Source organism: Bos javanicus, chromosome 23, assembly GCF_032452875.1.
Source record: "Bos javanicus breed banteng chromosome 23, ARS-OSU_banteng_1.0, whole genome shotgun sequence".
Lineage (NCBI taxonomy): Eukaryota > Metazoa > Chordata > Mammalia > Artiodactyla > Bovidae > Bos > Bos javanicus.
Window position 1 is genome coordinate 30,536,640 of NC_083890.1, and position 71,289 is coordinate 30,607,928.

At 40.1% G+C, this 71,289-nt stretch overlaps 3 protein-coding genes and 5 non-coding genes across 9 annotated transcripts; 4 read left to right on the forward strand and 4 right to left on the reverse strand.

Moving 5' to 3' along the window:
- Positions 1–744: 744 nt before the first annotated feature.
- On the reverse strand, positions 745–816 carry TRNAQ-UUG (transfer RNA glutamine (anticodon UUG)). Its single transcript has one exon. It is a non-coding gene; the product is annotated as a tRNA-Gln (tRNA).
- A 1,358-nt stretch (positions 817–2,174) lies between these two features.
- On the forward strand, positions 2,175–19,947 carry LOC133236567 (SCAN domain-containing protein 3-like). 2 transcript variants are annotated; one of them, XM_061398660.1, is made up of 3 exons: positions 2,175–4,129; positions 14,848–14,995; positions 17,330–19,947. In XM_061398660.1, exons 1-3 carry the CDS (start codon positions 3,710–3,712, stop codon positions 18,835–18,837), a joined length of 2,076 nt encoding a protein of 691 aa, XP_061254644.1. In that variant the 5' UTR covers positions 2,175–3,709; the 3' UTR covers positions 18,838–19,947. The 2 variants fall into 2 exon arrangements, with proteins under 2 accessions (XP_061254644.1, XP_061254645.1); XM_061398661.1 differs by lacking the exon at positions 17,330–19,947 and having other exon boundaries at positions 14,848–15,558.
- On the reverse strand, positions 8,309–8,381 carry TRNAK-UUU (transfer RNA lysine (anticodon UUU)). Its single transcript has one exon. It is a non-coding gene; the product is annotated as a tRNA-Lys (tRNA).
- Positions 19,948–20,228: 281 nt separating the features above from the next.
- Positions 20,229–22,945, forward strand: LOC133236570 (SCAN domain-containing protein 3). The gene has a single exon (XM_061398666.1). It carries the CDS (start codon positions 20,801–20,803, stop codon positions 22,715–22,717), a length of 1,917 nt encoding a protein of 638 aa, XP_061254650.1. The 5' UTR covers positions 20,229–20,800; the 3' UTR covers positions 22,718–22,945.
- Positions 22,946–28,312: 5,367 nt separating this feature from the next.
- On the forward strand, positions 28,313–28,386 carry TRNAT-UGU (transfer RNA threonine (anticodon UGU)). Its single transcript has one exon. It is a non-coding gene; the product is annotated as a tRNA-Thr (tRNA).
- Positions 28,387–33,765: 5,379 nt separating this feature from the next.
- Positions 33,766–33,838, forward strand: TRNAR-UCG (transfer RNA arginine (anticodon UCG)). Its single transcript has one exon. It is a non-coding gene; the product is annotated as a tRNA-Arg (tRNA).
- A 3,657-nt stretch (positions 33,839–37,495) lies between these two features.
- Positions 37,496–37,589, reverse strand: TRNAI-UAU (transfer RNA isoleucine (anticodon UAU)). The gene is made up of 2 exons: positions 37,552–37,589; positions 37,496–37,531 (listed from the first exon to the last, which is right to left on the reverse strand). It is a non-coding gene; the product is annotated as a tRNA-Ile (tRNA).
- Positions 37,590–41,286: 3,697 nt separating this feature from the next.
- Positions 41,287–50,325, reverse strand: GPX5 (glutathione peroxidase 5). Its single transcript, XM_061398689.1, has 5 exons — positions 50,161–50,325; positions 47,209–47,362; positions 44,148–44,265; positions 43,571–43,670; positions 41,287–42,484 (listed from the first exon to the last, which is right to left on the reverse strand). Exons 1-5 carry the CDS (start codon positions 50,239–50,241, stop codon positions 42,278–42,280), a joined length of 660 nt encoding a protein of 219 aa, XP_061254673.1. The 5' UTR covers positions 50,242–50,325; the 3' UTR covers positions 41,287–42,277.
- Positions 50,326–71,289: the final 20,964 nt, after the last annotated feature.

Below are 71,289 nucleotides of genomic sequence, written 5' to 3' on the forward strand. Positions count from 1 at the left end.
CCGCAGCCTCTCTCACCCGAATTTACACTCCTCTCCGGGCCCCTCCACCGCGTGCAACACTTTCTGTGCACTTGACTCTCCTCAAACGCGGGCGTTCTGTATTGAATCGGGAACGCCTGCTCCCGGCGCAGTGAGGCCAGCGACCCGCCGGGAGGTGAGTTTTTCTGCTTAGACTGCAGGGACCGCGCTCTCCGCGGCTGCAAGTTTTCGAGGAGTTTCCCATCCGGCTTTGCATTTGGGGTGGATGATAAGAATGAGAAGAAGGAATGAGAAAAGACAGACGAGAGTGAATTGTCTGGGTGAAATGGGAAAGGGAAGAGGGGATAAGAAGTGACCCCGGGCCTGTGTGTCACAGCGGAGAAAGCACGCTCCGGGCAGAGGCTCAGCTCCTTGGTACGCGGGGTTTTCGGCTTAGGAGCCCGCGCGGCGGCGAGGAGGTCTTCGTACCTCGGAGATTTTGAGATGCTGTCTGCATCAAGGAATTGGCGCTGCTGGAGCCGTTCCGCCCGGCCCCTGAGAAGTTCCTGAGGTTCCTGGGAACCGCCACCATTTCTACTCAGCCTCCCTGCTGTTGAACTTTGTGCGCTTGGAAAGCTTGATTTTAAAGAATCTGTTACTTCCCAGGCGAAGTATTCGGTACTTTGGTTCGAACAGAGTAGGAGAATCCAATACGACCACATTTGTGTAAAGCAAGCGAACACTTTTTCTCCAGTTCCGACGCGAACTATAAAATGTTCCCCTGCGAGGTCCCACCGAGATTCGAACTCGGATTGCTGGATTCAAAGTCCAGAGTGCTGACCATTACACCATGGGACCAACCGAGAGGTTAAGACCCCGTCCGCAATTATAGTTAAATATTGCCTCCACAGTAGGTTTCCAGTAGCTTCAACCCAGACGAGTTAGATCAAGTTTCACTGAGTCCACGCCGATAATGAAATCTGATGCTTTATTGCTGCTGGGGAAGAAGCAATGGGCACAATATAATTCAAGACAATTCACGCACTCTCTCTTCTGCTTCGGTTGGGAGCATAAATTAACTTTCAGGAGACCAGCAGAGACGGATCCAGGTTTTGTAAAGTTTGAAACTTACAAGAGTTTCTTAAGAAGAACACAAGGCTCTTTTTTTAAGAGAAAGAATAGACATTCTCAACACAAAATTAGATACAGTTACTCCAAGACATATATGATGTATCTGAGGGAAAACTGGAGGAAAAAGAGGCTGCAGTCTTAACTAATTTCCATTACAATATACTTTTACAAGTTTTACAAAAATATATGTTCATACAGGGCGACACTTTACACGGCCTTAGAGGGGGGTTTGACGCCCTTAGTGAAACATGATAAACACCCCTCCAAGGAGCAATTTGGCAATATCTATAAGAATGATCTACTCAGCAATTTTTCTCTAAAAAAGCCATTCTACAGAAATAAAAATATAGAAAGTTAAAAAATGTATCTAAAGATGCTCACTGTAATGTTTTTTAGTATCAGAAACTTGAAAATATGCATATCCATTCAATAGAAATAATATACTAGAAAGAATGGGATTGATATAGGTACACATGTTGGCTTGGCAGTTTCAGGAGAGATTTAGTCTAAGACTAGCAAGCAAAATTCAGCAATTTGCTGAAATGTAATATATAGCATGATCCAATTTTTGTCATAGTTTGTGAATTTATATACTCAGTTTTAAATAGGTTAAGATTTTGTCCTGTTCCCTTTTGTGAGATATAACTGCTTCAGCAATTAAAATTGAAAAATGTACCCCCCAAAATTAATGCCCTCCAGTAGAGGACTTAGAAGTTGTGTTTACTCCGTGCTGACTGCTCAGTGTGGTGGTGATCAGAGCGTGCAGAAAATGAAAGAGTAGAAGACAGAACCCCTGACTACAAGGGATTAATAGTTAGGGAGAAACCACAAAAGATAAATGCAACATCTTAATAGTGACTAGAAAAAGGAGAAACTGAGATGGGGCCATCCATCTCAGTCCTTTTGAGGTTCTGATGACTTGGGCACATGGACAAAATTTCATATACAATTTCATCGACGTTAGCGACTCACTCAGCACATTTACAGATCTCAAGAGTAAGAAGTTTTGATTTCAAGATCTCCAAAAGAAACGTTCTGATTCTTAAAAGTCGCTTGAATCAGAAATGCCAAAATGTGAGTAACTAATAGAGATCAAAGTAGAACGAAAAAGAATGGGAAAAGGAAGACATTCAGCAATTCAACAAATATTCCTCAGGCATCTGTTATTTATTGAGTGCTCTTCGCAAGGCCGTGGGGGGCAGACTGGGTGGGGAGGAAGAAGAGGAATTAGGCTGGCACTTGAGATGATTCCTGGGCTTTTAGACCTCCAGCAGAATTCACCGGTGCCTCAGCCTCTTCCTCTTGAAACAGTTTTCTCTTTGTTCACATACATCCATTCTTTGAATATCTTGCCTGGCAGAGCACACTGTCTGAAGGAGCTTGAGCCAGGTATAAATGTTCTGGTCGCCCAACTCTAGCGACTTCTTAGACTCTGAAAACACGTCCAGATTTTCCTTGTTAGTTTTCTGGGGCCAGTTTTCCAGGATTGTTAACAGCATGGCTCACAGAGCCAGAAGTAGCAGGAATAGCTACTGCTGTCATTAGCAGGTAAGCTCACTATATGGATCTTGATTTTCCCCTCCATCTATATAAGGGAAAGAAGGAGCTAGATTTTACATTTCCTTTTTGAGTCTAAATTACGGCTACTGGGAAAGAGGAGAGTGGCTCACATCTAACGTGAAAAGGCCAGGTGGAGCCTACGAATTCGCTAACTGGGCAAGATGCTCTTCTGCTTTTGTTTTAGGACGCAGCGATGAGTGCTGCAGGTCTTAGTGCAGCGACAGATTGTCACCGTGACAAGAAAACCCAGTGCAGCCCCCTCATTAGCTTTACTCACACAGTGAAAACTCTTCACCGGTAACTGGGTAACTCGAGAGCAAAGTCTCTGAACAATTTACAGAGCACTTGTGACCTCATGTTCACCGCTCGGATTTACCACGACCACCGAGCTGGTTGCACCACCTGGAATCCTAGAGCGGACCGGAAGTGAGCGCAGCTCCCGGGGCCTGGCTGGAACGAGCTGGGGTCTGAGGCGGGTGTGTGAGACGAGCCACCGCCTCGCCCGGGAGTGTCGCCTGTTGCCCACTTCTCTGCCCACTTCTCGAGACAATACGAGCTCCTTTGAGGGGGAAGTGGCGGAGGGGAGAGGGCGTCTGCGCGGCGGCAATCGGGCCTTCCCCGCCGACGGCTAGCGGTGTGGAAAGAGCCCCTTTCCCTCTCCCCCCATCCCGGGCCTGGGCCTCGGAGCGCCGGTTTCAGAGAGACCTGTGTGGTTTTCTTGTTGGGGATAGTAGACCCAGGCTTTAGGGCCAGAGTTTCCTCAGTTTTCTGTCTCGCAAGCAAGCTGCCGCTCAATTTGTGCTCCTGGAGCTTTAGTGAATAGTTCTGAACTCACAATTTCCGGTCTTGTCAGAGAATGGCTTCACTTTCAATGGAATTGATCAAGTAACTGCCCTGTTTTCACCTAAACAACAAAAAAAAATTTAGCTGCGTCTGTAATTTGTCTGTGTCAACAGGATTTTCTTATTAAAAAAAGCTTTCCTGACCAAAGACTGCGTGGGGACCTCAAATAAAATCACACATCTCCTTAGATCCTAGTTGGAGCAAGGCCAAGCTAAGGATGGCAGCAGCCCCTGGGGCCATCCCAGCCTTGGCTGGGCAGGGTTCAGAGGAACAAGGGGAGATTATCAAAATAAAGGTTAAAGAAGAAGACCCTATTTGGGATCAGGCATCCTTCCTACAGAAGAATTTGTCTTACAGCAGGGAACTCTCTCGTCAACGTTTCCGGCAGTTCTGCTATCAGGAGACTCCCGGACCCAGGGAGGCTCTGAGCCAACTTAGGGAACTTTGCCGTCTGTGGTTGAGCCCAGAGACACACACAAAGGAGCAGATCCTGGAACTGTTGGTGCTGGAACAGCTCCTGACCATCCTGCCTGAGGAGCTCCAGGCTTGGGTACGGGAGCACCATCCTGAGAGTGGCGAGGAGGTGGTGACTGTGCTGGAGGATTTGGAGAGGGAGCTTGATGAACCTAGACAGCAGGTGAGAAATTGGAGGTGCCATCTTTCGTGGAGAATTTGAGTGCTGTGGGTCCAAGGTGGAGTGAGTGGAGTTCACTTCACACTGACTGCTGCAAATTTGAATTCTGGGCATTATCATTTGATCACTGGTGTAGATGAATAGATTCATGCTTCTGGGATAACAATTTTTATGTTGGTGGTAGCTGATTCTAATAAGGAAATGGGAAACCAAATGGGAAACCTTGGTCTAGTGCTTGTGAATAAAAAGTATATTTTATTCAGTGACTGTGAGATAAAAGTAGCTATCTCTTCTTATGATGCCCACTACTTTGACCATATATGGAAGCAAATCAGTGTAAGAATATAAGGAATACCTTCTAGGAGAAACAGAGAAGTAGCCTCATTTAATGGAAATATCAGGAAATGGTAAATAATAAGATCTGGGTTCTCTAATAGGCTCTTTCACTAATTAGCTATGTAACCTCAGGTACACACCTTCTTTGGACTTTGATGACTTCATCTGTACAATGAAGAGATTAATTGCATCATTTTCTAGATACTTTTCAGTACTTGGGGTTGTTGGTATGTGAGGTCCATCACACTAGAGGTTATTTTTAAGAGCATACATTTGCCTTTTATGAGTAATTTTAGAATATTATGGGTATTGTCAAACACTCCCATTTCTGTAAGATACTATCCACACATTTATCTGAACTCTTTTTTAAATATGAACATTTTATATATATATATAGAACGTTTTAACCATTTTATGATCTATTAACATGTTTTTCTGGAATGCAAAATCTTTCATATGAGTCTGATAAATAGGGAAATAAGTCAATGTAATGCTGAAATTGTGTCGGCTCATGTATGAGTTTTCCCTGAAAGTTGATGTTTTGGGCCACCTAAGTAAGAGCATCTGAATCCAAAGTATATGACTATAGCCTAGTACAGCAAGTTGTGAAGACATACGTGTACATACTGCCCATTCACCTCCATATCCTTCCTCTTGGCCCCTGTCTCTGTTTTAGAAGCGCTTACGTGCATAGTTCCTCCTATTTTGGTGCAATCTTTGCTAAACCTTTTTGTGTTCCAGAAAATGAGCAAGCAAGGGGGGGTTGCAAGTGCCACAGAAGTGTGCTGGTGATAAAATTTCTGCTGGTGAGCACGAAAGAAAAGATTTAACAAATAAAGAAAAGCTCAAAATTATAAAATGTTTTGAAAGAAATGAAAAAACATGCAACTGAAATAAAAGAGTCAACTTTACGAACAGTTAGAGACAATGCTGGGAAAATAAAAGAAAGTTATCTAGCTGGAACAGCTGCAATTGCTACAAAATTTGTTAGAACAAGGCATAAGGAAATGGAAGAAATGGAACATTTGTTTGAATTTTATACCAAAGAAAGAAGCAATGAGAAGTAGCCTTTCTTAAAATTAAAGAGAAGACATTAGCAATATATATGACCTAAAGAAGAAAGTGCAGAAGTGCCTTCATTTAGTACAAATAGTGGCTGGTTTAGTGGCTTCAAGAACTGCTATAATTTCCACAATATTTAGCTCTCTGGTGAAGCTGTGAGTACAAAGAAGCTGAAAAGACATTTCCCCCAGTGTTAAGAAATTTGATTGACAAAGAAGTATATAACCTAGATCAGGTTTTTAATTTTGATGAAACCACTCTCTTTTGGAGCAAGTGATCTCAAGGGCCTGTATCTTGAAGGGGGAAACAGAAGGTCCAGTATTTAAGATGGTGATGCTGGGTGCAAATGCCAGTAGGAATTTAAATCTAAAGCCTGTGTAATATATTATTCTGCCAACCTACAAGCTTTAAAAATAATTGTAAAGATTAGCCTGAATATCTACTATAAGTCTACAAGAAAGGTTGGATTGCAGGGCAGATATTTACTTATCTTCTAGGTGATGTTTTATAGATGATTTTAAAAAATATTGCAAGAGGAACAAACAACTTTTCTTTCAAAATTCTTGTAATTCTCAGTAATACACTAAGCTATCCTCCAACAGTTGATGAACTTTCTTCAACTATTAAAGTTCTCTTTTACCTCCTAATACAACTACTTTTCTTCAGCCCTCTAATCAGGGTGTGATCACAGTCATTAAAGCTTATTATTTAAGGATAACATTCAAGGTGTTTATTGCATCTACACCAGGTGATGATGCACACACAGTTTTTGAATTCTGGAATTGATAAAGCATTAAACTTGAAATTGGTATTATTATAGAGGCTTGAGATGATGTCACAAAAGCGTACTTGCATGGGGTGTGGTATGATTCTCCCTGATTGCGACTTCCCTGATGGTCCACTGATTGAGAAGCCACCTTTCGATGAAGGGGACATTGGTTTGATCCCTGGTCAGGGGACTAGGATCTCACATGCACGGGGCAGCAAAGTCTGTGGGCTTCAACCAGAGAACTCGCTTTCAGCAAACTGCAGAGCCCACGTGCCCTGGAGCTGGCACGCCACAACTAGAGAGGAGCCATCATGCTGCAACAGAGAGCATGAGTGCCACAATTAAGACTTGACACGGCCAAAAAAAAAAGATTTTTCTCCCTGATTTAATTTATGATTCTAAAGGCTTCGAAAACTTCAGAAGAGCTCCACTAAATCAAAGCAACTTATGTGACTCTTGCAGAGGAGGTTGGATTTGAAAAAGCTGAGTGGAGATATTGAGGAACTGCTGCAGTCTCATTCAGAAGCTCTCTGTATACAAGAGCTCCAACAGTTAGGTGCTGAGGCTCAAATGGAAGTCTGTAAGATGATGTTACAGTTTGACAATCTACCCCACAAGAGCTTTCTACTTCTCAGTTATCTTCTGCTCTAAGTATGATAGAGAAGTAGTGGCAGTAGGTAGATGATAACTTGACTACAATGTAGAATGCAGCAGGATTTCACTTCATGGCATAAAGTCCTATTTGGAACCATGAAATAGCTTCTTTATGAAAGAAGGAAAATATTTAAGCAGAAAAAACGAATTATCTTTTTATAAGCCAGTGTCAGAAAATAAAAACAAGATGATGAGCCAGAATTGTCATTATATATTTTGTAGTTTCACTACATTTCTTGGAAAGTGTGCAAATGCTTGCCCATCTGAACTTCTGATGATGATATCCCTTGACCCTTGCCTCACCCTTTCCTTATACCTCTAACAAGATACCATCACTTTTCTAAGTTAAAAATCCTTAGAATACTTAATATTTTAAAAATACTTAATATTTTTTGTCTAATATGTCTTTTTGTCTATACTTGTAATTTTACTGGAATTTCTGTAGTTTTATTAATATCTCCTGACAAAGCTGTGTAGAATTTAAATAATCTACCCTACAACTTTATTTTCTCCATAAATCCTGTTAGTTTTTGTGTACTTTTACAGAAAGCATGTTGTTTCATGAGTTCATGTGTTATTGCATAGATTCCTATACAAGCAGTCTCTTTCTTCTAGCCATCACACCTTTTCTGTTTCAAATAAACAGTATTGGTTTTTTTTTTTTCCCCTTAACATGTACCTGTTACTTTAAAATTTTCCTCGTCTGGTAGGACTTTGTCTTTGGTCAATACTGGGTAATGTTTAGGGTTATGCTCTGATTATATTGGAAAGTTTTTCACATGACTCAGGGTTAAATGTCAAATTTGTATAATTGCATAAATGTTTTTCTATTTTTGTTTTGTTTTGTCTCTGTGTGATTTCTGAAGGAAGGGGAAAATGCCATTGTTGTAAATGCTTTTAACTGCCAGCCCAGTATCTATTGTACACCCCTTCTTTCTTCCATAAAAAAATACTTCATGTTGGCTACACTAAGTTGCTCCAGTCTGTCCAACTCTTTGTGATCCTAGGGACTGTAGCCCATCAGGCTCTTCTGTCCTTGGGATTCTCCAGGCAAGAATACTGAAGTGGATTGCCATTCTCTTCTCCAGGGCATCTTCCGGACCCAGGGATCAAACCTGCAGGAAATTCTTTACCATTGAGCCATGGAGGAGCCTAAAAATCTATGCCCAAAGGGAAAGACTACCCACTCCAGTATTCTAACCTGGAGAATTCAGGACTCTATACAGTCCATGGGGTTGTAAAGAGTTAGACAGGATTGAAGGACTTTCACTTAAGCCTGAACAGGGGTTTGAACCCTGTGGAGTCTCAGATTAAAAGTCTGATGCTCTACTGACTGAGCTATCCAAAACACTTTAGAGCAACGCCTGAACAGGGACTTGAACCCTGGACCCTCAGATTAAAAGTCTGATGCTCTACTAACTGAGCTATCCAGGCTCTCTTAAAAAAAAAATAGAGGCTCAGACATAGTCTTCGTGTTCAGTTGCGTCTAACTCTGTAACTCCATGGACTGTAGCCAGCCAGGCTCTTCTGTCCATGGGATTCTCCAGGCTCCAAGCAAGAATACTGGAGTGGGTTGCCATTTCCCATTCCAGGGTATCTTCCCCGTGTCTCCTGCCTGCATTGGCAGAGGGTTTCTTCACCACTGAGCCACTGGGGAAGCTATCTACCTAACTGTTGGCTATGTACCTAATTAAATGCTTTTCAGCTTTCCTTGTACTAGAGTTGGCCAGGCAGTATGGTTCTGGCCAAAAAGAAATAAGCATATTTTCTAGGAGTTTCTGGGGAAGCTTATATTTTCCTTATAAAATGGCACATATGTGTTTGCTGCTGCTGCTAAGTCGCTTCAGTCATGTCTGACTCTGTGCGACCCCAGAGACGGCAGCCCGCCAGGCTCCCCGTCCCTGGGATTCTCCAGGCAAGAACACTGGAGTGGGTTGCCATTTCCTTCTCCAATGCATGAAAGTGAAAAGGGAAAGTGAAGTCGCTCAGTCGTGTCCGACTCTTAGCGACCCCATGGACTGCAGCCCACCAGGCTCCTCCATCCATGGGATTTTCCAGGCAAGAGTACTGGAGTGGGGTGTTTAGTTCGGCCTTTTCCCACTTCCTGTCTTGAACACGAATATGATGTCTAGAGCTATGGTAGCTATCTTGTGACCATGACGTGATGACAAATGTTAGGATGACCACCAATATGTTATGAATGAAGACAGCTCTGGTCCCTGACAACTGTTAGGTATGTGAATCAATGCCGGCAACTGCCCTCCTCTGGATTTCTTAACATATGACAAAAATAAACCCCAATTTGTTTAAGCCACTGTAAATTGGGTGTTATAATCAATTGAGAAATGCATGCATTTCTAATGAATACAGCCATATTTACTCCACTATTTTATGACCAAGTTTCTTATTAGAAACTTAAAAAACAAAATCTAGGAGTTATATAGTGAAAGACAAATGACTGTCGTAACCGGTTTGAGATAATTTCACCTTTGTAATTTGTTTTTGCCATCCAAAGGCACCCTTTACACTTCTGTGGTAAAGGCTGAATGGAATTCCTCCCATTCCTTCTAAGACCAGGCCCACCTGCCTTGGACTGGTCTCTCAAATGGAAATGCAGAGGAATCAAGAGGCTAGATGTGTGTGGGTACATGGTTGTGGAGGAGGAGGAGTCAGTGATAAATGCATCACAATAAACCATATCTATATTTTGTTTCATGTCTTGAGTTGTTCTGGTTGTGCTTATACCAACTTTACAGAATTGATAAAATTGTTTAATTATAAATAGTTTCCTTGTCTCCCAGATGACTTATATCTTTCCCTCCAGGACCTCCTTTACCTCAGTTATGGAAAGATTTAGGCAAACTGAGATGCATGCTGTGATACTATATAAAGAAATCTACATAAGACCTTTTATTCTTAAGACCAGAGAAGGGAAAAACTTACCAAAGGGAAATGGCTCGACCATTTATGAACTTTTATTTTAAAAGAAAATTGGTTTCTTATATATTTTGTTCTGTCTGAGAAGAGGAAGTAAGTTTATAACATGGTGTCCAGCTTGGGGAAAAGGAACATGACACATAAATTCCTTAAATCCCACCATAATGTTATAATACATCTTGGCTTTCATTCAGATATCAGTGACGGTTTCCTTTTGGAATTTTCTGGTTTATGTGCAGTTTGGGCTGCAGTATTTATGGACCCAAATTTTCAAGCCATCCCACAGAATACTGACATCCACTGACACCTTTACTAGACTTTATTTGAGCATCTTGTTCTGCTTGGTGAATATGAATTATTAGAGTTCATAATTCTGACAGTATTTTGCCCTCTGGACTCTGCATCCAGGAATCCAAGTTCAGATTTTGGTGGGACCTGAGGCAAGTCTGTTTTGGGCTTCTCAGATGGCACAGTGATAAAGAACCCATTTGCCAATGCAGGAGACACAAGAGATGTGGATTCGATCCCTGGATTGGGAAGATCCCCTGGAGGAAGAAATGGCAATCCACTCCAGTATTCTTGCTTGGAGAATCCCACAGACAGAGGAACTTGGCGGGCTATAGTCCATGGGGTCGCAAAGAGTCAGACATGACTAAAGTGACTTAGCACACCCGCACACAGTGATCAGAAAAATGCAAATTAAAACAAACTTGGTAACCACTGTTGATGTGACCAAATTTGAGTAAGGATGTTGAGCTAGTAGAATGCCTGTGTACTACTGATAGGAATAAGTTGTTATGACCGTTTTGGAAATATCAACCGAGTGTAACCATACTCCATGATCCAGCAAACCTACTACAAGGTATATATCTTACAGAAACACATTCAAAGACATGCAAAATAATATTCATAGCAGCATTATTATAATTGCCAAGAACTCTAAACAACACAGATGTCCATTAAAAGTTGTCATGGATGAATACATCATGGTGTATTTGTATAACTGAATACTATATAATAATGAAAATGAATGAGCAAGTGCTACATTCAACAATATGGATGAATTTCACAAATATAATGTTGAGCAAAAGAACCCAGACAAAAGTAAGTATATATTATATGATTCTGTTTCTGTAAAGTCCAAAAAGCAAAATGAATCTTTGATGATAGATGTCAGAGTAGTAGATACATTGAGTGAAGAGGGTCGGACAAAAGTAGCTGATAAAGTTCTGTTTTTTTAAATGAGTAGTTCACTTTGTGATGTCATTGAGCCCTACATTTATGAGTTATGCACCTTTTTCTAAGTTTATAATACTTACCATAAAAATCATATTCAGAAAAATGTTTATTTCTCATTTGATGTCTCCTGCACGATAGGCTAGGGTGCTTGATTATATGAACATTTTTAGATTCAAATGTCATATGAATGAGAAATTATTTTTGTAAATCCAAGGCCCAGTGAGGGAAATTTTAAAAATTAACCAAGTTAAGAATATTTGGCAAGGCAAACTATTGAAATGTTCTATTTGAGTGCAATATGGCTTCTACAGGGATCTTTGCAAGAGAGTGGCTTTGGCACGGATGTGAAATGGCCAAGCTACTTCCACTGTAAGTGGCACACTTAAAGAATTGGAGTCAGGGAGAAGGCAATGGCACCCAACTCCAGTAATCTTGCCTGGAAAATCCCATGGACGGAGGAGCCTGGTGGGCTGAAGTCCATGGGGTTGAGAAGAATCGGACACGACTGAGTGACTTCACTTTCACTTTTCACTTTCATGCATTGGAGAAGGAAATGGCAACCCACTCCAGTGTTCTTGCCTGGAGAATCCCATGGACAGAGAAGCCTGGTGGGCTGCCGTCTCTGGGGTCGCACAGAGTCGGACACGACTGAAGCGACTTAGCAGCAGCAGCAGCAGCAGCCATACTCAAGGCCTCCAATTGTAGAGTTATTTGTGTTCTTTTCACTTTAAGGTATATTGCTGCTGCTACTAAGTCACTTCAGTCGTGTCCGACTCTGTGCGACCCCATAGATGGTAGCCCACGAGGCTCCCCCATCCCTGGGATTCTCCAGGCAAGAACATGGAGTGGGTTGCCATTTCCTTCTCCAATGCATGAAAGTGAAAAGTGAAAGTGAAGTTGATCAGTCGTGTCCAACCCTTAGCGACCCCATGGACTGCAGCCTACCAGGCTCCTCCATCCATGGGATTTTTCAGGCAAGAGTACTGGAGTGGTTTGCCATTTCCTTCTCCATTAAGGTATATTAAATAGCTATAAGTCAGAATTCTGGTTCTTAGGAGGTAACAGCTCCTCCCCTCCTTTTAACTTTCATTCTTACTCAGTTTTAGAATTAATCATGGAGATGTGATTAGTCCCAGAGGCTGCTATTCTCTTAAGACAGACTTGGGAAGTTATTGGCTGTTGAATACTTATTTTCATTAATGGACCTACTTTCATTAGAATAGAATAGAATAGAATCTACCTAACACATCTCTCTCCCAGTTTACTTGTTGCTTATATGATTAACAAATATCCATGTGTAGAAATGAGTAAAAGATCTACAAGTCAATGAAAACTCTCCTAAACTAAAATAGTACAACACACTGTAACACAAGTTTTATTACTTTTTTTTTCCTTTTGGTGAATGGCACTGAAGCTTTAGACTTCATCTGGTAAATTATAGGCAAAGACTATTTAAAGAAGAAGCTATAGTAAGCTGATAACACAAATAATGACATTAAAATGATTGAAAGGCCAGACAGAAACAATCTAGATTACTGATAACAAACTGTGCCAAACAGTTGGCTGTTAACCACCTTCCTGGATTATTACAAGATTTTCTTATTGTCCACTGACTATGATTTCTAGACTTAGCACAATCAGACATTAGACTGTAACACAGTCCAGATAGACATACCTATTGAATGTTATGACAACTGATTCACAGAATTATATTTTACAAAGATTTAATATATCACCTTATATACAGGCTGAAGGAGGAATAACATTCAGTTCAGTTCAGTTCAGTTGCTCAGTCATGTCTTGACTCTTTGCGACCCCATGAATCACAGCACGCCAGGCCTCCCTGTGCATCACCAACTCCCAGTGTTCACTCAAACTCATGTCCATCGAGTTGGTGATGCCATCCAGCCATCTCATCCTTTGTCGTCCCCTTCTCCTCCTGCCCCCAGTCCCTCCTAGCATCAGGGTCTTTTCCAATGAGTCAACTCTTCGCATGAGGTGGCCAAAGTATTGGAGTTTCAGCTTCAGCATCAGTCCTTCCAATGAACACCCAGGACTGATCTCCTTTAGAATGGACTGGTTGGATCTCCTTGCAGTCCAAGGGACTCTCAAGAGTCTTCTCCAACACCACAGTTCAAAAGCATCAATTCTTCGGCTCTCAGCTTTCTTCACAGTCCAACTCTCACATCCATACATGACCACTGGAAAAACCATAGCCTTGACTAGATGGACTTTTGTTGCCAAAGTAATAGCTCTGCTTTTCAATATGCTATCTAGGTTGGTCATAACTTTCCTTCCAAGGAGTAAGCGTCTTTTAATTTCATGGCTGCAATTTTTTTGGAGCCCAAAAAATTAAAGTCTGACACTGTTTCCACTGTTTCCCCATCTATTTCCCATGAAGAGCTTTAAATATGTTCTTACTTCTGGTTTCCCAAGAATATGGTAAGCAAATGTGTAACAAACAGTGCCATATAGATAACTTGGAGGTAAACATGTTTATATGTATGTATTTGTGTGTGTGTGTTTATCTATCTAGTATCTTGGTTCCTAATTCCTCAACCAGGAATCGCAGTCAGGCCACTGCAGTGAAAGTGCTGAGTCCTAACCACTGGACCACCAAGGGATTCCCAAACATGCTTCTATATTAAAGACAGTGTTTATTTAAAGTCAGTGGCAATAACTTTCACTCTCCTCTTTCACCCTCATCAAGAGGGTTTTTAGTTCCTCTTTGCTTTCTGCCATTAGAGTAGTATCATCTGGATATCTGAAGTTGTTAATATTTCTCCCGGCAATCTTGATTCCAGCTTGTGATTCATCCAGTCCAGGATTTCCATGATGTACTCTGCATATAAGTTAAATAAGCAAGGTGAAAGTATACAGCCTTGACTTACTTCTTTCCCATTTTGAACCAGTCTGTTGTTACCAGACATGGAACATGTCTGTTGTTCCATGTCTGGTTCTAACTGTTGCTTCTTGACCTGCATCCCTATACAGGGTTCTTCCAAATCTGCTCCTGCATGTGCAAATTCAACCAACCAAGGATTGTGTAGTACTGTATTATTTGTTATTGGAAAAAAAATTGCTTTGTAGATAGACCCCCTAAGGGTCAAGCCAATATTGTCCAAGGATCAACTGTATATTTTGGAGACAATAGGGTGAATTTAATTATGACACGAGTACTAGATGATTGGTGTAAGGCTAAAATAATATTTTCTTTTCACCTAACACAGTTACCCACTTTGATTGGCTTTTCCCCCCTGCATCCATACATAACACAGTCGGCTAATGTTTTCCACATTTGGTCTAAAACAACTGTCTGATTTCTTCCTGGTTTAAATAGTTCATTAGTCATTATTAGATAATTTCACCCCAAATATTTACTTTGATTGCTCCTACTGAAACTCATTTACAATTTTCTCCCAGTTATCACAATTTAGGGAATATTCCTTTAATGTGCTTCCATTCTTAGTTCCCAAAACAAAAACCATAGGTTTGCATATCAACTCCTGTCTAATTTCTGTTGTATGGCTCTGACCTTATTTGTTCCAGCATTTTTTATTTCTCTTCTTACTCTATCTAGCACTCCTCTTAAGAATTCAGTGAAGACTTTTTCTTCTTATATCCTTTCCATTTCAGTAGAAAAATGTTTTAAGGTTTAGCTATGGTTTATGCAGTGATATTATTAACATTATATTAATTTCCAAATGTACCTATTTATCCCCAGGTCCCACAGGGCACATATGAGCAAGAAGTTCCAATGGAAGAAAAGACTCTTCTGGATACTGCAAAGGAGTCCTTAGGTACCCATCTCCAGTCTATAGAAGACAGAATGGAATGTGAATCTCCAGAATCACACCTCCTTCAAGATAATGGTGAGGATAATTTAGTCTTTGGAAAGAGGATGAGATTTGGGAGAGGGAAGGGCCCATTCATTGAAAGGTTATCAAACTTTATTCCATTGACGCTTCTAGTGAATATAGCTGAAGGAAAGGTCAACCAGTGTAGTGTAATGCTATTAATGAACTTGACTTAAGCAATCAAACAATAATGTAAAAAATAATTGAACACAGTATTTTTCATGGATAACTTGCAATGGAATTAAGTACCTGTGGATAGATAAATCAAAGATGCCTCTGTATATAAATGTGGATCACTTGTCAATATAGCCATGGGTCCCATTTCTATAGCCTCTGCTCCCCAATTCTTGTTACATATGGCTATTTAAGATTGGAACTATTACTTAGAAATCCTACCGAAGAAAATGGAATTTCTGAAGTCCATGTCCACTAGAGATCTAAGGACTATTAACAGTGTAATGTGTGGTAGAGGCAGTGGTGCAGGCTGGCTTGGTTCTGGAGCACCTGTCTTTTCCAAAAGGCTTAATTGATATCACTTTTTCTTTTCTTATATCCCTAGCAATTCCATATTTTCTGCTTATCATAGACCTACTAATATTGATTGTACTGATTTCTGAAGCTCATATTCTCTTGGTTCTCGTTTACATTGCCTTATATTTCTTTCTTCCCCCTGGTTTATCCTTGTTTACCTTTATGTTCATGGCTCCATAGCATGATACAAAATGTATCAGTGTGGAAAGAAATACTATCTATATAATGGTCTTTTTAGTCACACTTTGAAATAGCACTTTTCAGGAGTGTTGTCATCTTCATTATAAAGCTAATTAACAAATTTTTATCCAACACTTTTTTTTTTTTTTTTTGGCTGCACCCCAAGGCTTGACTTGCAGAATCTTAGTTGCCTGACCAGAGATTGAACCCAGCCCTCAGCAGTGAAAGCACCAATTCTAAATCACTGGACCACCAGGGAACTCCTTATCCAACACTTTTCTTTGTAATAAAATGTTAGATTGTGGAAGAAATACTAGAAGGAAAAGTGATCCCTGCTTCTTTAGAAACTTATAGTCTTGTCCGTTGTACATATGAAACAGTGAAAGAAGAAAGTACTACAGTGCTAGTTTATGTTATTGATAAATTATATCTTCAAGAAAGGAGAACTCATTGTAAGCTTAAATGATCAAGGAGGTCTTGTTGGAACAACTGAGAGTTAAATGAGGCCAAAACACAATTCCGAAGCTTTGGAAATTATTAACATTTGAGAATTATTTCAATTTACCAGTTCAATATTTGGTATGCAAATTATCAAACAACTTGAGAAAAAGTATTTTTTCCAAGCATCTATAGGACTTTCGAGGTTATATGCTAATTCCAAATTATTCTTTTTGATTTTTTCAAAATAGCTTCCTTAAGACTAGCCAAATTTGATTTATTTAAATGTTTCTATTATTATGAATAGTCTAAACATTTATTTTAATATCTTATATTAAACCAGAGATTTTTCACTACTTCAGGTTTGTCTGCTGCTCTTTCTTTATCAAAATCAGTAGTAAGGGTATTTATATTGGGTTTATAGCTTTACAAGCACCAAAAGGGAGCTGATGTAAATATATGATATTTCAACTTAAGCCCCAGATGTTGCTATACCAGCTAACATGACTGAATAAAACAAAATGTGGTATAGTCTGAAACTTAAAAAAAAGACAAAAACACCTATTAGGACTTCCTTGATGGTTCAGTAGTTAAGCATCCATTCCCTGGTGGTCCAGTCCCCTTGCAGTGGAGTCAGGGAACTAAGATCTACATGGGAACTAAGATCCCTTATGCCATGGAGGAACTGCTGAACCTGTGGGCTCCAGAGCCTTGTCACATAGCTAGAAGGTTGGGGTGCTGCAACAAAAGATCCCCCCTGCACACTGTAACTAAGACCTGGATGCAGCCAAAATAAGTAAATTAATTAATTAAGAAACTATCATTCTATAAAATAAAACTATTACTGTATTTCTGAGACTTCTCTAGCCAAAAAATAGTTTTTGTGTAATTAATAAATAAATGAAAAAAAATTGTAACATCAATTTGTTTTCTGTTTTACATAAAACAGTGCTTTACTTTAGGGTTAACCCTGGATACTGCTCTGGAAAGTCATAACCTGGCCTTCTACTCTTTATCAGAACTTTTTGTTCCTGGCTACCCCTCTTTATTCCTCCAAAGGTAGACTTCTTAATCAAAATTGTGCTGCCCCTCTTATGTGTTCATATCTACTTCTACTCCAAGCTCTAGTGGTTATTTGGGCAATATGGTATTTAGATTATATTCCCAAATATTCTAATTGGTTTTTCATTTATATTTTAGGATCATTTTTGTGGCTTTCCATGATGTCTCAAAGCATGGGTGATGATAACTTTAGTAGTTTAGATGCTAATGAAGCAGAAATCGAACCAGAAAACATGAGAGAAAAGTTCTTCAGAAGCTTAGCAGTGTTACTGGAAAACAAGAGTAATAACACCAAGATATTTTCTAAAGCAAAGTACTGTCAATTAATCAGGGAAGTGAAAGAAGCTAAGGCTAAGGAAAAAAAAGAATCAATTGAATACCGGCGCTTGGCTAGATTTGATGTGATCATTGTACAAGGTCATGAGAAGCTAATTGAGGCTATAAATGGGGAAACAGATAAAATACGGTTTTATTTACACAGTGAGGACTTATTTGACATATTGCATGATACACATCTCAGCACTGGACATGGTGGACGTACACGCATGGAAAAAGAGTTACAAGCAAAATACAAGAACATCACAAAAGAAGTTATAATGCTATACTTGACACTCTGCAAACCATGCCAACAGAAACATTCAAAACTCAAGAAAGTTCTAACATCAAAGCCAATTAAGGAAGTTAACTCAAGATGCCAAGTGGATCTTATAGACATGCAGTTGAATCCTGATGGAGAGTATAAATTTATTATGCATTATCAAGACTTTCGTACAAACTTGAGTTTTTTGCGGTCATTAAAATCTAAAAGGCCTAAAGAGGTTGCACATGCTCTTTTAGATATTTTTACAATTATTGGAGCACCCAGTGTTCTACAGTCTGACAGTGGGAGGGAATTTTCAAGCCAGATTGTCAGTGAACTTAGTAATATTTGGCCAGAACTTAAAATTGTTCATGGGAATCCTCAGCCCTGCCAAAGCCTAAGTTCTATAAATCAAGTTAATGAGGATATCCAAAATCGAATTATCTCCTGGATGCAAACTAACAATTCATCACACTGGGCTGAATTTTTGTGGTTTATTCAAATGACCCAAAATCAACCCCATCACAGAGGCATGCAACAGACTCTATGTGAGGGTGCATTTAGCTCTGAAGCTAAACTGGGGCTCTCTCATTCTCAGTCAACTGAAGAACTTGTTGCCAGCCTGAACACAGAAAATGAATTGGAACAGGCTGATAAAGAATCAGAAAATACTCTAAGAGCCCAGTATGAAGAAAACATTGAGATTGGAACAGATAGTAGTGATATTGAAGAGATTTTTTCTATTACTCCTAAGGTAGCCCGAAAAACTGTTCCTGAAAGCAGACTGAATTTTTTATCATGTGTGGGTTGTGGAAAAGAATGCATAGGTGCTAATAGTTGTGAATCATGTTGTAGAAACATCCATGCAATCTGTGGAGTGCCCTCTCAACCTGAGACTGAGGGTTATTGTAACAAAATAACTTGTAGTCTTTGCTACCAGACCACTACAATGAAAAGGAAACATGATGAGGTTCCAAGAAGTTTGACTGTTCAACCTTTCAAAATGTTGAAGCCATCGGAAACACCGATTTCATCAGACAAAGTAGGAGATTGGGTAAGAATTTGAGTGTAGATCAAAGAATTTGTTGTGGATCAAAGAAAGGCAAGAGCCTCTTTCTTCTTTACTGTGATCATGATGAGTGAGAAAGTTTTGACATGGCACACTAAAGCACAATGATGGCCATCTTGGATATATTTTCTTCTAAAAAAGGTCAATTACTTTTAATGTCCTCCCTCCACTCATTTTTCAAGTTGGAAGTTATAACCTTGGATGCTGCTTTGTTTATTGTTCTGGAGTGAGCAGCAGTAATATCTCTTCTTTCTGATGTCACGCATTTCTTGGGGGGATGAGAAAGCTAGGATCCAGGGGACAAATGGTATGCCTGGTGGTATGTTTCTACAGAAGGATAAATTTGGGAACAGATGAACTTACTGTTACATTGTTTTAGTTGTATGTAAGTGCGGGTGGAGAGGTAAGCTAAGAAAGGGCATCTCAGGTCAAGTGAAGAAATATTTAGGAAGGTCAGGGAATGATAAATTTGGTTGGGAGACATGAGTTTTGTTGGGAAAGTTTGGTTTTATGATTAAAATGCAGAGTGTGAAATAAGGCCAAAGAGATTTTTCAATCATTAGGTTTTATAAAGTAGAACTAATATGTGTTCAAGTTAGTGTTTTGAAATATGAAGGTTACATGTGATTTGGGCCAGTGGTATTTAGAGTTTGTTCTTCAGACCAGTAATGGTCTGCAAACTGTCATACTAGTTCACAGTGAGGTAAGTACACATATTGAGAGTACTTGGAAATTACAACAATATGACATTGCAGATACAAAGCACATGATTAATGAACTCATCTTTTCAAATAGAATATTCAGTCTTGATGTTAAACTCTCAAGGTGAATCACATGTGATAGCAGTTGTAAATTAGTCAAGTATAATAGGTTCACATTAAAATGTGTGATATGCTGTTTAGCTTGTCAGCTGTAACCCAGAAGTGTGTAAAACTGAGAAAATGTAAGCATTTACTTATCTTTATAACTTAATTTAAAAATAATTTTATGTTTTTAATCAAGCCTGGTTTTGTAAAATTTTTTAAATTGAAGTCTAGTTGATTTATAATATTATGTTAGTTTCAAGTATACAGCACAGTGATTCAGTTTATATATGTATATATACATATATGTATATACATGTTGATACATACACACACACACACACACACACATATATATATATACACACACCCATTCTTTTTTCAGATCCTTTTCCCTTATAGGTCATTACAAAATATTTAGTATATTCCCTATGCTATACAGTAGGACCTTGTTGGTTATCTATTTTATATATAGTAGTATATATATGTTAATCCCAATCTCCTAATTTATCCCTCCCCTATCTTTCTCCTTTAATAACTGACCATAAGTTTGTTTTTATGTCTGTGAGTCTCTTTCTGTTTTGGAAATAAGTTCATTTGTATCTTGTTTTTAAATTCCACTTATAAGCAATGTCATTTATTTATCATTCTTCTTCTGGCTTACTTCACTGAATATGATAATTTCTAGGTCCATCCATGTTGCTGCAGATGGCATTACTTCATTCTTTTTTATGGCTGAGTAATATTCCATTGTATATATGTACTACATCTTCTTTATTCATTCATCTGTTCATGGACCTTTAGGTTGCCTCCATGTCTTGGCTATTGTAAATAGTGCTGCAATGAACATTGGGGTGTATATCATTCTGAATTATAGTTTTCTCTGAATATATGCCCAGGAGTGAGATTGCAGGATCATACAATAACTCTATTTTTTGTTTTTTGATGCACTTCCATACTGTTCTCCATAGTGGCTGTACCAATTTACATTCCTATCAACAGTATAGAAGAAGAGTTCCTTTTTTCCCACATCTTTCCAGCTTTTATTATTTGTAGATTTTTTGATGATGCAGGCCTAGTTTTTAATTTTTAGTTTAACATTATTAATAAGGAGGAAGGTAAAATTTGTATTGCTTATTTTTAATTCTAATTTGCAGATGACAAAACAAGCTTCACTGGACTTTTTTGTGAAGAAAAGACACACCTATTCTGAATATGGCAATAGTAGCAAAAGAAATGGTAACAATGGAAGTCATCTTGAGGGAGTGAAAACCAAAAGAGTTCATACTAGCTTTACTCGGAAGTATGATCCCTCATATATTGAGTTTGGTTTCATAGCCATAATTGATGGTGAAGTGCTGAAACCACAGTGTATTATTTGTGGAGATGTACTGGCTAATGAAGCGATGAAACCATCAAAACTTAAGCGGCATCTATATTCAAAACATAAAGAAATAAGTTCACAACCAAAAGAATTCTTTGAAAGAAAGAGTAATGAATTGAAAAACCAACCAAAGCATGTGTTCAATGTTTCTCACATAAACATTAGTGCTTTGAGGGCTTCTTATAAAGTAGCGCTTCCGGTTGCTAAGTCTAAAACACCATACACAATTGCTGAGACACTAGTGAAGGACTGCATCAAAGAAGTTTGCTTAGAAATGTTGGGTGAATCTGCAGCAAAGAAGGTAGCTCAAGTACCACTTTCCAATGACACCATAGCTCGACGTATTCAGGAACTGGCGAATGATATGGAAGACCAACTCATAGAACAAATAAAACTAGCCAAGTATTTTTCATTGCAACTTGATGAATGCAGAGATATTGCTAACATGATAATTCTTTTAGTATATGTGAGATTTGAACATGATGATGATATAAAGGAAGAATTCTTTTTTTCAGCCTCTTTACCAACAAACACAACTAGCTCAGAACTGTATGAAGCTCTGAAGAATTATGTTGTCAACAAATGTGGTTTGGAATTTAAGTTTTGTGTAGGAGTGTGTTCTGATGGTACAGCTTCAATGACAGGAAAACATTCTGAAGTGATTAACCAGATTAAAGAACTTGCACCAGAATGTAAAATAACACATTGCTTCATTCATCGAGAAAGTCTTGCTATGAAAAAAATATCAGCTGAACTGAATAGTGTGCTTACTGACATAGTAAAAATTGTGAATTATGTAAAATCTAATGCATTAAATTCAAGATTATTTTCTTTATTATGTGATAATATGGAAGCTGATCATAAGCAACTGTTATTGCATGCTGAAATACGGTGGTTATCCTGGGGAAAAGTTCTATCAAGACTGTTTGAAATACGAAATGAACTCTTAGTATTTCTGCAAAGCAAGAAGCCAGTTTGGTCCCAACTTTTCAAAGATGTGAATTGGATTGCCAAACTTGCTTATTTATCTGACATCTTCAGTATTTTTAATGATCTTAATGTTTGCATGCAAGGAAAAAATGCAACATGTTTTTCAATGGCAGATAAGATTGAAGGACAAAAACAAAAGTTAAAAGCTTGGAAAAAAAGAGTTTCTACAGATTGTTATGACATGTTCCATAATTTAACAACAGTTATCAATGAAGTAGGTCATGATCTTGATATTGCACATCTACAAAAAGTTGTCAGTGAACATCTTACAAATTTGTCAGATTGTTTTGAATTGTACTTTCCTTCAAAAGAAGATCCACGCATAGGAAATTCATGGATACAAAATCCATTTCTTTCATCAAAAGATAATTTAAATTTAACTATAATCCTACAGGATAAGTTGTTGAATCTGGCTACTGATGAAGGATTGAAAATGAATTTTGAAAATACAGCATCACTTGCTTCATTTTGGATAAAAGTTAAAAATGAATATCCTGAGCTTGCTGAGATTGCTTTAAAATCTCTTCTTCTGTTCCCCTCAACATACCTCTGTGAGACTGGGTTCTCTACCTTAAGTGTTATTAAAACAAAACATAGAAACAGTTTAAATATACATTATCCCTTGAGAGTAGCATTGTCATCAATCCAACCTAGATTAGACAAATTAACGAGCAAGAAGCAAGCTCACTTATCACATTAAAAATTTTAAATACTGATTTATAATGTGTTAATTCAAAGTATACATATAGGCATTATGGAACTATGAAAAGTTTTTTATTAAATTAGCAATTCTATATATAAATTGCCTATATGTATATTAAAGTGTACACTTTTTATACTTCTCTTATTTTCCCTGTCAAATTTGTTATAGTTATTAGGATGTAATTTTAAATCTGTTCATTCTAACATTAAAATTTTTGGTCTTGTATATTGTATGTATTTTTATTATTGTTTTTTATTAATTTATTAAAGTTAAAGAATGACTTCAAGATCGGGAATCATTTCTTTGAAACAGCAGACTTGATCAGTGAAGTGAATTCAAGGGGTAGAATTAGAATTTGAATGCAAGGGTGGGTGTCTGTAAGATGTTAAATTTGTAAAACTGATCTTGGGTGGTTTGGTTGGAAGTTGATGATAAGTTTGTTTTGTAGGTGCATGTTTAGATGCAGTGTTTAAGTGGGTAAAGTGGGGAAAACCATCAAATGCTTATAAAAGTTCAGTGGGAAAAAACCTAAATACCCTTTCACATAATAAAATGTATCATGTTTATTCAACAGTAGTTGAATACAGTAGTAAAAGTGAGATATCACGGAGAGAATTCTGCAGGGTGATGAAATGTTCTATCTTCTATTGTGGTAGTGTTCACTATTAATCAGATCAGATCAGATCAAATCAGATCAGTCGCTCAGTCGTGTCCGACTCTTTGCGACCCCATGAATCGCAGCACTCCAGGCCTCCCTGTCCATCACCGACTCCGGGAGTTCACTCAGACTCACGTCCATCGAGTCAGCGATGCCATCCAGCCATCTCATCCTCTGTCGTCCCCTTCTCCTCTTGCCCCCAATCCCTCCCAGCATCAGAGTCTTTTCCAATGAGTCAACTCTTCGCATGAGGTGGCCAAAGTACTGGAGTTTCAGCTTCAGCATCATTCCTTCCAAAGAAATCCCAGAGCTGATCTCCTTCAGAATGGACTGGTTGGATCTCCTTGCAGTCTAAGGGACTCTCAAGAGTCTTTTCCAACACCACAGTTCAAAAACATCAATTCTTCGGTGCTCAGCCTTCTTCACTGTTGGCAAAGTAATGTCTCTGCTTTTGAATATGCTCTCTAGGTTGGTCATAACTTTCCTTCCGAGGAGTAAGCATCTTTTAATTTCATGGCTGCAATCACCATCTGCAGTGATTTTGGAGCCCAGAAAAATAAAGTCTGACACTGTTTCCACTGTTCCCCCATCTATTTCCCATGAAGTGACAGGACCGGATGCCATAATCTTCGTTTTCTGAATGTTGAGCTTTAAGCCAACTTTTTCACTCTCCTTTTTCACTTTCATCAAGAGGCTTTTGAGTTCCTCTTCACTTTCTGCCATAAGGGTGGTGTCATCTGCATATCTGAGGTTATTGATATTTCTCCCGGCAATCTTGATTCCAGCTTGTGCTTCTTCCAGCCCAGCGTTTCTCATGATGTTCTCTGCATAGAAGTTAAATAAACAGGGTGACAATATACAGCCTTGACGAACTCCTCCTATTTGGAACCAGTCTGTTGTTCCATGTCCAGTTCTAACTGTTGCTTCCTGACCTGCATACAAATTTTTCAAGAGGCAGATCAGGTGGTCTGGTATTCCCATCTCTCTCAGAATTTTCCACAGTTTATTGTGATCCACACAGTCAAAGGCTTTGGCATAGTCAATAAAGCAGAAATAGATGTTTTTCTGGAACTCTCTTGCTTTTTCCATGATCCAGCGGATGTTGGCAATTTGATCTCTGGTTCCTCTGTCTTTTCTCAAACCAGCTTGAACATCAGGAAGTTCACAGTTCACATATTGCTGAAGCCTGGATTGTAGAATTTTGAGCATTACTTTACTAGCGTGTGAGATGAGTGCAATTGTGCGGTAGTTTGAGCATTCTTTGGCATTGCCTTTCTTTGGGATTGGAATGAAAATGGACCTTTTCCAGTCCTGTGGCCACTGCTGAGTTTTCCAAATTTGCTGGCATATTGAGTGCAGCACTTTCACAGCATCATCTTTCAGGATTTGGAATAGCTCAACTGGAATTCCATCACCTCCACTAGCTTTGTTCGTAGTGATGCTTTCTAAGGCCCAGTTAACTTCACATTCCAGGATATCTGGCTCTAGGTCAGTGATCACACCATCGGGATTATCTGGGTCGTGAAGATCTTTTTTGTACAGTTCTTCTGTGTATTCTTGCCATCTCTTCTTAATATCTTCTGCTTCTGTTAGGTCCATACCATTTCTGTCCTTTATCGAGCCCATCTTTGCATGAAATGTTCCTTTGCATGAAATGTTCCTTTGGTATCTCTGATTTTCTTGAAGAGATCCCTAGTCTTTCCCATTCTGTTGTTTTCCTCTATTTCTTTGCATTGATCACTGAAGAAAGCTTTCTTATCTCTTCTTGCTGTTCTTTGGAACTCTGCATTCTGATGTTTATATCTTTCCTTTTTTCCTTTGCTTTTCGCTTCTCTTCTTTTCACAGCTATTTGTAAGTCCTCCCCAGACAGCCATTTTGCTTTTTTGCATTTCTTTTCCATGGGGATGGTCTTGATCCCTGTCTCCTGTACAATGTCATGAACCTCATTCCATAGTTCATCAGGCACTCTATCTATCAGATCTAGGCCCTTAAATCTATTTCTCACTCCCACTGTATAATCATAAGGGATTTGATTTAGGTCATACCTGAATGGCCTGGTGGTTTTCCCTACTTTCTTCAATTTAAGTCTGAATTTGCCAATAAGGAGTTCATGCTCTGGGCCACAGTCAGCTCCTGGTCTTGTTTTTGTTGACTGTATAGAGCTTCTCCATCTTTGGCTGCAAAGAATATAATCAATCTGATTTCAGTGTTGACCATCTGGTGATGTCCATGTATAGAGTTTTCTCTTGTGTTGTTGGAAGAGGGTGTTTGTTATGACCAGTGCATTTTCTTGGCAAAACTCTATTAGTCTTTGCCCTGCTTCATTCCATATTCCAAGGCCAAATTTGCCTGTTACTCCAGGTGTTTCTTGACTTCCTACTTTTGCATTCCAGTCCCCTATAATGAAAAGGACATCTTTTTTGGGTGTTAGTTCTAAAAGGTCTTGTAGGTCTTCATAGAACCATTCAACTTCAGCTTCTTCAGCGTTACTGGTTGGGGCATAGACTTGGATTATTGTGATAGTGAATGGTTTGCCCTGGAAACGAACAGAGATCATTCTGTCATTTTTGAGATTGCATCCAAGTACTGCATTGCAGACTCTTTTGTTGACCATGATGGCCACTCCATTTCTTCTGAGGGATTCCTGCCTGCAGTAGTAGATATAATGGTCATCTGAGTTAAATTCACCCATTCCAGTGCATTTTAGTTCACTGATTCCTAGAATGTCGACATTCACTCTTGCCATCTCTTGTTTGACCACTTCCAATTTGCCTTGATTCATGGACCTGACATTCCAGGTTCCTATGCGATATTGCTCTTTACAGCACTGGACCTTGCTTCTATCACCAGTCACATCCACAGCTGGGTAGTGCTTTGGCTCCATCCCTTCATTCTTTCTGGAGTTATTTCTCCACTGATCTCCAGTAGGATATTGGGCACCTACTGACCCGGGGAGTTTTTCTTTCAGTATCCTATCATTTTGCCTTTGCATACTGTTCATGGGGTTCTCAAGGCAAGAATACTGAAGTAGTTTGCCATTCCCTTCTCCAGCAGACCACATTCTGTCAGATCTCTCCATCATGACCCACCCATCATGGCTTAGTTTCATTGAGTTAGACAAGGCTGTGGTCCTAGTGTGATTAGATTGACTAGTTTTCTGTGAGTATGGTTTTAGTGTGTTTGCCCTCTGATGCCCTCTTGCAACACCTACAGTCTTACTTGGGTTTCTCTTACCTTGGGCGTGGGGTATCTCTTCACGGCTGCTCCAGCAAAGTGCAGCCATTGCTCCTTACCTTGGACGAGGGGTATCTCCTCAGGGCCGCCCTTCCTGACTTTCAAAGTGGGATAGCTCCTCTAGGCCCTCCTGCGCTCACGCAGCCATGGCTCCTCGGGCGTGGGGTTGCTCCTCCTGGCCTCCGCCCTTGGCCTCGGGCGTGGGGGCGTGGGGTATCTCCTCCCCGCCGCCGCCCCTGACCTCAGACGCGGGGTAACTCCTCTCGTCGCCGCCCCTGTGGGATTGGCTGAGGTCTTCGCTGGGATGCAGTGCAGCTCATTTCCTACAGGTGTTAATCCAAAGAGTAATCCCTTTGGCAAACAACTTGCACTTTATAATTAGACGGGAAAATCTTTTGGTGAGCGAGAAGGCTAAAGGAAAAGGCCAGTGGCGTGACCGTGGCACAGGCCCGCGGTTACTCTTGAGGGGACCGCCTCAGCCCCAAGCCACAGTGACCACCTAACAAGACCGCTTTTCCCGCGGACTGTGTTTACTATTAACCGTATGCAAAGTAGTCAATCACAGTCTCAGATGAGTGTATCTGGGTGTACAGCTGCTGTCAAGAACTACCTTGTTCTTACTCTTCTTAACTAACTGTGGTTTCATCTTTCATCTTTTCTCCTACTCCCCATCCCAAATACATAGCAATGATAGATTATATTGACTGAATTTCTACAGTGCCCACATTAGCCCAGCTTATCTTTACGAACTGATACTCATGTTTCCCAAACTAAAAACTTAAAAGCCACAAAACTGAACATTTTCAACACAGACAAGATCTTCTGTCTTTATGGACAAATAAATTTTTAAAAAGAAAAAAGTTCTGAGTTTCACAAATGAGACTATATGGGATGGTAGTTGTGAAAAATTATAATTTTCAAAAGTATTTACTGCCTCTTCCTGGGATATGATTGTACTGCCTCACTCCACAGATACCAGATTTGACTTATTTCACTCTGGATAATAAATGTGAGCAGAATTGACATGGCACTTTTGGGCACCAAGAAACAGTTCTTGATTTGCCATATTTTTCTTTCTTCGTTTGTCAAGAGACCATCAATGTTTCAGGTAGAGATGGCTCCCTCATCCTGGGCGGAGTCATGGAAGACAAATAGCAGGAGCAGGGTGTGTTACTCTAAGCTGCTATGATTCTTGGGGTTGTTTCTTTCTGCAGCATGAGAAAATGCTGTGCTGACAATGTGGTTGAATTAGCATCAGAGGGCTTTCCTGGTGACTCAGATGGTAATGAATTAGCATGAGAAAATGAGTTCGTCTTAACTCCACTTCTTCGCTATCTGTGCAAACTTGAAGAAGTCCTTAAACGTTTTTGGAGTTGAATATAAAATAGGAATGATAATATGCTCAGTATTGGGGGTTGCTTTTGATGTTCAGAGAGGCAAATTTTTGTAATTCCAAAGTGCTATGGAAATATAATGTATTAGAATATTTTTACGCAAATTCAGGACTCGGATGTGGTGTCTGTGGCCTCATTTTAACTTCTATGTCTCTCTGAGGCATAGTAATCATCACATTGTCAAGCCCTTTGTTCAGTCACTGAAATGGGCACAACCTGTATATAAGACTGGAAAAGATCTGGATATTTTTCAAAGTAACAAAGAAAATTGATTTAAAGTTTCTTTCGGAGGCTGTACCTTGTCTGGCTCTATGGCTTAGTTGGTTAAAGCGCCTGTCTTGTAAACAGGAGATCCTGGGTTCGAATCCCAGTAGGGCCTATTTTGCACGCCTCTTTGTTCCTGAGAAAGAATGAAGATTTCAGTGCTACAGAACCACCCCGCTGCCTCCTTCAGATCCCGAAGAAGGCAGAACCCTAAGAATGACCTAAAATCTCTGCAACCCTCTTCTTCGCGTCACAAAAGGGCAAATGAACTGGCGAAGGTCATTTTCTGGGGAAATAAATAAACCTGCTTCACCTCCATTATGGGATGGTTGTCCCCATCTCGGGAGTGGTCAGAGAGGTGTTGAATACGCACATTCTCACAGTTTCGGGCAACATGGATTGACTGTGGTTGTCAGAGGGGAGGGGCGTTGAGGGATGAGTGAAATAGGTGAGGGAGATTAAGAGGCACAAAATTCCAGTTACAAAATAAATCAGTCATGAAGATAAAATGTACAGCATGAGGAAAACAGTAAAAAGAAAAAATATATATATATATATACATATATATATATATATATAGTAATATCTTTGGTAACTCGAGTTATCATGGTAATTATTTTGTAATAGAAATATCAAATCACCATATTGTGCAACTGGAACTAACATAGATCTGTAGGTCAATCATACTTCAATTAAAAAGAAAATTTCTGTAAACAAAAGAAAACCTGAATCAACATTTTTTTTCATTAGCCCAGCTGGCACTAGCATTTCTATAGCATTGAAATAGAGTTGAAACAAAGTCTTGCATTCACCAGACGAGTTTGTTTGGTTATGGATAATTGTTTTTCATCTATCTTTTTATCTAGTTTGTCATATTTTATTTTTTCCCATTTTCAGTTGTCCATTTCTCTTACATGTAATTACAGATATATGGAAATCATATATGCCACTTGCCAAAAAAAGTGTAGTAAAGTCACTTGCTGTGACTCTGTAAGTCCACTCATGAGTGCACATCTATCTTGCAATCATTCAGCTGAAATGAAATGGTCGCCATACCCAAAGCATTCATATTGGCGAGATCGATAATGCTACATATGTACCCGGGAGATATGAAAACATTTATCTTTCACATAATGAAGTTTTCTGGGAAGACTAGGGGAGGCTCTCAGGTAAGTCCAAAAATAAGAGCAAGGAGGGGTGATGGGCTTTGGTTTTTACAGGATTAGGGGGCAGGCTGTGGAGGGGAGAGGGGAGTGAAGATTCCTAAGTGAGAACCAGGACTAGCGTGGGTTGATCTTCCCTCTGAGGGAGCTTAAGCACTTACGGGCTGGCTTAGATGTGAGAGTGATGGTCTTGAAAGCTGTCAGCAAATATAAAAAATGGGGTCAATTTCTTAACTACAGTTTTCAATAGAAATCTGTGTACAAGTCCACAGAAAAGCATATACAAAAGTGTTCCTAACAGTCCTATTCACAATTTTCACAAACTGAAAATAACTCATATATCCACCACTAGAATGGATAAATTGTGGCATATTAATACAATAGGATTATATATATATATGTATGACTATATATATAAATACAAATAACATCATTGAATGCAACAATATCGATGAACCTCATAGTGCTGCAGAAAAGTAGCCAGACATAAGAGTACATATTGTAAAATTCTATTTATATGTTATTTAAAATGTGCAAAGCTAGTAGATGATATCAGAGTCCAAAATGTGGTTACCCTTAAGAAGAAAGTAGTTAGGAGGCACATGAGAGGGGCTTCTGGTATTTCTTGACACAGATAACCTAGGTGACAAAACTTAATTTTTGATTCAATTTGATAGAAATAGTGGCAATAAATTGGAACAAAAGATCTGAGTGAGAGTTCATAGACATGTTCTCTTTGTAAATATTCAGTGATATACGCATTTATATATACATATATAAGGGCTTCCCTGGTGGCTCAGCTGGGAAAGAATTCACCCGCAATGCAGGAGGCCTGGGTTCGAGGCCTGGGTTGGAACAGCTACCCACTCCAGTATTCTGGTGAGTGACTTTCACTCACATACATATATATTCAGAGATAATCTACATAAATGTATTCTGTATATGCTTCTGTTTGTACACTTTCCTGCATGTTTGTTACATTTCAATTAAAAATAATTTAAAAAGAAAAACAAAGCCACCAATTAAGAAAGAGAACATTGCCTTTATTTTATAAGTTCCATTTGCCCCACTCCACTTTACTTCTCTCTCTCACTTGAGATAACTACTATATTAATGCTTGTGATTATCATTTCCTTGCCTTTTTTTTTTTTAAACCTTAAAATAGCAATAAACATTTATTCTCAAGCAATTTTTGTGCATCAGAAATCTAGAAGCAGCTTAGCTGGGTGGCACTGGCTTGGAGGTCTCTCATGGGATTGCAGTTAATTTTTCAGCCAGGAACTGGATGCAGCCTTCTGACTGGACTGGATAATTTATTCCCAAGATTTCTCATGCACATTACTGAGTCCTTAGTTCTTTTTTTTTTTTTTTTCTTAGTTGGATGTAATTGCTTTACAATTTTGTATTAGCTTCTGCTGTACAACAACATGAATCAGCTTTAAGTATACATATATCCCTTCCCTCCCTCCTATTCAGTCCCTTGCTTTTAAGCTTTACTACTAATATATGTATTTAACACAATAGATTATTTAATATGCTTAGTTTATAGTTTCTATAGATGAGACCATGTTGTATTTGTTTTGGAATGTTTCCTTATTACTGAAATATTATCATAATATCTCATTTTGTGTGATTTCTAGATATTTCTTTATTGCATATAACTAAATTTTTATAGCTGTCATGAAAATGTGATAAAACTCTGACACTATTTATAATAATTTTTCTGTTTGATCTTGTACATAAGCATATGTATGTGTGTGTGTTCAGTCACTGAGTTGTGTCTAACTCTTTGTGATCCCATGGAATGTAGCCCACCAGGCTCCTCTGTCCATGGGATTCTCCAGGCAAGAATACTGGAGTAGGTTGCCAACATGATCTGTTAAAAAGAAAGTCAGTTCTGTTTCTTCCTTTCTAGTCATCACAGCTATTTATTTTTTTGCTTTCCTTTTGTCTAGTAGAGAATCAGTTCAGTTCAGTTCAGTCCCTCAGTCGTGTCTGACTCTTTGCGACCCCATGGACTGCAGCACACCAGGCTTCCCTGTCCATCACCAACTCCCAGAAGTTATTCAAACTCATGTCCATCCAGTTGGTGATGCCATCCAACCATCTCATCTTCTGTCCCCTTCTCCTGCTTTCAATCTTTCCCAGCATCAGGGTCTTTTCTGGAAGAGAATACAAGTGGTAATTTCTGGTTTACTTCATGTGTTCCTAATTTCAAACAGAATGTTTTGAGTTTTTTGCCTGTAAGTATTATGTTTTCTCAGAGAAGGCAATGGCACCCCACTCCAGTACTTTTGCCTAGAAAATCCCATGGACGGAGGAGCCTGGTAGGCTGCAGTCCATGGGGTCGCTAGAGTGGGACACAACTAAGCAACTTCACTTTCACTTTTCACTTTAATGCATTGGAGAAGGAAATGGCAACCCACTCCAGTGTTCTTGCCTGGAGAATCCCAGGGACGGGGAAGCCTGGTGGGCTGCTGTCTATGGGGTCTCACAGAGTCAGACATGACTGAAGTGACTTAGCAGTAGCAGCAGTATTATGTTTTCTGCAGATTATTTTTGTATTTTAAAAATCAGGTTAAAAAACTTTCCTTCTATTTCCAGATTGTTGTTTCATTAGTGGACACTGAAATTTATTAAATGCTCTTTCTGCCTGTACTGAGGTAAACATTTTCCCTTTAATTTCTTCATGTTTCCTGGCTTTGATTTAATTAGGATGAAAGTAGGCTTATAAAATGAGATGGAGAGGCTTCCCTCTGTTACTATATTTGGAAGTATTTGTGTCCAACTGAAATTATTTTCCCTGTAATGTTTTATAGAACTTTCAGATTAAAATATCTGGGTTTGGAGTTTTCTCTGTGGGAAAATTTTTTGAGTATTTATGGTTTAATTTAATGGTTTGGGACTTCATATTTGCTATTTTTTTTCAGTGAAATTTAATTGATTTTTTGTTACGATTTCATTTAAAACTTCAAATTAACCGGGCAAAATTTCTCACACTTTTGCACATTCTGATCCACCTTTTGGATATACTCTTCTTTTGCTTTTTATTTTATTTTTTGCTAACCTTTCTCATCTTTTAGATTTCAGTTCTTGGAATGCTTACTGAAGGCTGGGTTAAGGACAGACCCCAGACAGTCTGTCACTTTGACCTGCTGTGGCCCAGAGAACTGGGGTGGTGCTTTCCTGGAAAGCAAGCAAAAGAGAGCAGCCTCTTCAGGGTGCTCAGAAGCTTTTGAGAAAACGCTGTTTCTCCAGCATCTCTAAATTGTGAAAAATCTATGTAACCTCAACTTTTCGGGGCTGGGAGCTGGAATGCTCTGAGAAGGCAGGTTGGATGAAGACCAAAATCAGGCCCTCGCAGTTCCTAATAATGGGGAATGAGGCCCCCCAAATGCCTCAGATTCCAGCTGGGTTGCTTTCACCGCGCCCACCGCACCCTTCAGGAACAGGGTCCAAAGCAGGCGGTGTGAGTAACTCCTCCAGGCCTCCCGCGCACCTTCCCACCACCCGTGTATTTTCCTCGCCCGCACCATCACTAATGGGGGATCGAGATCCGCTGAGATGAGAGTGGCTATGGGAAATGAGCTGGAAAGGAAACAGACAACAACAAACGGACTCAAAATCCAACCTTTCTAACCTGAAGAATGGTTCCTTCCCTCTCAGTCACACAACCCCCGCAACTCAGTGGCTGCACAAGAGGAGGGACATTTTCTAATTGCTCAGTAAGTACAGTCGTTGGGCTTTTTACGAAGGTGTCCCTGTAGGGTACTCAGTGGGCCTGTTCTTCGTGGTTTCCAAGAAGGGCCAGGCCTAGGAAGACGCTTCTCAATTCAATCCTAATTGAAGACGTCTTGGCAGGATTGGGCGCCCAGCTGAGAGGATGCCAGGAGCGGTCTTTTTTGTTGTTGTTGTAATTTTCACTTATTCCCATAGGGTCTTAATTTTGACTTTGTCTTCATTCTGAAGGTAAATCGAGCCTTTGTAGCCGTGATTACAGAAAGACATTTCAATCCTTTTTCTTCTTCTTCTTCTTTTTTTTAAAACAGGTTTATCAACCGACTGAAGAGGCATTACAATACAAGTGTAAAATTCTGTTCAGAAAAGAAATTTGGTGTCAGGCTAAGGGTAGGAGTTTGGAGAAAAGCGGAATTTCCATTTTGCCCTAGTCTCTAACCATAACTTCTTAAAAGAAGTTACTTGTGTTTTGTACCAATGACACCACCTTTTAAGTAAAATTGATGGGAAATGTATCTTTTCATGAGTTACAGTAACAAGAATAGCCCAGATTCTCAATACTTGTAATATTTTCCTTCACTCTAAAAGCAGAGGACCACGTGGCCTAATGGATAAGGCGTCTGACTTCGGATCAGAAGATTGAGGGTTCGAATCCCTTCGTGGTTGCGGTTTCCTTTTTCACACTCCTGCTACCTTTACCCAGATATCGCCGTCCCAGCTCTCAAATCCCAAATTATAGCATCAGAGATCTCCCTTTGAGTATAAGTGGTTCAGTAAATGGGGTCGGCGCCAGCCCTCTCCATCCAGCCTTTTGTACTATAGGAGTCCTTGGTCAGGTAGGCACGCAGGTGTTGGGATTGCGAAGAGCGCCAGCCCTGGTCTTTTGGAGCCTCTTCCAGGGGGTTGGGTGGACCCAGTGAGTGAGGTGGGTGCCACAAGGCACGAATGTCAAAGAATTCTGCTCTCCTTTTCCGGCAGTGTCTGGACGTCTCTTATTTTAGCGTACGACTCTTCCGTTGGTTTTCAGGTGCCGCTCTGTACTTTGACGCTGAAAATGTTGAGATTTGCTTTTTGGAAGTCAGTTTAAATGGCGCCCCCTTTCGACAGGAAAACTTGCCACGTTTTAGAGCAGCTGGCTCCTGGTTTCACGTGGATGCCACCTGAGAGGCGCACCGTCTTTCTGTGGGTTCTCCCACACATTGCGGGATGAATTAGTTGAACATTAAGCAGTATCTGAGGAGTCAGGGTTAAAACAGAAACCTGGAACCATGAGAAGAGACCAGTCAGGCAAATTATAATGAAGAAGGAGCAGCTTCTGCACAAGTGGAAAGAACGTGGTCAAATACATTTGAATATTTAGGTGTAATGGACACATTCATATAACAATATGACGGTTCAAATTAGATTCAAGTAGGAACTGAGATTTTGAATGGTCTTAAACTATGAAATATTTTGAATTAGTTGTCAAGTCTTTCTACTGAGAAAATCACATGTCCTTCCGTTTACTACGAACTTAAGAAATAAGTCTAACCAGACACAGCTCTTCCACAGTATAGGAAAGAGAGAAAGAAAAAAAAAAAAATCCACAACTGCTCATGCCGAATGCTGTAATGATTTTTTTCTTAAACAGCTTTATCGAGGCATAATTTTCTTAAACCGCATGTATTTAAACTTATAGTTTGACATATGTATAACTCATGAAACCACCACTACAAAGGAGATAATGAACACAGACACCATCCTCAAACGTTTCTTCAGGCCCTTTTGTAATATGTTCATCTGTTGCTGGATTTTGTTTGTTAGTATTTTGTTGAGAATTTTTATGTCCATGTTTATAAGAGATATTGGTCTGTAGTTTTCTTATCTCGTGATGTCTTTGTTTGACTTTAGCATCAGGGTAATTAGATCAGATCAGTCGCTCAGTCGTGTCCGACTCTTTGCGACCCCATGAATCGCAGCACTCCAGGCCTCCCTGTCCATCACCAACTCCGGGAGTTCACTCAGACTCACGTCCATCGAGTCAGTGATGCCATCCAGCCATCTCATCCTCTGTCATCCCCTTCTCCTCTTGCCCCCAATCCCTCCCAGCATCAGAGTCTTTTCCAATGAGTCAACTCTTCGCATGAGGTGGCCAAAGTACTGGAGTTTCAGCTTCAGCATCATTCCTTCCAAAGAAATCCCAGGGCTGATCTCCTTCAGAATGGACTGGGTAAATCTCCTTGCAGTTGAAGGGACTCTCAAGAGTCTTTTCCAACACCACAGTTCAAAAGCATCAATTCTTCGGTGCTCAGCTTTCTTCACAGTCCAACTCTCATATCCATACATGACCACTGGAAAAACCATTATCTTGACTAGATGGACCTTTGTTGGCAAAGTAATGTCTCTGCTTTTCAATACGCTATCTAGGTTGGTCATAACTTTCCTTCCAAGGAGTAAGCGTCTTTTAATTTCATGGCTGCAGTCACCATCTGCAGTAATTTTGGAGCCCAGAAAAATAAAGTCTGACACTGTTTCCACTGTTTCCCCATCTATTTGTCAAGAAGTGATGGGACCAGATGCCATGATCTTCGTTTTCTGAATGTTGAGCTTTAAGCCAACTTTTTCATTCTCCACTTTCACCTTCATCAAGAGGCTTTTTAATTCCTCTTCACTTTCTGCCATAAGAGTGGTGTCATCTGCATATCTGAGGTTATTGATATTTCTCCCGGCAATCTTGATTCCAGCTTGTGCTTCTTGCAGCCCAGCGTTTCTCATGATGTACTCTGCATATAAGTTAAATAAACAGGGTAATAATGGCTTCCTTTTCCAATTTTTATGAGTTTGTAAAGAATTAATATCAATTTTTAAAAAATGGTAGAATTTAGCAATTAAGATGTCTAGACTTGGGCTTTTCTTTATGGGTAATTTTACTCACTAAATCAATCTGTTTGCTTGTTATGGATTCTAATTCCATGCTAAATGCTTATGTCAGTCATCTACATCTTTATAACAAACCTCACCCAAATTTTGTGGGTGACTTAAAACAACATTTAGTTTCCAATTCTGCAGGTCAATTATCGGGCTGTGCTCAGCTAGGCAATTCTTTTGTTGGTTTTGCTTGTGGTCACTCATTGGTTGCAGTTTTCTGGCAGCCTGACTGGGACTAGATGGTCCAAAATGTTCCCACTCACTGTCTGGGGTGTCATGTGGAATGAATGGCTGGGATGACTGGGACTCTCTCTTCACATGATCTTCCGTCTTTCAGGAAGTTAGGTAGGATTTCTTCACATGATGTCTCAGGGTCTCAAGATGGCAAGAGGAGAAGTTATAAGGCTCTTGAACCCTAATATTGAAACTCCCACAACCTCTCTCCCACAACATCATTACCACAGCATTCTATTGGCCAAATCACAAGGTCAGCTCACATACAAGGAGGGAAATAGACTCCACCTCTTGATGGTAGCTGCTGCACAATCATATTCCAAAGGGACATGCATAGTAGGAATTTGTGACAGGACTTGGTGACTGAACAACAACAATCAATCAATCAAACAATGCTTTGTTATCTCATTTAACACTAAAAACAACACTGTGAATAGCCACTATTGATATATCTTGGAAAGTAAATTATCCGTTATCACTTCTTTACCAGTGTTAATCTGAATTGGTCTGTGAGCCTTGTTTTGAACCCACATTTACCTGGTGGGCAGCTCAAAGTGGGCCAGGGAGAATGTAAGCACTCCAAAATGTAGCAGCAGCTGAAAAAGCACTGATAGTGCTGAGCATTTGAACACGTGCCATTATAAATTTTTGTAAAGCCAGAGAGCTCCATGTCCTTGTCTCAGGATGACTCTGATAATGTTTAAGATAGAGAGGGTGAGATTAAGTGACCCACACACAGACTCCTGGTTAAACTCCTTTTCTGATACTGAGTTCCTGAGTGTCTGATATATCTACAGGCAGCATGGACTTAAAGAGAGTAATAAGCACCTTAGAGGAAGCCCCGATGAGTGGAGAAACTGAGGAAAGCAGGTTCAAACACAGGAAAATTTCCACTGAGATACGTTTAAAAACCAAGAGCGTCCACATTTCACATAAATGACAAATCAGACGTAGTTTATTACTGTGAAACAGTCTTGGCAAGAGACAAAAGTTAAATTGCCAAAGTGTCGGAAGAAGGCAGGCACCGGAATCAGCGGGATGGTACTTAAACCATGCACGACCGTAAACAGAGAATTTTAAGACAACCCACAACGAAGCTCTAGTATGTAAATCCCAACCGTTGATCTCTTTGTGGGAACCTCAAATTTAATTTGTTTCATATGGCTAGAGAGTAGTAAAATTTGCTCCAGGTGAGGCTCGAACTCACAACCTCGGCATTGCTCACAAGTGTACTGCCTTATAAGTACCGCGCGCTAACCGATTGCGCCACTGGAGCTCTGAGAAGTAAAAGTTTGGGGAGGTGTAAGTGAATATACTTTCACAGATCAAGACTTGTTTAAGGTAGTCAATATTATGAATAAAATGGCGCCTTCTGATATGGGGTTTTCTCTTTGAATCTGATATGCAATTCACAACAGCAGTCTTTGATCAGTTGGTATCAGCCAATCTGACGCAGTTTTCCCCACAGTACAGAGATGCAGCCGCGGTTGAGCGTCGCAGTCATCTCCATCTTGATTTTCCGCTCATATTCCCACGGCTTCTCTAAATTCAGACTTATTTGAAAGCATTTGAATGGGGGAAAAAATTACATTGGTTCCACAAAGGCAGGAAGCTTTCCACTCAGGAGTGTGTACTCCGTCTGTAAGACCACAGTGCATATTCATTTCTCCGAATTCCCGGGGACTTTTCATCTCAGCGGGTCTACTTTCTTGCATCACCTCTGTCTCCGCTCTGCCCTGCGCTCGGCCGACTTTCCCTCTGCTTCAGATGCCACCTGTCCCACCCCGACCCAGTCACTGTTTTTTAACTTAAGAATGTTAAAATACTTTGCTATCCTGAAACATTCAGAGAGCTAATATTTCCTTTAGAAAAAGCACTGTTTTAAATGTATTAAGTTTAAATAAACTACATTAAATGCAATACAGACTAAGGAAATGCAGAAAAATAAAAAGGTGGTAACTTGAAAATTTTCTGAAGTCTCATACTCAGAGAAATATATTTGTGGTTCATTTCAGCTTTTTTTCATTCTAGTTATACATTTTGGGACAAAAGAAACTTCCACCAGATGGATCCATGGCCTGAGTGGACACACTGTGAACCAGACACACAACTTCACTTGTGACCGGAACCCCATTACCTCCATTTTAACAGAGGGGCCATGATGACACTTTGGGTCTTTCCATATCAATATTCACTTGGACCTTGTTTCCAATAGTCCTTGAAATTTGAGGGTTTTTCTCTTTATTGAGTCTATGATTGTTGAGTAAATGGTTATAAGTCCATTTAGGAAAGAAATGGGGGAAATATATTCTATATATTGTCAGTGACACTGCAGGGTCCTCAGGAATTGGCTTCTCCTTTAATCCAAGACGTCAGATCTGAAAACTGGTTTAAGATCAGAAACTGGGCAAGGTATTGTGATTTTATTTTTAACTGGGGCAGCTACCCTCAGTCTTCTGATTATCCTTGATTTCTTTTGTGTAGACAGTGATACGCTTGTTGGCTGCCCATCTATTTTGTTTCTAGGGATGCTGTATTTTATTAACCGTCTCAACACTGTCTACAAAGTTGGCTACCTCTCTGAAATTGTCTTTCATTACATTATTTTTGCCCACCCACACCTGGCGCATGCACATGCACACACTGACCAGATTCTGAGCAGTTGAGTGCTGCTATTTCTGGCCTGAATTGCTTCGAGATCCTATAATTCCCATTGCTGTCAGTGAAGCCACTTCTGTGGCAGAATCTCGAATCACCAGCACAAGGCCAATAGAGGACACTCACCATGGAACTTCTTAGTAATGGTAGTGTCCCTCTCCCATCACATGCCTTCCCCCACCCCCAACAGAATATCCTTTGGCTCTCCTGTTACCAATTCATCTAGTGGGTTTTTCAATATTACATGGTAAATCCACTCTAGCATGTCCACTTCTTTGAGTTTTTGATCCCTCTTTCTGCCGTCAATCTCAAGAGTCCTGGCATTCTTACCACATTTAGTGAGAGCTTTTGCTGTTTTAAGCAGGAGAATCGTAACAGTACGTTGAGTTCTTGCCAGTGTATAAAAATTCTGTACTTTGGGAGAATGCTCTAGTATCAGTGTATTCTACATCAACTAACTTGGCATTCTACTCTCCTTGATCCAGAACACTTAGAATTTAGTTGTGTATGGAAGGATGCCGAATGGGTGGCAGAGGTACATGTTTGGCAGAGGAAAGATCTCTGCATTGTCTTCAAGGAAGAAGGACTAACTAACCCTTGATAAGGAGGATTGGGCTACCTCTAAAAAGCTCAAAGGATCTTGGGAAATCTGGAGATTGAGATGTTCTAATGCATACTCTGGAGAAGGAAATGGCAGCCCACTCCAGTATTCTTGCCTGGGAAGTCCCATAGACCGAGGAGCCTGGCAGGCTACAGTCCACGGGGTCGCAAAGAGTCAAACATGACTTAGCGACTCAATAGCAACAACAATGCATCCCACCAGATGTCTCCATCCAGTGTCTCAATATTTTGTTTTCCGATTGAGGCCATGACCTAGGCATGGAAGATAATCTGGTTTGAGAATTTAACATATTTTGGAGTCCTACTATTCCTGTGATTAAATCTTGGAGCTGAACCTTAGCTTTTTTTGCCCTTGAGTTGCAGGATATAAGTTTTTTTATACCCTCCTATGGAGACTCTGGCTTTCACATTAGCCTCTACTTGATGGGCTTCCTTTGTGGCTCAGCTGGTAAAAGAATCTGCCTGCAATGTGGGTAGACCTGGGTTCAATCCCTGGGTTGGGAAGATTCCCTTGGAGAAGGAAAAGGCTACCCACTCCAGTATTCTGGCCTGTGTCCCAGAGAGTTGGACACAACTGAGAGACTTTCACTTTATTTGATGAGATATCATCCTCAGCATTTAATCATCTCTCTCCAAGGCATCAATTTCTTCTACTGAAGAATTCTATTACATTATAATTACCAAAAAAAAAAAAAAAATTACCATCTCTCCCATATTTATCAAGCACCTGATACATCACATTTGCTTTTGTATATCCATCAGTACAGCATCTCAGTTCAGGTTGGGTGAAAGTTTTAAAAATTGCTTCTTTGTGCCAGTGGCTGTTTGTGTTCCACCAATCCCTTTACTGCCAACCAGATGGACAATCCAGCTTCAAAAATCTCATTTTAGGGACTTTCCTGGCAGTCCAGTGGTTAAGACACTGCACTTAAGGTTAAGACACTTCAAGGGCATGTGTTCCATCCCTGGTCAGGGAATTAATATCCCCACTTGCTGCATGGGTGTGGCAAAAAAAAAAAAAACCAAAAAAACTCATCTTAGCATTTTTTTCTCAGATACTTTTGGTACCAACTACTGTATTTTGTGTTCCCTGGAAAGACTCCAAAATGGGGATTTGCATTCAGAAACTTTACTGGGGCACTATCTCAGGGTGAACACCTGAGAAGCAATGAAGAATCAAAATTTGTCAGAGGAACAAACTGGGCTGCAGTGCAAGTGCAAAAGGGCATTTGCCTACTCCTGGGGGTCTCCACCACTGGAATGGGCCCTTTAGATGTGTCCTGAGTTGAGAAGTCAGATCTTGGCTGTTATACCTCTCATAGACCAATAATTGGATATAGGGTGCCCTTGGAAATGAAATGTGACCTTGACCTGAGACAATTCCTAAAGAGGGATGACAGCTGACAGTCATCAGGTAACAACCTTCCAAGGGTCTAGGAAGGTAAATCTTCTATCCAAAGGGTCCAGGTATTTAGTCAATACACCATCTGTGACAGTCACAGTGAGGAAGGGATGACAGTTGAGAATCATCAGATAACAACCTTCCAAGGATCTAGGAAGGCAAATGTTCTATCCAAAGGGTCCAGATATTTAAATGTCAATACACCATCTGTGACAGTCACAGTGAGGAAGAAGACAGAGAGAAAATGAGTTTGAGCTCCGGATAGGATTTGAAAACAACCACAGGTTCCAGATGCTGTAGGAAACATTTTATTGGAGATAGTTGCAGGGCTGGTTCTGAAGCTAAGGGTTCTACGGTTGAGAAGGGAAAGCCTATCTTTCAGAGGATGTTCTGCCCAAGTATCATAATCTGAATACACTAAAGATCAGACAGAGGAAAATTTTTGTAGGGTCCGAATTAAAAAGAGGCTCTGACTGCCACTGTCATGGAGATACTCTTCCCTTCACGTAAGGCAATTTCTTGCTCCCACTCTATCTAGGGCTCCTACAAAAGAGTGACACATCAGTGGAGGTAGGGTGGGTGGGGTGTCATGGAAAAAGACTGATCTGAAAATCTTTGGAAATTGACTTTACATGTTTCTTCTAGGGGAAGACAAATGTTATGAAGTAGAACTTAAATTGTATGGCTGTTCACCGCATTGTCAATTCTACACATTTAGGGTAGAGAAAGAAGGAAGACTCAGAATGTGTAGGAACATTCTTTTTCAGGATATCATGCCAAATTGACCTATCCTCATGGATGAATGATTTTCCTTTGATATATATATATGTGTGTGTGTGTAGATATATATATCTACACATATATACTGTGCTTAGTCACTCAGTCATATCTGACTCTTTGCAACTCCATGGACTGCAGCCTGCCAGGCTCCTCTGTCCATGGGGATTCTCCAGGCAAGAATACTGCAGTGGGTTGCCAGACCCTCCTCTAGGGAGGTATATATATATATATATATATATATATATATATTTTATTAAACTTGTTAACAGATAGCTGAGGGTTTAGGGTTTCGATTCTTTTCTCTTACCCACATACTCGTGCAGGGGGAAATAGTAGTAGTCTTCTGAACATAAATCTACTTGATAGAGAGTGGGAATTTTGGCACTATATGTGATTTAGTCAAGTGGAGGGCATTTAGGAAGAGAATGTAGAGAAAAGATTTTGTTTTTAAACAGGTCTTCAGGTAAAGAAGCAGGATGGCTCCTGCCCCCAACTTGATCTTCTTATTTGGTTTTGAACTGTTTCATGTATGCCAGGATATCTGTCTTGACTGTACTGACTGGAGTCCGATGAAACCAGCGCATGACAGGGATGCCATCAGGTCCCACTAGGAACTTTTCAAAATTCCAGCGGATGTCACGGACCATGATGGGTTCCCAGGATATATGTTTGATTGAGCCCATAATCTCAGAAGGGTGAGGACAGGATTGCTGCAGCGGAGAGATGGAAAAAAGAAATGACGGAATCATTTCTGCTCATGGATGATCCAGGCTATTTTCACCCACAGATACTCCACTTCCACTTATGTTGAGATATTTTCATTTCCTATGATTCTTAATATATTCTCTGAATCACAACTATGCTAACTACCAAGAAAGTTGTAGATATTATAGCAAAGGTCTGTTCCCTCTTTCTGTTTCTCCCTGTGACCCCATCACAAAATCCTGTTCCTATGAATGAGATATGTCACCTCTCTAGCTTTCAATTTCCTTTTCTACAAAGGGAATAGATTAGAATGTGGTTTCCTAGATCTTGATGCTCCGTGGGCCAGTCATCTTTCGAAAATACCTTTTGGGGGCCATAGAGTTCCAATATTTTGTTTTGAAAAATAAGAGAAAAATTTTAAAACACCATTATTCATTTAGTTTTAAAGAGATAATTACAAGAATAAATTACATATTTGTCCTAATCTTAGAATAAAGGGCAGCTCTGTAAATCAGTTGATGTTTATGAAACCCTCCTTACATTGCCCTGTTTTTTCAGTATATATAAAAATCTCAACATGGGTCAACCTTGGCCCACAGTCCAGCATTTAAGAACACTGAACTCTGATGATCTTTAAGGGCCCTTCTCAGCTCTCACGTTCTCTGTATCTAAAAGCCAGTGTTTCATAAAAGGCACTTATTGCGTTGTATTACATCTGCCATTTTTTTTTTTTTTGTCTTCTCCAGTGTGAACTCATCAAGGAACAGGGACTGTGTCTGTTCATTTTTACACCCTTATTGTTTAGCAAACTGCCTTATAGATAGCAGGCACTCAACAAATGTTCCTTGAATGAATGAATGTCAATGAACAAAAGAGAGTGGTCCCAGTGAAAGTACACAGTGCTTTGTACCACAAAGCCAGAGCATCACAGATACTAACAAATTTAACCCTAGTCCCTATGCTTATAAGGAGATCTCTTCCAAAGAGTCCAACCCCTCCTCCAGGCAGGAGCCCTTGTGTCCATTTCTACCACACCAACTCTACATTAGGAATAGTAAGGAAGAAGCAGCTTAGGTCAGTAATTAACTCACCTTTAAGAAGGTGAAGACTTTCTGCTCTGTTTCACCATTCACATCCCCTTTCTCAAACAGCTGGAAATTAGGTACGTATCCTCCTCCTGGACGGACATACCTGTAATGAACCATAATGTTCCCAAGAAGCCCCAGAATATGAGAGAAAATTATAATAGGGTACCAGGATTTGAGGTTACGAAAAAGGGGAAACAGATGTGGAGATATAGAAAACAGGGCTGGGAAGGGAAAATAAGACCATCGATAAACTTTGGGCTCCCTGACACTTTATTTTTCTCTATTCCACATGCTGCCACTGTCTCCCATCTGAATTGTTTCTGTACCAGCAACACCAGGAGCTATTTCTGTGCTCCCACTCCTCCACCATCCATCCAGGTCTCACTTCCCAGGGAAGGGGAAAGCATCTCTGACACTGCCAGACTCACATTAGTGGAGGCCAAATTTAAAATCAGTTAGTAGGTACCCAAGCCTATTAACCCACTGCCCATCCTGGAAGTCCCCAACATGGAAGTGCCTCCGGAAATGGAGGAAAGATAGACAGAGACAGATCTCTATAGGGTTTTAAGTAGGCACTTACTTCAGTCCTGGAAGAATTTCTGAGTTTTCTCCTGGTTCTTGCTTTCCAAATTGGTTACAGGGAAATCCCAACACAACTAGGCCAAAGGGCTTCAGCTCCTCCTGTAGTGCATTCAGTTCTATGGGTAGAGAATGGACAATATGGTGGCCTGGCCAGAGAGCCTGCCTTGTGTATATAGACAGAGTGATCCTTGGAAATACTCATTTTACAGAGGGAAAAACAGAGGTCCAGGAAAAGGGGAAAATATCTACGTCAGAAAGACTGTTCATGGCAGGGCTGAAATGAGGTACTAGATCTCCAGACATGTATGCAAAAGCCCTTTGTTATAGTGCAGTATTTCCCAAATCTGCAGCACATCAGAATTAGATGGGGCCATTCCTTAAAAATAGGGATGCCCAGATTCCTTTCCAGAAGTTCTTCTGGTTACATTATTCTGAGGTGGCTCCCCAGTCATCTTTATTATTCTAAAGCTCACCAGATCATTGCTGGTGGGATTGTAAAATGGTATAACTGTTATGGAAAATAATATGGAGGTTTCTTAAACAATTAAAAATAGAACTACCATAAAGCAGCAGTCCCAATTCTGGGCATATATGCATAAGAATTGAAAACAGAGTCTCAGAGAGGTATTTGCACATCCATGTTCACAGGAGCACTATACATAAAAATCAAGAGGTGGAAGCAACCCAAATGTCCATTGATGGATGAATGCACAAACAAAATGTGGTATATCCATTTACAATGGAATATTATTCAGTCTTAAAATGGAAGGAAATTTTGTCCCATGTTACAACATGAATGAATCTTTATGCTAAGTGAAATAAACCAGTCATGAAAAGACAAATACTGCAGGTAAGACAAATACATGGGGTATCTAAAGTAGTCAAATTTATAGAAACAGAAGGTAGAGTGTGGTTACCAGGGGCTGGGGGAAAGGAGAGAGGGGAGCTGCTATTTAATGGATACAGAGTTTCAGTTTTGCAAGATAGAAAAGTTCTAGAGATTTGTTTCACAACAATGAATATTTTTAACTCTGCTGAACAGTCTTCTTAAAAGATGGTTAAGATGGTAAATTTTATATTTTGTCTTTTTGTACCACAATTTAAAAATTAAAAATTTCATTTCATTTTAATTTTAAACAAAACCACATTTAAACATCTCTGACCATCAGTTTGCCTTCCCTGATTGGTTAATTGGTAGATTGAATCTTTTTTATTTTTAAAGGAAAAGACACACACAATGAGAATGGACTTCTCTCTTCACAGGCTAGTTCACCCTGGGTGGAGTGGGAGTAAATCTGACAGGGGCAAAAAAACCCAGAAATTTCAAGTTGAGTTTTCTGGTGTTCTTTAACAATCTTCAGGATGTTAAAGATGCATTCTACCTAAAAACCCTCACTGATATACCAAAACACAAGCTTCCAATTGCCTTCTTCCCCAAGTTTTTCAGGTTGTTTCCCCGAACTTTTATAATCATCTTTTCATCTTTTGTGAGCCAGACTTCTTCAGTTCCGTAACAAACACTAGCCAGTCCCTAACTGAACAGTCTGCTCAGGCAACAGTGTCAACTGATATCTCCTCTGAGTCCTTTCATTTTTATTTTCTGCAACATAAGATTGCTTTCCTATTTCCACATGGTTCCTAAGTACTTTTCCTCACATCCTCCCCTCTTGTCTTTAGTCACTATAGACAATAACTCCTCTAGGAAACAGACTATTAATTAGGAAACCTGTCTTCCAGTTCTTGAGAAACTATTCCCCAGTTCTTGAACCTATTACATACAGAGTTGGAACTGAATAAATTGATTTTAAAAATCCCTATAGCTGGCAAAATGAAGTATGGTCCAATAGAATATTATTCAATCTTAAAACAGAGGGAGGAAATGATCCGAACTCCAAGGTATCTTATTAATTTAAAAAAGCAAATTGGCAGATTTTATTTATTACTTGTTTGGAGAAGGAAATGGCAACCCACTCCAGTATTCTTGCCTGGAGAATCCCATGGACAGGGGAGCCTGGCAGGTACAGTCCATGAGTCAAAAAGAGTCGGACATGACTGAGTGACTATCATCATCATCATTTATTATATGTCATCAATTGATAGAAAAGTAAAAAAAAAAGAATACATATATATTTTGTAAACATGATAATACTGGTCATCAGAAGGGAAGGGAAAGAAATGAAAAGACCTTTTACTCTAAACTTTTTTATTCCTTTAATTTTGAGCCTTGTGAATATAGTTCAGTTCAGTTCAGTACCTATTCAAAATATAATAATGAAAAACTTAAAAATGAAGTTCTTATTAGTTCAAATATAAGAAAGGCATCTATTTCTGATAAAAATTAGTCCTGTTCCTTATTTTTTGGCTTTTAATCAATATGGCCTAAGATATGAGAAAGATAACATTCTACCCTGAATAATGCACAGAGAGGGGAAAAATCTACACCTAAAGGAGGTGCTGAGGTTGGAGAGGAAGCGTTCGCCTCTCTTATGGTCTCCTCTCCAGCCCTCGCTCCAGTTAAATGTGCTCCAGGTACAAAGCCCTTTTTGCTTTTCCCTGTCTTTGTAAGTTACCTGGAAAAGTCTCAAAAACATCAATCCTACCTCGTATATTTGCCAAGAAGACTTGAATCTTCAGAGAGACTGCTAGCTCTCAAATACATTATTGGTTCTCCTGGAAATCTCAGGAGCAAAGCAGAGGCAGGACGTAGGACGGGGTCAGCAAACGTGTTCTGTGAAGGTCCAGATTAGTCATTTCAGATGGCCTCTGGCACCAACACTCATACTACTCAACTCTGTCTTGCAGCATAATATCAACCATAGACAATCTGCAAATGAGTGGTCATGGCTGTGTTCAATAAAACTTTATTTACAAAGTTAGGCTGACTGGATTTGCCCTGTGGACCATAGTTTGCTGACTCCTGACATTAGGGAATAAAGTCACTTGATCATGAGTATTTATTTTGATATATAGAATATAAAATTAGAATATAATACCAATATGACTTAAAATATAACAAACTGGAAAATTAGTCCCAAGGAAATTTGACTATGAACTCTTACCAGGATATTGAGCTGTCAGACCACAATAGGTGGCCACATTGACAAAAAGGACATGCTTGCCCGCATATTGCTTGAACTGAATGTGTTCCTTTCCATTAAGAGTGAAAGCATCATAATCATAGATAGTGCCTTTCACATCTTTGTAGCAATCCATCTGGAAGATTTAAAAAAAACATAATTTTAGTAATAATAATTCCTAATGTCAGTATAATCTTTCAAACCATTCAAAGAATAATACATATATTAACTGAGATCCAGAAAACAAATACGAGTCATCTAATGTGTCAATGACAAGATTGAAACTAGGCCTTGTGACTTGAAAGGCAATGGTATTTTTGAGGAACAGGCAGTCAAGTCTCTTTATTATCTTTGCAGAGGTAAAATACCAGGAACTGCTTGGATGAATGGAAAAAAGCAGAGATTCATGAGCTGGAATTGGATGGCCTGGAAGTAAGTGGAGTCAAACTGAAAAGCATACTGCCTTTCTTGCTTCTCTGAAAATGAAACTACCCTTGTCTCTGGGTTGAAGGCATCTTGCCAGGATTCCGTCAGTGGAGAGAAGGTTTTTAATTGCCCAAGTATTTCAGGATAGCCTTATTACTTCTTTAACTTTCCCTAGGTCTTCTGACTTCCTGCCCAACTCATCAGCATGGTGGAGTGGAAAGAGCTCTAGCTGGGAATCAGAAGCTTGCTCTATTGTTAGAGTTCCTTGTGATCCTGGGAAATTTTCATCCTTGGCCCTCAGTTTCCCCACTGGTAAAAATGAAGACATTTTTCTAGATTCCTATTAGATCCTGAAAGTCTTCCAGGTTTAACATTCTAGAATCTAATATTACTCCTACCTTGAGTAGTTTTCTCTCTCAATGCACTCTTACAAGCCAATACTATGAAATTCTAACGTTTTGTAGCTGCCAGGAAAAGAGATGGAGAGCTCAAAAATCCATCTGTAAGCAGGTCACTAAACTGTGTCTGGCAGCATCCAACTTATCACATGCCCAACTCCTTACCCATCATGCTCTAGCTATCTAATACCTACCTTCACCACCAGCTCCATCTACCTTAATCCTTATCCAATCTGTGGAACATATTTGAGCAAAGTTCCACATAATAGAAATAAGTTCAGCATGAAAATTTCATTGCCTGTCCTTAGGTTAAATTCCTCTACAGGCAGATCTCATCTTATCTCTCCTCTGTCTTTATCCATGCAGGGTCCATGCAGTACCCAAAATATGCTGACTCCACAGGGCTCACCAGCACATCCTGATTTCCTTCCCTATATCAGGGAAGCTGCTATAAATGGCTTCTGGAGTATAGGGAATGTAAAATCCCAAAGTATGAAAAGAAAGCTAACATCCAAACCACCCAGTCAGAAAAAGGCAGAAAGGTACTGACCAGAGAAAGGAGGGAAGGCCTTAATCTAATAAGAAAGGTCCAGACTTAAACTAGGATTAAACTAGACTCCCTGGAAATGCAAGGACTACAAAAGATTTTAATCAGACACCATCTGCCCCACCTAAAGGAGTGATCCAACACAAAACCAAACCAAACTCTACCACTGACTCTATCCCTAGCACACTTAGCTACTTAGCTTTTACTCCTGGGGAGAGAGGCATTTTCTTTATGCAGGCTTTTGCACCTTTCTCTAAATGCACATACAAATACACACCAGCAAAACTGAGACATATATAAAGAGAACATTATATCAGAGTATCCATTCCTATCTCCATTATGCCTAGTTCCCAGCTAAACGTTTGTTTTTAAGAATTTGCCTTTTTCCTGCCTTTGCTACTGTGCTGAAAATTTCTGAAAATCATATTGGGTACCAGAATGCATGGCCTTAAGACTCTGATCTTGAAGACTCCTCTAGGTCCAGCTTACTCCTGATATTCATTGTTATTTCACATTTATTTGGGTCTGCATGATATGTCTCAAATATCTCCAGACTTGGCCTTTATTAAGCAAGTTCTACAGCCAAGGGTCTCCACACCCAAGTAGCCAGCGCCAGTTAGCATAAACACTGTATCAACTTTCAAAAATAAGGATAATCACTCAAGAGGTTATCTAATCAAGAGGAAGGAAGATCTTACTAGAGTTGCATTTATAAACCACATCATATGCACGGTAACTTTTGCTCACCCTCCCCCCTCCATAACTGGGTGAACAAGTGGGTAGATCCTCTTATACACACATTTATGGTGAGAAAGCAGAGACTAATGGAGGTGAAGTGACTTGTCTAAGGCCAAAAATGATAACCCATTATGTGAATGAGAGTTTGCTTGCCCCTAACTTTTGATTGCTTTTTGCTTCTGGGTCTTCTAATTTATTGTTGTTCTTTCCTAAACTGCCCCTGCCATTGCCATAAACACATTTTTATCAATAAGGCAAGTTTTTTATTATATCAATAAGCCATGAATTGGAAATAGAACTGAGGCCAGAATTCAAGACTTCTAACTTCAGATCCAATTGTTTTGGCCTCCAGTTATTTTTTCCCATATATTTTATGTTTCTCTGATAACTCTGATTTTATCCATCCCTAAAACTTCCACATTTGTTTTTCCACATCTTCATATGTTTCCTGCTTAGCTGTGTCTGAGATGACTCAACTCAAACTTTCCTCCAAACCCTAATCCCTCCTCACTCTGATGCCCACTACAGTCCATGCCTCAGACCCAGCTCTGATGCATACTGATGGGTGGCTGGAGGGATGTCCAGGCAACCTCTACCTGGAGAAGAAGGGAAGAAAGGACCACAGTAAAAGGGTTCTCTTGTCCTTACCATATTCAGCTCAAGGAACACCATAGAAGTGAAGAAGCTTTGAGGAGAAGCGAAGAAAGGTTCAGAGGGAGGAAGCAGAGGTCAGAGCCTTACAAGACGGGCTGAGGGTGGGATCTTGGAGCAGGACCCAAGACTCCACCTTTGAACCCTGTCCCATCCTCTCTGGAAGTCACTTACCTTCTCTAGATTGGAATTTGTCTGCACAAAGCCGGCTAGGAAAAGGAGAAAAAGACAAGAGGCCCTTGACTGTATAGTCATGGTAGTATCTTCAGATCACTGGTCTGAGAGTCTGAGGTTGTTGGGCACCCAGTAACCTTTTGATAGTCTGCCAGGGACTAGCCCAAGCCTATGCAGGCCAATCGCAGGGCGGCAAGGATTTCTAGGGTGTGAGTGGGGCAAGAGGACATAGAATTCAAACCACATCCTCACCTACACACACCCCCGTGAGCACTCAGCGCTCACTAGTGCGATGAGGACCTGGGACTCACATAAATTCTGGCAGAATTATGAAAAGGTGAGGGCAAGCACTCCACACTCCTTCAAGACTGTCTATTTTTTCTGAGTGGATAGCCATGTCTAGGTGTAGATGCAGTCCCCCAGACATCTCAGTAAAGTCAATGCAAAAACGCACGACATGGATATTCCAAATACTATTCCTAACATTATTATTTGGCTTAAAAAAAAAACCAAAGAATGGATCACATATGATCTCTCTAAGAGAGTTAGAAGGAAACTGGGCCTGAGGAAGGGAAAAATCTTTACACATTAATATGTTCACTATACATTAAATGTTTTCACATGCTTATAAGTCAGTAAGAAAAACCAAGCAGCCCAAGAGAAACTTGGGCACCAGACGGTAAACCAAATGGCATCTGTGGTAGGATACAGTGTTCTCCCTTGCCGATAATCAAAGAGGTAGAAACAAGAAAAGTTGCATTCTGCAGTTATCAGATTGGCCTAAGTTCAAAGGAATGGAGGGACCAGTCTAGGTGTCAGTCTGGTATAGAAGTCTCTTATGCTCCAGTTGACAGCAGAAAGTAATAGCCACCAACTTTCTGGAGGATAATCTGCCATTTTAAATACATTTTTTTTAAGTAAATAACTTAAAAATTCTTTTATTTTGAAATGATTATAAATGTATTGGAAGTCTCAAACACTTCTGTTAATCTCCTGGAAGCTCCAGGGCCCAAGAAGGATAATGGAAGTGAGACTCACATTCCTCTAAGGATAAAAATGCTTTGCCTCTCAACCATCCTAAGAACCCCCATCCATTCAGCAAAAGTTTCTAACCACTGCTCAATAGTATCAGCCAAAATTTTGAATAGATGAGTTTATGTAACAGGCTTTGAGCACTTGGAATTGCTGAGTTTCTCACATAAATAACATATATCTAATTCCCACAAACCTCATGGCAGAGGTGCTGACCAATAACTTTCTCCCTCTTATCTACAGTATGGATTGACTTTCTGGGCCTCTAGTGCTAAGGTTTGAGTTAATCATACTCCTAAATTCATGATTATTTGTTCTTGCAAGGTCCCCCCCCTTTTGTTTTATATTCATACTCAAACTTCATTGTTTTTTTTATTCCCTTCTCCCTATAGGTGAAATATGTTTAATATGCATATTGTTCTTATTCTTGAAACATCTGTATATTGTATATTACCTCTTCAAAATTTAAAAAATTATTTTTTTAATTTGGATCTCAGATTTAAAGGGTTGAATTAATCACACTTTTAAATTTATGGCACTATATCATCATTAGGCTGTGTAATGATTCTCTTCTTATATTAATTAAAAACATTTTTTGTCCCCAATCCAATCCCATTTTCTTACCTCTCAGAGAGGAAAAGGGGCAAGGCAACAGTTACTACAGACCGGAAAGTTGGCAGTCTGTCATGTTGCAACAAAACATTTGGGAAAACTGTTGTCTGATGACTTAGAAGGCAAAATGACTAAAACAAAGATTAATGTGTTTCCTAGTGCTGTGGGATTAGAAGGGTGAGTTTAGCAACTAACTATGCTCTAAAAAGCAAAATGGCTGTCTGAGGAGGCCTTACAAATAGCTGTGAAAAGAAGAGAAGCCAAAAGCAAAGGAGAAAAGGACAGATAAAAGCATCTGAATGCAGAGTTTCAAAGAATAGCAAGGAGAGATAAGAAAACCTTCCTCAGCAATCAATGCAAAGAAATAGAGGAAAACAATAGAATGGGAAAGACTAGAGATCTCTTCAAGAAAATCAGAGATACCAAGGGAACATTTCATGCAAAGATGGGCTCGATAAAGGACAGAAATGGTATGGACCTAACAGAAGAAGATATTAAGAAGAGGTGGCAACAATACACAGAAGAACTGTAGAAAAAAGATCTTCACGACCCATATAATCATGATGGTTTGATCACTCACCTAGAGCCAGACATCCTGGAATGTAAAGTCAAGTGGGCCTTAGGAAGCATCACTCAGAACAAAGCTAGTGGAGGTGATGGAATTCCAGTGGAACTATTTCAAATCCTGAAAGATGATGCTGTGAAAGTGCTGCACTCAATATGCCAGCAAATTTGGAAAACTCAGCAGTGGCCACAGGACTGGAAAAGGTCAGTTTTCATTCCAATCCCAAAGAAAGGCAATGCCAAATAATGCTCAAACTACCGCACAATTGCACTCATCTCACACGCTAGTAAAGTAATGCTCAAAATTCTCCAAGCCAGGCTTCAGCAATACGTGAATTGTGAACTTCCCGATGTTCAAGCTGGTTTTAGAAAAGGCAGAGGAACCAGAGGTCAAATTGCCAACATCTGCTGGATCATCAAAAAAGCAAGAGAGTTCCAGAAAAACATCTATTTCTGCTCTATTGACTATGCGACAGTTACAACTGGACATGGAACAACAGACTGGTTCCAAATAGGAAAAGGAGTATGTCAAGGCTGTGTATTGTCACCCTGCTTATTTAACTTCTATGCAGGGTACATCATGAGAAACGCTGGGCTGGAAGAAACACAAGCTGGAATCAAGATTGCCGGGAGAAATATCAATAACCTCAGATATGCAGATGACACCACCCTTATGGCAGAAAGTGAAGAGGAACTCAAAAGCCTCTTGATGAAAGTGAAAGTGGAGAATGAAAAAGTTGGCTTAAAGCTCAACATTCAGAAAACAAAGATCATGGCATCTGGTCCCATCACTTCATGGGAAATAGATGGGGAAACAGTGGAAACAATGACAGACTTTATTTTGGGGGGCTCCAAAATCACTACAGATGGTGACTGCAGCCATGAAATTAAAAGACGCTTATTCCTTGGAAGAAAAGTTATGACCAACCTGGATAGCGTATTGAAAAGCAGAGACATTACTTTGCCAACAAAGGTCCATCTAGTGGGACACGACTGAGCGACTGAACTGAACTGTGCTCTAAGGAGATAACTAACAAAGAGATGCTGAAAAATATTTGGATTAGGTGCAGAGGATCAGATTTGTTTTTCTTTACCACTCTCCCACACTCTTCCTCCTCCCATAGGATTTGCACTGAGAGCTCAGCTTTACTAACTCTCACGTTTATTGAAATGATAAAGTCTTCTTTAAAGCAAACTCTGGGAGATGGTGAAGGACAGGGAAGCCTGCCGTGCTGCAGTCCATGGGGTCGCAAAGAGTTAGACACGACTGAGTGACTGAACAACAAAAGTCTTCTTTTCCAGTTCTTACTCTTTTTTAACCAGCCCCAGCCATAAATAGCTGCCTCCCCCTCCTTAAAACTGAAGTCTGAGTAGGGTTTAATTCTTGCTGCTGGTGGAGTCTGGGCATTCATGAATTCTCTTGGAAAACAGAGGCTTTTTGTTATCCCAGATATCTGATCTCTTCTCAGAGGCCTCTAATCTAGAGGGAGGAGCCCAAAACAATGACTGCTGGCCCAGCTAAGGAGCTCCTAAAGCCCTTGAGGGCAGCTATACAGATTTCCTGCTTCCCGCCTACAGATCCTCCTGCCTTTGTCCAGTCACAGCTAGCACTGGATTTAGCCCAAGGCAAATACCCATCATTAATTTAACAGATGAAGGAACTGATGCTCAGATAGAAAGATCGATTTATCCAAAGAAGAAATTACACTAGGCTTCTTTTATAAATTCCTTACTTTATTAGCTACATTCTCTTTGTTCATCACACAATAACTAACTCCTAGAGCAGAAGAGAAACATTCGTCATAATTCTTCCTGAGTGTGCAGATCAGATCAAGGGGCCTAAAATCTCTGCCTTCCCATCTCTGTGTCTCATTGTTTTAGTTTCCCTGGAATTAAGAGCTCCAGTCAGGAGAAGGAAAAGTTTAGGAGCTCAAGCTCAGCAGGCGGGACTACATAGAATCAAATCCAGAATCTCCAGCATGGTATCCAAAATTCTCCTGTGATCTCAGCCTCCTTCTTAGTCTTCACTCTCAATAAGCTCAGTCTTCAGGCAAGCTAAATACTCTGCATTCCCTGAATCATATCTCTTGGGATTTAAGTTCTTGATCTTGGAGGCCAATTACTTGGGAATTCCACTTTCCTTGTCCCAAATTATCTATATATTTATTTCCATTGAAAGATCAAGAAAGCAAATTCATTAGTTTTTACCATACAAGATTTTTAGGTAGCAATGTTTAGACCTGAGCCACAGATTAAGTCTGAAAACCAGTCCAGATCTAAATTACACAATAAGATCTCTCTAAATTACTCAATAAGATCTGATTAAAAAAAAAAACCAACAACAAAAAACCACGTCTCAACAACTGCCTATTTTTCCTAGTCAGACTCCAATATTTCATTGAGGTAGATTTCTTATGAGGATAACTTGTTTGCCAAAGGTCACGCAACTAATGGGTGGCCATTTAAAGACTGAAATAAAGCCTTTCAGATTCTCTGTCTTAGCCTGTGTTAATGACTTAATCCTACCTGAAAATCAACACCAAGTTCCTTATGTTAGTTTCATTTTTTTTTGAGTCAACATTTATCATTATTTATTGATTTAGTTGTGCTGGCTCTTTATTGCTACACAAGTAAAACAACTGGGCTTTCTCTAGTTGCGGTGGGGAGGGGGTGGTACTCTTAGTCGTGGTGCACAGGCTTCTCAGTGCAGTGGCCTCTCCTTTGTGGAGCACAGGCTCTAGTCACGTGGGCTTCAGTCGTTACAGCATGCGGGCTCAGTAGCTGTGGTACACGGGCTTTACTTGCTCTGCAGCATGTGGAATCTTCCCAGACCAGGGATTGAACCCATATCCCCTGCATTGGCAGGTAGATTCTTTGTTAGCTTCTTTGATCATAGAGGAAACAAGTTAAACTTTTTTTGAGATGTAGTCCACCTTTTCAACCCAGATTCAATCACAGCCTCTACAACCACCCAAATATGATTAAGAGATTTTTGTCCATCGTTTAGCTTTACTTGGATATTTTCCCTGAATGAGACAATCTTCATTGTCATCTGAGATCCCCATTCAGGTCTCTAGGATTTTCTTGGGTTGCAAGTGTGGCTTACAAGTGTGAAATATAGGGTCTACTCCTAAGCCTGCCATTTTAAAGTTATATTGCTCATGTTTACATGGAATTCATAGTTGACAAATCTCTTTTACACCAAGGATTTCATCTGGCCTTCACAATCAGCCAGTTATAAAGGTAGAACAAGCATTATTTACTCAGATTTTCAATGGAAAAATGAGGTTAAGAGGGAAAGTGCCTTGGGTAAAGTCTCATTAATAGCATAGACCTAGACTGTAAATTTGAGTTATTTCAAATCCACTTGTCTCTCCACTCTAGGTTCAATTCTCCATAAAATATATGTTTGGAAAAGGAGGGAAGTTTTAGAGAGACCACTGTCCTTTGGCATTTAATTTTCATCCTCATGTGTTTTTAACCTTCTGGCCTCCTTCTTCAAACATGAAGAGGAAGCTCACCTCTGGTCCAGGCTGATTCTGGCCCTGGGCCTTCACTAAGACAGCTGGCCCTGACACCCAGGCTTCTGAAGTTTCTGTCGCTCGTGCCAAGCTTTCTTCCTCCAACCTGCTACAGGAAGAACTCTGCTTCTTGGAGGTTGGAGTGGGGAGGCAGTGAGAGGAAGGATGTGTACTCCCTTGGGTGATGTTCTTGTCTATTACCCCTGTCTTTATGGGCTGGGGGAGGGTGTGGGAGAGAGAGCTCTGTGTCCATGCACAGCCACAAGAATTGGAATAACCCACACCACTCAAACTCAAATGTCCTCCCACCTGGAAATTCTCCGGTCTGTGTCTCAGGCCATTGCTGCTCCCAGAGAGAAGATAAATATGCCCATATCACCAACACACACTGCAATCCATCACCAACAACTCAGCAGAACTCTGGGACATTGAGAAAATACATTACCAATGTCAACCAAGGCTGACATCCTTGGTTTATTTTCTTAGATTTTCAGAGATTCTGAACACCCTTAAAATTGATTTGATCAGTCATTACCCCTAGATTATTAGGAAACAAGAGTAGGGAAACAGAAATTTTACAAATTTTAAGCTCTAATGTGTCTTATGGGTCATGTTTCTCAGGCCACAACTCTATACATGAAAAGAAGATGCTCAGTAAAGTGGAGAGATTGCCTCTTCCAAGTCACAAGGGACAGGCTAGACACATCCACAGCTCCGCCCCCACAACAGTCTCTATCCTTGTTGCAGTCAGATCAGGTTTAGAATAAGCAATTTATCCAATACTTCTTAAATTGATTGAATAACTTTTCTTTCCAACCTAGATTCACTCAAGGTTCATGTGTTAATACTGATTATGTCTTCTTAATCCCAGTAAGTTTCTCTTTTATGGCATTTTTGAAGATGGAAGTTCAGTTGTCCTGATAAATATCCCACATTTTTGTTTGTCTCATTGTTTCCTCAAAGTGTCATTCTTCCTTTACACAGGCAGACCTTGGTTTTATTGCACTTCATAGATACTGTGTTTTTTATAAACTGAAGGTTTGTGGCAACTCTGAGTTGAGCAAGTCTATTTATTGGTGCCATTTTTCAAAGAGCACTAGTTTTTAAAGCATGTAAATTGGGTTTTGGGTTTTTTTAGACCCAGTGTTTATGTTACACACTTAATAGACTACAGTATAATATGAACATATTTTTTATATCCACTAGGAAACAAACAAAAAAGTTTATGTGACTCACTTTATTGCAGTGTCTGGAAGGAATCAAGCCCACAGTATCTCCAAGGTGTGCCTATATTTCTTATTTTGGCAGTGAAGTTGAAGACTTAGATGGACTGGAATTTTGTGAATGGTATAGTCATCCCTGAATATCTGCCAGAGATTGGTTCCAGGAGCCCCTACGAATACCAAAATCTGCAGATGCTCAAGTTCCTCATGGAAAATGTCATAATACAATTGCTACAATCAATTTTTATCCACGTGTTTCACATCTATGGATTTAACCAACTGCAGATGGATGCCTGTTTAAGGTAGAAATAAAGTTCTAATTTTTTTCTATATATATCCAATTGAATCATCACTATTTATTAAAAGACCATCTTTTATTTTTCTATTACTTTATATTGTACTTTATGATAGGGGGCTTCTCAGGTGGCTCAGTGATAAAGAATCCACCTGTCAATGCAGGAGACGAAGGTTTGTTCCCTAGGTTGGGAGGATCCCCTGAAGTAGGAAATGGCAACCCACTCCAGTCTTCTTGCCTGGAAAGTTCCATGGGCAGAGGAGCCTGGCGGGCCACGGTCCATGGAGTTGCAAAGAGCTGGACACGACTGAGCACGCACACACAGATCCTTTGTCCTAAATCAAGAGTCCTCATAGACACAAATCTATTTCTGAGCTCTCTATTTCTTTCCATTGTTCTACTTGTTTATCCTTAAAACAATGCTTAATGTAGCTTTTAAACATGTAGTTTTAAAAATGAATTTTGATATTTTATAAAGCAAGTTCTCCCACCCTCTTCAAAATTGTCTATTTTTTTGTACTGACTATTTTTTAAAATGTTATTGTTATTAGAGTTATGTTTTGGCATGTTGGGTCCCTGTTGTGGTGCAGGGGCTCTTCACTGTTGTGTGTGGGCTTTCTCTAAAGATAGAGGAGGCTACTCTTCACTGGGGTTCATGGTCTCCTCCATGAGGTAGCTTCTCTTGTTACAGAGCACAGGTTCTAGAGCGTGAGGGCTCAGTAGTTGTGGTGCACAGGTTTATTTTCTCTGCAACATGTGGTATCTTAATTTTCAGACCACGGATGGAATCCATGACCCCTGCATTGCAAGGCGAATTCTTAACCACTGGACCACCCAGGAAGTCCCTTGACTATTTTTGACCATTTACACTTCAGCTTCTTTTTTTTTTAAATACACTAAAGTTTCTTAAGCATCTTTTTCAAATTCCTCAAGAATGTCTGTTAGGATTTTGGTTGAGATTGTATTGAATCTATAAAATGGTTTGGGTAGAATTGATATTTTTACATTGTTTACTCTCCTAATGATATACCTCAAAATTAACCTAGAGCTCTTGAAAATTGTGGCAATTAAGACATATTTCTCATCATAAAGATCTAGTACATCTTTTGTTGAGTTTACTAGTAGATATTTGATTATTTATGTTTTTTAATAAAATTAAAATAAATAAATATTAAATAAATATTAGATTTATTTTTAATGGTTTATGATAATATACAGAAATATAAATAAAATTTGTATTGATGTTTTATCTAACAACTTTGCTAAATTCACATAATAATTTATTGCTTGTTTCTTTTTAAACTTTTTAAGCAAGGTGGTAGGCTTCTCTGGTGGCTAAGACAGTAAAGAATCTGCCTGCAGTGCAGGTAGACTGGGATTCAATCCCTGGGTCAGGAAGATCTCCTGGAGAAGGAAATGGCTACCCACTCCAGTATTCTTGCCTGGAGAATTACATGGACAGTCTAGAGCAGGAGACACCTGACTGACTCTCACTTTTACAAGGTATGCTAACAGTAGTTTCATTTGTTTCTAATCTTTGTACATTTAATTTCCTTTTTTTTTTTTTTTGCCTTCAATTCACTGCTCAGTTTTGCCAATACAATATTGAATTAAAGTAGTAACAAAGATTCTTTCTTTGAACATTATTTCAAGGGGTAATGATTACTTGTTAGATAGTCTTTATCAGGTTGAAAAGGTCTCTTGTTTCCTTAATTTGCTGTGAGTTTAAAATATGAGTTGTTGTTCTGAAACAAATAGGCTGCCAGATACTTCTCTAGCAAAGATGAGTCTATTCAAGATGAGCAAAGAATTGCATTTCAGGATCTGCAACTATGGCAAGCCATGTGCAAGTCCCCGCAGGCATGGAAAAGAGATCGATTTTTATAGCGAGGAAAAGGAAGTTGGAAGGGCTACAGTAAACAAAGAGTCCATGGCTTTTCATTGGCTGAGTTCAATTGCCAGAAAAGTTTTTCTTCTTCCTGCTGGGCTCTGCTGTGGCCGCAGAATGTGAGAGCTCCCCCTTCTGGTTTCCCAGCTCTATTTAACTTAGGCTTCTGATTATTAATTTTTTACAAATTATGTAATTATATGTTATATCACTGGTATATTTGAACATAAATAGATATTACTATCTAAATATATAAAGAGAAATATGTTTACACAATCTTTATAATACATTTAGTTTGTTATTATTGTTCAGTTGCTAAGTTGTGTCCAACTTTATGCGACCAAATGGACTGCAGCACACCAGACTCCTCTGTCCTCCACTATCTCCCAGAGTTAACTCAAATTAACATCCACTGGGTTGGTGATGCTATCTAAACATCTCATCCTCTTCTACCTCCTTCTCCTTTTGCTTTCAATCTTTCCTAGCATCGCGTTTTTTTCCAATGAGTTGACTCTTAGCATCGGTGGCCAAAGTATTGGACCTTCAGCTTCAGCATCAGTTCTTCCAATGAATATTAAGAGTTGATTTCCTTTAGGATTGACTGGTTTGATCTCCTTGCAGTCCAAGGGACTCTCAAGCGTCTTTTCCAGCACCATAGTTCACAAGCATCAGTTCTTCGGTACTCAGCCCTTTACATTTGTACATGCCTACTGGAAAAACCATAGTTTTATCTAGATGGATCTTTGTTGGCAAAGTGATGTCTTTGTTTTTTAATATGCTGTCTAGGCAGAGGAACCAGAGATCAAATTGCCAACATCTGCTGGGTCATAGAAAAAGCAAGAGAGTTCCAGAAAAACATCTATTTCTGCTTTATTGACTATGCCAAAACCTTTGACTGTGTGGATCACAATGAACTGTGGAAAATTCTGAAAGAGATGGAAATACCAGACCACCTGACCTACCTCTTGAGAAACCTATATGCAGGTCAGGAAGCAACAGTTAGAACTGGACATGGAACAACAGACTGGTTCCAAATAGGAAAAGGAGTACGTCAAGGCTGTATAGTGTCACCCTGCTTATTTAACTTATATGCAGAATACATCATGAGAAACGCTGGACTGGAAGAAACACAAACTGGAATCAAGATTGCCGGGAGAAATATCAATAACCTCAGATATGCAGATGACACCACACTTATGGCAGAAAGTGAAGAGGAACTCAAAAGCCTCTTGATGAAAGTGAAAGTGGAGAGTGAAAAAGTTGGCTTAAAGCTCAACATTCAGAAAACGAAGATCATGGCATCTGGTCCCACCACTTCATGGGAAATAGATGGGGAAACAGTGGAAACAATGTCAGACTTTATTTTTCTGGGCTCCAAAATCACTGCAGATGGTGACTGCAACAGTGAAATTAAAAGATGGTTACTCCTTGGAAGGAAAGTTATAACCAACCTAGATAGCATATTGAAAAGCAGAGACATTACTTTGCCAACAAAGGTTCGTCTAGTCAAGGCTATGGTTTTTCCTGTGGTCATGTATGGATGTGAGAGTTGGACTGTGAAGAAGGCTGAGCGCCGAAGGATTGATGCTTTTGAAGTGTGGTGTTGGAGAAGACTCTTGAGAGTCCCTTGGACTGCAAGGAGATCCAACCAGTCCATTCTGAAGGAGATCAGCCCTGGGATTTCTTTGGAAGGAATGATGCTAAAGCTGAAACTCCAGTACTTTGGCCACCTCATGCGAAGAGTTGACTCATTGGAAAAGACTCTGATGCTGGGAGGGATTGGGGGCAGGAGGAGAAGGGGACAACAGAGGATGAGATGGCTGGATGGCATCACTGACTCAATGGACGTGAGTCCACCAACTCCCGGAGTTGGTGATGGACAGGGAGGCCTGGTGTGCTGCAGTTCATGGGGTCGCAAAGAGTCAGACACGACTGAGCGACTGATCTGATCTGATCTGATCTGATGCTGTCTAGGTTTGTCAGAGCTGAGTTATAGCTTGTATTTGTCATAGAGAGGAAGACCAGGTCATTATTAGAGAATTAGAATGTCCAGCTGCACCCTCCATCCAGGAAATGGAGGCCAGGAGAACGGATTCAATTACTCTTAGTCACTGATTTAATCAATCATGCCTTTGTAGGAAAGCTCTGTAAAAAACTCTAAATGACAGAGTTTGAGAGCTTCCTGGTTGATAAACCCTCCGCATACCCCGCATACCTTGCTTTGCATTTCTTCCATTTGATTGTCCCTGAGTTATATCCTTTACAATATACTAGTAAATCTGAGTAAAGTGATTTCCCAAATTTTGAGAGTCATTCTAGTAAATTATCGAAAGTGAGGAGAGGGTCCAGGGAAACCCTGATATCAGTTCAGTCGCTCAGTCGTGTCAGACTCTTTGCGACCCCATGGACTGCAGCCCATCAGGCCTCCCTGTCCATCACCAACTCCCGGAGCTTACTCAAACTCATGTCCATTGAGTCAGTGATGCCATCCAACCATCTCATCTTCTGTCATCCCCTTCTCCTCCTGCCTTCAATCTTTCCCATCATCAGGGTCTTTTCCATTGAGTCAGCTCTTTGCATCAGGTGGCCAAAATATTGGAGTATCAGCTTCAGCGATAGTCCTTCCGATGAATATTCAGGAGTGATTTCCTTTAGGATTGACCGGTTGGATCTCTTTGCAGTTCAAGGGACTCTCAAGTCTTTTCCAACACAACAGTTCAAAAGCATCAATTCAAAAGCTTTCTTTATGGTCCAACTCTCACATCCAGACGTGACTACTGGAAAAACCACAGCTTTGACTAGACAGACCTTTGTTGGCAAAGCAATGTCTCTGCTTTTTAATAGGCTGTCTAGGTTGGTCATAGCTTTTCATCCAAGGAGTAAGCGTCTTTTCATTTCATGGCTGCAGTCACCATCTGCAGTGATTTTGGAGCCCAGAAAAATAAAGTCTGTCACTGTTTCCATTGTTTCCCCATCTATTTCCCATGAAGTAATGGGACCAGATGCCATGATCTTAGTTTTCTGAATGTTGAGCTTTAAGCCAACTTTTTAACTCTCTTCTTTCACTTTTATCAAGAGACTCTTTAGTTCCTTTTCACTTTCTGCCATAAGGATGGTATCATCTGCGTATCTGAGGTGATTGATATTTCTCCTGGCAATCTTGATTCCAGCTTGTGCTTCATCCAGCCTGGCATTTTGCATGATGTACTCTGCATAGAAGTTAAATCAGCAGGATGACAATATACAGGCTTGGTGTACTCCTTTCCCGATTTGAAGCCAGTCTGTTATTCCACGTCCAGTTCTAACTGTTGCTTCTTAATCTGCATACAGATTTCTCAGGAGACAGGTAAGGTGGTCTGATATTCCCATCTATTTAAGAATTTTCCACAGTATGCTGTCATCCACACAGTCAAAATCTTCAGCATAGTCAATAAAGCAGAAGTAGATGTTTTTCTGGAACTCTCTTGCTTTTTTGATGATCCAGCGGATGTTGGCATTGTTGATCTCTGGTTCCTCTGCCTTTTCTAAAACCAGCTTGAACGTCTGGAAATTCATCATTCACATACTCCTGAAGCCTGGCTTGGAGAATTTTGAGCATTGCTTTGATAGCATGTGAGATGAAGGCAATTGTGTGGTAGTTTGAACATTTTTGGCATTGCCTTTCTTTGGGATTGGAATGAAAACTGACCTTTTCCTGTCCTGTGGCCACTGCTGAGTTTTCCAAATTTGCTGGCATATTGAGAGCAGCACTTTCACAGCATCATCTTTTAGGATTTGAAATAGCTCAACTGGAATTTCATTACCTCCACTAGCTTTGTTTGTAGTGATGCTTCCAAGGCCCACTTGACTTCTCATTCCAAGATGTCTGGCTCCAGGTGAGTGATCACACCATCATGGTTATCTGGGTCCTGAAGATCTTTTTTATATAGTTCTGTGTATTATTGCCACCTCTTCTTAATATCTTCTGCTTCTTTTAGGTCCATACCATTTCTGTCCTTTACTGTGCCCATCTTTGCATGAAATGTTCCCTTGGTATCTCTAATTTTTTTGAAGAGATCTCTAGTCTTTCCCATTCTATTGTTTTCCTCTATTTCTTTGCAATGATCACCGAGGAAGGCTTTCTTATCTCTCCTTGCTATTCTTTGGAACTCTGCATTCAGATGCTTATATTTTTCCTTTTCTTCTTTGCTTTTAGCTTCTCTTTTTCCCTGATTTATAGTTAACCAATTAGTAGATTGGACATCCCTGGTGGCTTAGATGGTAAAGCATCAGCCTACAATGTGGCAGACCCAGGTTTGATCCCTGGGTCGGGAAGATCCTCTGGAGAAGGAAATGGCAACCCACTCCAGTACTCTTGCCTGGAAAATCCCATGGACAGAGGAGCATTGTAGGCTACAGTCCATTGGGTAGCAAAGAGTCAGACACGACTGATCAACTTCATTTTCACTTTCAATTAGTAGATATTAAGGGATTTGATTTAGGTCATACCTGAATGGTCTAGTGGTTTTCCCTACTTTCTTCAATTTAAGTCTGAATTTGGCAATAAGGAGTTCATGATCTGAGCCACAGTCAGCTCCCGGTCTTGTTATTGCTGACTGTACAGAGCTTCTCCATCTTTGGCTGCAAAGAATATAATCAATCTAATTTTGGTGTTGACCATCTGGTGATGTCCATGTGTAGAGTCTTCTCTTGTGTTGTTGGAAGAGGGTGTTTGCTATGACCAGTGTGTTCTCTTGGCAGAACTCTATTAGCTTTTGCCCTTCTTCATTCTGTATTCCAAGGCCAAATTTGCCTGTTACTCCAGGTGTTTCTTGACTTCCTACTTTTGCATTCCAGTCCCCTATAATGAAAAGGACATCTTTTGGGGGTGTTAGTTCTAAAAGGTCTTGTAGGTCTTCATAGAACCATTCAACTTCAGCTTCTTCAGCGTTACTGGTTGGGGCATAGGCTTGGATCACTGTGATGTTGAATGGTTTGCCCTGGAAACAAACAGAGATCATTCTGTCATTTTTGAGATTGCATCCAAGTGCTGCATTTCGGACTCTTTTGTTGACCATGATGGCCACTCCATTTCTTCTGAGGGATTCCTGCCTGCAGTAGTAGATATAACGGTCATCTGAGTTAAATTCACCCATTCCAGTCCATTTTAGCTCGCTGAGTCCTAGAATGTCGACGTTCACTCTTGCCATCTCCTGTTTGACCAGTTCCAATTTGCCTTGTTTCACGGATCTAACATTCCAGGTTCCTATGCAATAATGCTCTTTACAGCATTGGACCTTGCTTCTATCACCAGTCACATCCACAACTGGGTATTGTTTTTGCTTTGGCTCCATCACTTCATTCTTCCTGGAGTTATTTCTCCACTGATCTCCTGTAGCACATTGGGCACCTACCGACCTGGGGAGTGCCTCTTTCAGTATGCTATCATTTTGCCTTTTCATACTGTTCATGGGGTGTTCAAGGATGGATCAAGACCATCCCCACGGAAAAGAAATGCAAAAAAGCAAAGTGGCTGTCTGAGGAGGCCTTACAAATAGCTGTGAAAAGAAGAGAAGCCAAAAGCAAAGGAGAAAAGGAAAGATATTCCCATGTGAATACAGAGCTCCAAAGAATAGCAAGGAGAGAAAAGAAAGCCTTCCTCAGTGGTCAATGCAAAGAAATAGAGGAAAACAACAGAATGGGAGACTAGAGATCTCTTCAAGAAAATCAGAGATACCAAGGGAACATTTCATGCAAAGATGGGCTCAATAAAGGACAGAAATGGTATAGACCTAACAGAAGCAGAAGATATTAAGAAGAGGTGGCAACAATACACAGAAGAACTGTACAAAAAAGATCTTCAGGACCAAGATAATCACGATGGTGTGATCACTCACCTAGAGCCAGACATCCTGGAATGTGAAGTCAAGTGGGCCTTAGAAAGCATCACTATGAACAAAGCTAGTGGAGATGATGGAATTCCAGTTGAGCTATTACAAATCCTGAAAGATGATGCTGTGAAAGTGCTGCACTCAATATGCCAGCAAATTTGGAAAACTCAGCAGTGGCCACAGGACTGGAAAAGGTCAGTTTTCATTCCAATCCCAAAGTAAGGCAATGCCAAAGGATGCTCAATGCTAATGCTATGCTAAGTCGCTTCAGTCGTGTCCGACTCTGTGCAACCCCACAGACGGCAACTACCGCACAATTGCACTCATCTCACACGCTAGTAAAGTAATGCTCAAAATTCTCCAAGCCAGGCTTCAGCAGTATGTGAACCGTGAACTTCCAGATGTTCAAGCTGGTTTTAGAAAAGGCAGAGGAACCAGAGATCAACAATGCCAATATCCGCTAGATCATCGAAAAAGCAAGAGAGTTCCAGAAAAACATCTATTTCTGCTTTATTGACTATGCCAAAGCCTTTGACTGTGTGGATCACAATAAACTATGGAAAATTCTGAAAGAGATGGGAATACCAGACCACCTGACCTACCTCTTGAGAAACCTATATGCAGGTCAGGAAGCAACAGTTAGAACTGGACATGGAACAACAGACTGCTTCCAAATAGGAAAAGGAGTACATCAAGGCTGTATAGTGTCACCCTGCTTATTTAACTTCTATGCAGAGTACATCATGAGAAACGCTGGGCTGGAAGAAGCACAAGCTGGAATCAAGATTGCCAGGAGAAATATCAATAACCTCAGATATGCAGATGATACCACCCTTATGGCAGAAAGTGAGGAGGAACTAAAAAGCCTCTTGATGAAAGTGAAAGTGGAGAATGAAAAAGTTGGCTTAAAGCTCAACATTCAGAAAACGAAGATCATGGCATCTGGTCCCATCACTTCATGGGAAATAGATGGGGAACAGTGGAAACAGTGCCAGACTATTTTTCTGGGCTCCAAAATCACTGCAGATGGTGACTGCAGCCATGAAATTAAAAGACGCTTACTCCTTGGAAGGAAAGTTATGACCAACCTAGATAGCACATTAAAAAGCAGAGATATTACTTTGCCAACAAAGGTCCATCTAGTCAAGGCTATCGTTTTTCCTGTGGTCATGTATAGATGTGAGAGTTGGACTGTGAAGAAAGCTGAGCGCTGAAGAATTGATGCTTTTGAAGTGTGGTGTTGGAGAAGACTCTTGAGAGTCCCTTGGACTGCAAGGAGATCCAACCAGTCCATTCTGAAGGAGACCAGCCCTGGGATTTCATTGGAAGGAATGATGCTAAAGCTGATGCTGGCCAGTACTTTGGCCACCTGATGCAAAGAGTTGACTCATTGGAAAAGACTCTGATGCTGGGAGGGATTGGGGGCAGGGGGAAAAGGGGACGACAGAGGATGAGATGGCTGGATGGCATTACCGACTTGATGCACGTGAGTTTGGGTGAACTCCCGGAGTTGGTGATGGACAGGGAGGCCTGGCATGGTGTGATTCATGGGATCACAAAGAGTCGGACACGACTGAACTGAACTGAACTGAACTGAATTATTAGATGCATGCCCCCAGGCTGGAATTTACAGTGGGTCCCTAAAGTAGGGGCAGTCTTGTGAAACTGGACCTTTAAACTGTGAAGAGTTGGGAGTTGGTGTCAGAATTGAATTGAACTGTTGAACACCAAATTGATCTCTGGAGAATCACAGACCCCCTAGACACAAGAGGCCTTCAAATCAGAAACTCAAGTCTACCTGCAGAGATACTAGCCCTTCTTGAGAAAATAAATGTTAATAGTGTTAGTTTCTTTTTTTGCACAATTGGCTTGGTAGTCCATTATCATCTTGCCAGTTCTCAAGTCCTTTATGAGAAATATTAGACTACAGACAGAAAAAGAGAAGGCAATGTGGCCATGAAGGCAAAGATTACAGTGATGCAAGCCACATACCTAGGAAAGCCAGATGCCCCAGAAACTGGATGAAGCAAGAAACAGATTCTCCCCTAGAAGCCCCACTTGATTTCTTCCAATGAAACTGACTTTGGACTTCTGGTCTCTAGAATCTATGAGAGACCAAAGGTTTGCTCTTTTAAGTCATCAGTTGTGTGGTAACTTTTTACAGCACCCAAAGGAAACTAATACAGATTTTAGTACCTAAAAGCAGGGTGCTACTATAACAAATACCTAAAAATATTGATGTGGCTTTAGAATTGGTAAATGTGTTGAGGGTGGAATAATTTTGAAATACTTGATGGGAAAAGTCTAGAATGCTTTGAATTAACTACTGGTAGGAATATGATATTCAAGGATGCTTCTGGTAAAAAATCAGAAGGAAATAAGTAATATGTTATAGAAAATAGAAAAGGAAGTTTGTGACTCCTATTTGGCATCACTCCAACCTCTAGCTTCCATCTCCTCTGTCTTCTATAGTAAAATCTCCATCTGCTTTCCTCTTAAGAATACATGTGATCATATTTAGGGCCTACCCAGATAATCCAGGATAATCCCCTCATCTCAAAATCCTTTACTTAATCACATCAGCAAAATCTTTGCTGATAAAATATATAAAATAACATTTACCAGTTCCAGGATTAAAATATGATATCTTTGGATGCTATTGTTTAGGCTACTACAGAGTTTGGATTTGGAATCAGAACACACTTGAATGTGAGTGCCAGTTTGACACTGATCTGTAACTTATGAAAATTAACTATTTCTACTCTGTATTCATATCCATATTTATAAAATGGAGAAAATATTAACCTTATGGTTATATTGGTGATGATTAAGAAAACCTGTACAAATATGCCTGATACAGAGTAAGAAGGGAGTCAGTGCATGTTAGTTCTCTTTCATACTTTGTTCTTTCCCCCTCTCTTTTTTTCCTTTATCTCCCATCTCTCTTTATCCCTCCGCTCCCCATTCTATCTCTGGGACCAAATTCCTCCTAGCATCTCTCATTTCTACTGACTTTTCTTCCTGAGGCTGTTCAGGGAGTAGACAGAGTTGGCCCTGAGATCAGTTGAGAAGTGCAGGAACCTACCAGCTAGTGTTGAACAGTTGTAAGTAAGAAACAAATGGGAGGAACTTCCCTGGTGGTACAGCAGTTAGAACTCCTCATTTCCACTCCAGGGGGCACGGATTCTCAGATCCCCCCCATGGGTTCAGTGGGGCAAAAAAAAGAAAAAAAATCAAATGGGAGAAGTCCAGCTTGGCCTACTTCTTTCAGTTGCCCCTCATTTGACCATGTATGGTCCACTGAATGACGCTTTCCTCAGTCAGAAGTTTCAATCACTTCAGTTTCTGGGCCTCTGCCTTTCCATACATGAATAAGGAAACTGCAGTCCTTGAGCACTAAAATTTTAAGAGTTTTCTGGATCAATATTCCCACTCCTTAGTCTTCTCAAGGCAATGACACCCCACTCCAGTACTCTTGCCTGGAAAATCCCATGGACGGAGAAGCCTGGAAGGCTGCAGTCCATGGGGTCGCTGAGGGTTGGACACGACTGAAGCGACTTAGCAGCAGCAGCAGCAGCAGATGACCAAGAGAACTGAATCTCCTAATAGATGAGACTGTTAAATGTGAAAAAGTATGAAGGCAGTCATCTTTTAGTCCAATCCCCTCCCCCCAGGTTAACTGCTGGATTGTGGTTTGCAGTATTGATGAGATGGCCACAGTCTTTCCTTCTGTGGGAGTAACAAGGCCTGAGTCACAGAAGCTTTGGGACTACACCTGTGGGGATGTCTGATTCTGAGGCCAAAGGAGTTGCTTGGCTCCTGTGGGTGCAGTGGGGTCTCAGATGCCCATGGCTGTGCAGGGATGCAGTGGCACCTCCCTGGTACATTACGGTAGAAATAATGGACTTGGGCCTTACCTGGGAAAGTACACATTCTTCTTTACACATTATCCCTTTTGTTTCACCAGACCCTAAAATTATTTCTTGGTACAGATGGGGTAGAAATTTTGACAATAGGGGCAGAGCATACAGGAGTACTTTGCTTCAGGGCCAGCTGCCTTAATGAAGACTCAGGATTAGGGCCATGGCCAGCCTGAATCCGAGGTGTCCTCAAGGATGGAGCAATAGTAGACACAAATATGGATAAAAATGTAACAAAAAGGGAAGTATAGCATACCGTCATTCATCTTGTTACCAAGTCCAAGCTTATACTACTTATCACACAGCAGGCCAAACCATAAAGAAATAAGGTGTTAGAGCAAGGAACAGAGATTTTATTTAGAAAGTGTGCAAACGAAGAAGATGGCAGACTAATGTGCTAAAGAACTCTTCTTGCTCGGTTTGAATAAAGCTTCTTTTATGCTACAAAGAGGAAAAAATGGGAGGGAGAGAGGTCAAGAGGTGATGAGTTGTTGCAGACTCCTTGGTGCCTGCCAGATCATGGAGGCGACATGGTAATCCTTTGTTTTTGAGTTTGTTCAACATAGGGCTGGCCATGTTGCAACTATAAATATTCAACAAAATGGATGTTATTTCCTGTTCTGCAACTCCTTATCTCTATGTGGATGAGTGGTCACCAAGCAAGGGAAAATTATCTTTCTAATGATTAGTATACCTACAAGCTAAGCAAAAGTTTTAAAGTTTAGGCATGGGAGGCAGAGTTTCTGGAAGGGGACTATTCTTTTATACTTCAAGCTACAGGCCACATTCATTTTATGATTAACATGCATATGCACAGAGTTAGCAAGGCTGGGCAGGAGGCAATTAGCTATAGAGTGCAAAGTCTAGAACTTAAAGAAATAGATTCAATATGGAGTCAGGTTTGTTCTTCCCTGTTACACACTCAAATTCTTAATATGTGTGGTTAATGAATTTAAAGAAGTCAAAGGAGATTTTTAAAACAGACAAAAATAGTTAGATTTGAAGTTAAGTGACTCTATTTTTAAATCTTACATTTATCAATTGAGGAAAGTATGCCTCCCCTATGTAATTTCTACTCTGATAGTGAGGGCAAGATGAGATGGTAGATATGAAAATATTATTTACAATACAAAAGGGATGGTATTACAAAATTATGGCAAATCTGCAATGAGTCTTTGTCTTGCCTTTGCAAAGCAGAGAAGCAAATCCCTAGAGTCCTAAGAGGAAGGCCCATGTACAAAGGGAGATAAAGTAAATCAAAAAAATATTTCAGGCAGAATCAAGCATAGGCTTGAATTTCTAAGTTGAGATTCAGGTTAATAAAGTAGTAATTTCATTCTGGAAGTAAAATGAAGGCTTGTATGGAAGTAATAAAGAATCTTGTTTCCTTTATGATCAAAGAAACTGAGAATGAAAGAACTTTATGGTGAATGTGGGGTAGACATAAGGCAATGGATGAAACTTGTCGGAAACCAGAGAAAACTCAGTTCTTATCTCTAAAATGAAACTTAATTGCAAGAATTAGTTTTCTAGGGCTGCCATAAGGAAGTGCCACAAACTAAGTGGCTTAGAGCTATGGAAATGGATGGTTTTACAGTTTTGGAGGCTAGAAGTCTGAACTCACAGAGTCACCATGGCCATACTCCCTCTGAAACCTGTAGGGAAGGATCCTTCCTTGCCTTTGCTAAACCCAAACATCCCCTGCCTTGTGGCAGCTCAACTCCAAGCTGTGTCTCCATTTACAGGACATCCTTTACAAAGCCAACTTTTTATGAGGACATCAGTCATATTGGATTAGGGGTCCATCTCGCTCTAGTTATGACCTCATCTTAACTAATTACATTGGCAGAGATCCTATTTTCAAATAAAGTCACATACTGAGGTCCTGCAAGGAAGGATTTCAGTATATCTTTTGGGGAGAATATAACTCAGCCTGTAACATCCTGCAACCTTGTACAAATCATTTCTTAAGAATCCTATACCATCTAAACTGCTTCATCCTGACTGGGCCAAAGAAATAGTGGTTGAGACAAATTGATCTGAATCTCCCAGTCTTTTCTGCCCTAGCCCTAACTAGGCTATTTGAGAAAGGCAGCAAGACTGACTTTGAGTCCAACTGAAGGCCTGGTCAAGCTCCCCAGAACCCTGATTTGTGACTCAGGCCTCTGAGGTCTTGCTTAATAATTGCACTGCATCATTTTAAA

What these genes read in the sequence shown, in the direction of transcription:
- LOC133236567 (XM_061398660.1), top strand. Translation starts at nt 3,710, where the DNA reads ATGGCAGCAGCCCCTGGGGCCATCCCAGCCTTGGCTGGGCAGGGTTCA. An exon ending in TTGATGAACCTAGACAGCAG is followed by an intron (nt 4,130 to 14,847) that starts GTGAGAAATTGG and finishes ATTTATCCCCAG; the next exon opens with GTCCCACAGGGCACATATGA. An exon ending in ACACCTCCTTCAAGATAATG is followed by an intron (nt 14,996 to 17,329) that starts GTGAGGATAATT and finishes TTTATATTTTAG; the next exon opens with GATCATTTTTGTGGCTTTCC.
- LOC133236570 (XM_061398666.1), top strand. Translation starts at nt 20,801, where the DNA reads ATGACAAAACAAGCTTCACTGGACTTTTTTGTGAAGAAAAGACACACC.
- GPX5 (XM_061398689.1), bottom strand. Translation starts at nt 50,241, where the DNA reads ATGACTATACAGTCAAGGGCCTCTTGTCTTTTTCTCCTTTTCCTAGCC. An exon ending in CAAATTCCAATCTAGAGAAG is followed by an intron (nt 47,363 to 50,160) that starts GTAAGTGACTTC and finishes TAAATCTTCCAG; the next exon opens with ATGGATTGCTACAAAGATGT. An exon ending in GAAATTCTTCCAGGACTGAA is followed by an intron (nt 43,671 to 44,147) that starts GTAAGTGCCTAC and finishes GGTTCATTACAG; the next exon opens with GTATGTCCGTCCAGGAGGAG.